The sequence below is a fragment of the Saccostrea cucullata genome, unplaced genomic scaffold (genome assembly GCF_032062105.1).
Source record: "Saccostrea cucullata isolate Sc308-1 unplaced genomic scaffold, CSIRO_AGI_Scuc_v1 ctg702, whole genome shotgun sequence".
Lineage (NCBI taxonomy): Eukaryota > Metazoa > Mollusca > Bivalvia > Ostreida > Ostreidae > Saccostrea > Saccostrea cuccullata.
The window spans coordinates 2727-56468 of NW_026920084.1; the positions used below are offsets into that span (position 1 = coordinate 2727).

Here is a 53742-nt window from a genome sequence, read left to right on the forward strand (position 1 = left end):
GTTGAAACTATAATATTTGATGAGTAATACTATATTATACAATATATACAATATATATCTTGTTACCAGAGGGGCATCTCAAAATGCAAAAAATTAGCAAATTTTACTATTTTTATAGAGTATAACAAAATATGACGCACACAATGGATTCACATGAAAACATAATAAAAATATTGGAAATATTCTCAAATTTCTATGTTTTAAATTTCAAGAGCGAAATGTTTATTGCTTTTTCTTTAATAATATTTTTATTACCCCTTTCTTTAAGAGCTACAGATTATCATAACGTCAAAAACACACTTCAACGACGTCATCTTACCTATCAATTGCAAAATCGGTTAAAAAATCAGTTATTTCGTGACATTGGACCAAGACAATAACAGAAACAAACTTGATCAGATTAACCCCAGTAAAAGGTTTACGAAGAGTGAAAATACAGTCAATAAAAAGACTTTATTTGTTTTGGCGTGCTTGTCATGGCCATTTAATAATAAATTAGATATAACACAATGTATGCGCCGATCATTATGATTATATGGCAGCATAGGTAAATGAATATAGATGATGAGCAAGAGAATTACCACCTTGATCCAAGGAGTCTGGAAAAAACAGTACCCCCCGGAGACAGCATTCTTTGCAAAATTATGCCTAACAAAGTCAATAGCCACACGCAACTGGAACATTGAAGGTCCGCAAAGCACATCAACATCGAAGGTCCGCAAAGCACATCAACAAGCTGGTGGATCCTATTCAAGATTCGATCCATGCCATGACGCTGAAACGAGAAATTAAAAGAAAACGAAAAAGCAACCGGAAAAAAAAACAGTTGTAATGAAAATGCATTAGAAGAATGGCAGAGGTGCTAAAGGGGGATAAAATATAAAATTAAGGGGAGGGAGGGTGGGTTTTAAAAAATCTTTGCGTCTGCTTCGTTCAATTTACAGATTCAAAAGGAATATTCTAGAAGACATGCGCATACAAGAAATATCAAGAATTTTTTAAGCACCGAGCCCGATGATTTATGACGTTCAATGTTAAGAAACTAAGAGTTATCTATCTTTGCATGTAAAACATTAAGCTGCACGAAATAACCAGGTTTATCCATATTGGATAAACCCCATTATTTCGTGACATTGGACCAAGACAATAACAGAAACAAACTTGATCAGATTAACCCCAGTAAAAGGTTTACGAAGAGTGAAAATACAGTCAATAAAAAGACTTTATTTGTTTTGGCGTGCTTGTCATGGCCATTTAATAATAAATTAGATATAACACAATGTATGCGCCGATCATTATGATTATATGGCAGCATAGGTAAATGAATATAGATGATGAGCAAGAGAATTACCACCTTGATCCAAGGAGTCTGGAAAAAACAGTACCCCCCGGAGACAGCATTCTTTGCAAAATTATGCCAAATGGGTCAAGGGACAAAGTCACGTGACCCATCCGCCACAAACTAAAATTGGGGCGGCAATTTTGCGGCCCAAAGTAACAACAGCACAAATCGTGCACAAATTAGGTACAAATCGTACAAAAATATATGTATTAAGCCAAATGGGTCAAGGGACATAGTCGCATGACCCATCCGTCTCAAACGAAAATTGGCATCCAGATCAACAATAAAAGCACAAATCGTGCACAAATTAGGTACAAATCGCACCAAATAACCAAATTGGTAAGTGAAAGGCACAAATTGCGCCTTAAGATTGAAATTTGAAAATTAATGCAAATTGCATTGAAAATGATAAATGTGCAACTCGCACACAATGGGGCTCATGACAAGCATCGCAGAAATGTTCACAAAACAAAATTACACAATTGATATCATTTCTCAAAGTATAAATAAAATTGTTTCCCAAATCTGAAAAACTCCAGTATCTCCCTTGCAATGCGTCCTAATATGTGGATAACTGATTGATGCACCACGACCCTTAAACTTACTTACCACAAATGTAGCACATGCACTATTAATCCTATGTCTACACTTCTGTCATTCTAAATTTGCAAGGCAATTTATCAATTATTTTGAGGCAAAATATGTGACCATATATGTAATAAAAGTTTGTGGGAATACTAAGTAAATGTCAAAGCAATATTTGAATTGCAAAGTTGTGTCATAATATAAAACATATATATATATAAACAGAAGGTAAATTTACAACAATGGTCTTATGTAAGATTTGCAGGCTGCTGACTGTAGGGTTTTATCAATTTATCGATACGTATCAATATACAAGAAACATATCGTATCGAAAATTTACTTCCAATACGTATCGGACAGGCATTTTTTCTTCTAATTCTGTTAAAAAGATTGGAACTTCCATCACCAAAGATCATATTTCACTAATTAAATCTGTTAAATAATCATTCAATTTTTTAAGGCAATAACACAGTTTTTAGAATTATTACTAAAGAATAGACAATTTTAATTTAAAATGTTGATTTTACAGTCATTAAAAGTTTTGATTTGATAGTCATTAAAAGTTTTAATTTGAGGTGTAAGTTGTAATGACAATGAAACACTTAATTTTTATGAAATTCATACGTTAAATGATTTATAAGCCTTTTATGATTGACTTGTAATAGAATCCAATATATCGCATATATCTTTAGAAAAAAAAATTATTTCATCGTATCGTATCTAATTTTTTTTCAATTTTGCTCAATACACAGCCCTGGCGCCCAACTGCCAGCTTCCGATCTGCGTAATATTTTCCTCTGTAAACACTTTTGTATACAAGTGGGTTGCAACCCCAATGTGAAAAATCAGTACGTCTTAACTTCAGTTGACTGAATATTCAAAAACTGCAAAGCTTTGTTTAAAGTTTATACAATGTATAACGACCATATTTTGTACCTAAGAAATAAATAGTCCAATATTTTAAATCATGGTAGCAAAATATTTTGATTGATTAATTTTTATTGTTCTACGCCAAGTCGGCAATATTTTAGTCATAATTTGAAGATGTTGTCAAACAAAAATGTTCCAACAAGGAATTTACATGTTGATTACTAACCAATTAATTGCACCTTGATTTTAATACATGTATTAAAGTCTATGGACAGCGCATATGTGTTTGAAAGATATTTTAAGAAGTAATCTGAATTTCAAACTAATCCGAGTATTATCTCTTGATAAAAATATGCGTTTGTTTGTTTATTAAAATATGATATAAAGTGAATAATACCGAAGAAATTTAGATAAATAATTTTTTTTTTTTAATCAAGGCCAGGTAACTCTTAGAAACTTTCAATGTGCAAAATGACCGTCTCTGTACATGTTATTTCTAGCGAATTTTGGTTCATTTCACTTTTATCTTTATCTAAAATTGTCGAAAATCCCTTCATTATACATTGAATACCTTAAGATGGACGGAAACTGATATTGGGATAAGGGTTTTGAGTTTAAATGTGAAAATTGAGACGCCCTATCAATATTTGTACATAATACAGCAAAATTCTGCAAAGATTGAAACAATCATATTGTAATATTTTTCAAAATGCAAACATGTTCCCGAACCAGTTTGGCCAGTCTAAAATGTTGTAACAAAAAACTTGAATGGTATCACAAGAGACAATTATATGCTTGATACCCAAAGCCACTATTTTACTCACTTTTAGTAATGCAAAGAAAGCTCATGTAAAAGCAGACTTAAATAAAGCCGCTTCAAAATCATGTAAAAGCAAACATAAATAAAGCAGCTTCAAAATCATGTAAAAGCAGACTTAAATAAAGCAGCTTCAAAATCAGAACACAAATCTGGCAAAACACTGACAATGTTATCCAACATAGGTAATATAATAGTTTTCTTGTATCCTGAGACGCATTAGTTACATCTCTTGTAACCAACCCATATCTTATTAATAATAAATGAATTGATTGGATTCTGTCAACCATGCAAGTTGATGACAAAACTGATTCCTGATAAATAACATTTGACGGTAGAAAAGCTATAATACTCTGACATATATATGCTATAAAATTAATCATATGATCAAAAGGAGGGGACCAGATCTGCTGAAATGATAGCTGTTGCCTGAAATTGAAAAAAGACTTTTGCTTTCTGTATTTTGAGATACACCAGTTTGAAGGAGACTGGCTACAGCTGGCTCCTAAATAGTTAGATGCAAAACTGAATAGGTACATGTACATGGAGGGAAAAGGTACTGTAATGAAACCTGGTCCACATAAACCGAGAAATAGTATATGGAATTTATCTATTATCATTATTTTATAATATACGTTGTATATGTTGCTTTTAAATGTACATTAAACTTAAAAAATCTGCATCACTAACATCCCGACTAATGCCATAATTCTTTTTTTTGGATGATTTGTGATTAAATTGCTATAAACCAAAGAAAAATTGTCAATATGAAGTTGGTTTTTTTTTTTTTTTTTTTAAATTTAAACTTTCAGCCCAGATCATAATCCTTAGTACAACAGATACAACTTCTAGGAAGGCGATATCCCTGCATTACTCCTCAGGCCAGTCAACCGGTCAATGTGGGCAAGACCAATGTTTACTAAACACCACACGTAACCATTGAACTATCTAAATAAAATTGAAGTGCATTAATTTTTATATAGATTATATCTGCCATACACGACTAGGAAATGGTGTGACGTGTCCTACAATTAAAATTCCCAAGAAATAAAATTAATATTAATTACAAATCAATAAGCCTAGAATACCTTATTTTTATTTATTTATTTAATCATTTTGGGAGTCGTTTAGAAAAACAAAATATTGTTAAACGTTTAATTATTCGATTAATTCAATTATTAAAAAATTGATTCTATGTACATGTATAATTTAGTGTATATTTAAAGAAATTAAATGTTTATGTACATGTAATGGGACGATTTTTTTTTTTTTGATTTTTTTTTTTTTTTTAAACAAACCCCGATATTTTCATTGAAAATTATATAAAAATGGCATTACTAGATCACCGTAGAAAACATAACGAACGATGGAAATCCCAAATTATTACTATGTGAAGCCTAGATGGATAGTTTATAGACTATTTATGCAGGGTCTTGGTTTTTTAAAGCAAGTTTGTAATTCTGGTTTAAACCACGACGGATACACGTGCATTAGATTTAGGCAAATTTCCAAATGTGCAGAAATACACAAAACACTCGATATTGGTTTTGGCAAATAGCAATGGTGGAAAAAGGTGTCATATTTTGTGAAAAACATGCATAGGGTTCCCCTTGATAACAAATATGACGTCATTTGAATGTTGCATTGTATGGAAATTCGTAAAAATTAAAAATATGATAATTAATAAAAGGATTTGGGTCAAATTAAACTGTACCTCGATTATGTTGAGCTGGATTAGCAGGTAACAGGTAAACTAAGGAAGTTACAGTGACTCTGAGTCAGGTGCCTGCTCGACAATGGCGACATCATGTTCAGAACTGCATGAGTTTCTACAGCTAGGCCTTCTCTATGTTTTAGGTCTGGAACGGAACTTCTTGTGATTTCTCTGAAATAAGGTCTTCTGGCCTTCGAAGCTCTTGATACACGTAACATATTTACTTGTATTTGACAATAAATCAGCAGATGATGATCGATTAATTCTTTTAAAAAATCTTTGCGTCTGCTTCGTTCAATTTACAGATTCAAAAGGAATATTCTAGAAGACATGCGCATACAAGAAATATCAAGAATTTTTTAAGCACCGAGCCCGATGATTTATGACGTTCAATGTTAAGAAACTAAGAGTTATCTATCTTTGCATGTAAAACATTAAGCTGCACGAAATAACCAGGTTTATCCATATTGGATAAACCCCATTATATCAAATTGTAATTACATTTAATATCTATAATTTCTTAATTTTGTTTAATTTTAATGATTAAGTGAAAAAAGTTGCATTAAAACCGTAAATACGCTTCATTTTACTTTGATGCGCGAAATATTGCGCAATGGAAACTATAGTCGGCCCCCTTAAGTAGTTTTTGGAGTTGAAGTCGTCCAATAAACTGATTTTCGATGACATTTTCTATGCTTCTTTAATAGCGAACGTATTTTTAACATTTATACGAAGCAAAGTTTTTTGGTGGAATACTTCTACATGATACATTAACATGTCTCACAACACCTTTTGTAGTAGTGTGTATTATATGCGTACTTAATAAATAAGTGTTTTAAATTTAATGTAAATAAATTAAACTACCATAATAGATAAAAGTATAAAAAGCTTGATCCGCTCCTTTATATCCTTAGCCCTTTATGCCTAGGTCACATTTAAGCCGATGGTCGGGCGACTAAATTTTTCTGGTCTTGTCGGCTGAAAGAACATGATCGGCCGATACAGTATCGGGCGACACTGAGCAGTCACATTAATTCCTAGGGACATCGACGACTTGGATAAATAACAGAAAAAATCTTTTTTCCTATAGAATTCAGCAATAATTTTTCATAGATCTATATTCAGATAGGTGACGTGAGTAATGTTTGCAAGGCAAAGTGGCAGAATCTTATAAAATTGTGACTCAATGTTGAAAATGTTTGCAAAATTTTGTATGGAATTGCATAAAAACGACAAATGGTGCATATCTAAGCAGCAAGGAATACTTAAGATTTCTTTATATCTTATGGATTAATTTTTCATGTTATTTCCGTTCCAAAAATTTATATCAATCCATGCATCAAAATTTTGTTTGTGTTATGTATCCTTACTAGGTTAAATATTCACAAGTCGGCCAATCGTCGTCCGATCATCGAGCTCTGAGCTACAGTTTGATTTTAAGCGTCGGTCGAAATTTTGAACACCCTTATTGTCCAACGACGGACGACCGACTTAATAAAATGACCACCGATGGTCGGACGATGATCGAAGGTTGGTCGACGGATAACTTCAATTGAAGGAATCGGCCACCGACGCATAAAAAATTCTAGCTTGGACCGATAGACACAAAATTGGTCGGCCGACAAAAAAAGAGGTCAAAATCGGGCAAGACAACGGCCGATGAACTGACGATTGTCACCCGAAGAATCCCATTTTTGCTTCAAAACCCGTCGGCCGTTGGTCGTTTTTCGAAATGTGACTGGGGTTTTACCTGTACACCTGTATATAGATAATTAGTTACCTTAGGGCAGGTCAAAGGTTTTGGAGTGTTATTGATTCTTATTGGTAGTTTTGGTTGTGAAGTTGGATTTCATTGGTTTTATTCTTATGGTCATTGGTTTTACCGCCAAAATATTCATTCTTTGTTTTGTTGAGAAATGACCAAGATTTTATTTTATGGACTCCATGACTTTGACCTTTGGGGACTGACAATTTCCATTTTCTGGTAAGTACTTACTTTCCTTATTACTAATTGTCAAGTAATATGTCATTTCTATAAATTTGCATTTATTAAAGATCCCAATTTCACTTCATATTAATTGAATGTATGACCATGAGAGAAAGATGTTATTTTTATGATTGGAATTATTGATTATAAAGATCAGTAATGTATTATATTATAAGTGTAAATTGTTATATTCAAGTTACACCATATATTTTTATGACCCTGATATTTGGTAACTTTGTTCAAAGTGAACAGATGATTTTATTTTAAAGGAATATATATTTTAATGTATACTGTATTAAATTACAGAGTCCATATACATGTTGTGTAAAAAGCTGTAAACATCACACATTCATGTGGTAGCCTTTTCCCACAGAATGGTGAGGAATTATTTGTTTTAATTAGTATTATTTTTTTATGCCTTTATATGGGAGAAGATATGTAATGTCCATATATTGACTATAAGAGTTATCTCCCTTAATTGAGAGTAAATGTACATATATACCTATCATCTATAATATATCATTTAATATATTGATTATGAGAGCTACATGTATAGATGATTAATAGGATTGAATTGATGTGCTATTATATTGTTGTTTTATTATATTTCAGGGCTATAATAACATTGTATCGCAAAAGCTCACTGTGTCTAAATAAATAAGACCTGAACCCTGACAGAGGAGTGTTTGTTCTTCATTACCACCCCCTGTTACACTTTTAAAGAAAATGTTCATTTTTTTTTTCAAACAAATCATTTCTAATGAGAGTTCCTTTTATTGGAATTCAAAGCCTTGAAAGATGACGTGTTAATTTGTACTGTAAATATTCATTGTCTTTATATAACTTGAATTAATGCAATCAAAACTGATGGTGCCAATCAAAATCAAATCGATCAAAAACCGACGTTACCATCAGAAGTCGATATGTTTTTGTAAGCATGTCATGAAAAGGTTTTTCTTGACATTTTTTCTAAACATGTATCAATGTTGACAAATGTCATACCAAACACAGTTTTGTAATTGTGCTTGATATTCCAAAAGCTTCTCGATGAATAATATACAGTTTGTCTTGATTTTTTTTATATGAAAGGCGCAAGAAATTGAATAGTTAAATATAGAAATTACGTCATCATTAAAAGTAAAACAAAAGTCCACCAAATTAAAACTCCAAGCACATTTCTACAAAGAATGTCAAATATGACGAAAACGGAAAGTTATCAATCTCTTTAATTCATTAAAGAACACGAATTGTAAACAAGGCCAAAAGGAGAACCCTTGGAAACACCACAGGATGAACAGACCCAAGAGAAGTAATGTAAAATTTGAAAATAACAGTTATAACCTCACAAATCTAGTAAACAAAACGAAAGTTAAAAAGAAAAAAAACCGCCGACCCCTGGAAATACCAAAGATGGGATCGGGTACCTAAGAGGAGTAAACATCCCCTGTCGACAGGTCACATGAGCCATGAGCCTTATGTATTGATCAAGTAGTAATTAGGAATAGTCTGATATATTATCAATCCAATGACTCATAAATTGGTATCAAATATGTTGGACAAAATAGGAGTCCGAAAGCTTACACTATAATACATGTAACTTGTTGTATAGATCGATGACATCTGCTGTAAACTCTCAGTATTGATCAGGTAAACATTTATTAAATCTGTAGTCAAGATGGCATTTTGAAAAGACATACCAATTGGTGGGAAATTTGTCAGTCCAAATGCAATCCAATGATACCTATTAGGTAGTATTTGCAGAAAAAATTATTATAACGTTTTAAAATTTGCACAAAAAGATCATTTTAAGCGAGATAGTTGAAAATCCTGTAACATCAACTTATTTTCAAAAGCCCGCCTCTCTTCAAAAATTGATCTTACTCGGAATATGGTGTAGAGTATTGAACCAGTTTGAGACATAAAAACCATATGCTGGTACCTGTGGAATATATTTAAACAGATGAGAAAAATTGACGATGGAATAAATCTGAAGTCATCCCTTTTGCCATATAGATTAAATTAGTCGTATATTTTGCCATTAACGTAAACTCAGTAAAATATCCAAGTATGAAACAAATGTGATAGTTTTGGTATCTTTTATTTTACTTTTATTTCAATGGGATATATCAAATTTACATATGAATAAAATTACTATCGATATTTTGAAATGTTGCATTTTGTTTAACGTTTCTACAAGAAATAATCTTTCACTCATACTGAGCCATCATCTGCCTGTAGAGGGCATGTAAAAACTTACAAGTGATAAGAAGAAAACACTTGTTGTAGCCTTCAACTCGACATTTAGATATATCGACGACGTATTGTGAATTAACAATGGTTATTTCCATTCTTACGTCGATACGATATATCCCAGTGAGCTTGAGATATTAGAAGTCTGACAAATCTGTTTCAGGATTGGATACATCACCAGATAAAGACGTTAATGGTAATCTAACAACAAAGCTTTATGATAAAACGTGATGACTAAATTTCCATCGTCAACATCTCTTACTTATGCAGCAATACGCGGTATACCTTTATCACCCGCATACGGGGTTTATATCTCTCAGTTGATTCGATATGCAAGAGCCATCTTTACATATTCATGTACAATTTCTTTAACTAGGTAAGTTATTGATAAACAAGTTGATGAAACAAGAGTATCAGCAGTATCGTTTAAAGTCATTATTTCGTAAGTTCTCTTGTCGATACAATGGTCTTCTCAGCAAATACAATCTACCATTAAGTCAAACGCTGATAGACGTTTTTCATACTAATTGTTAGACCATTATTTACACACTGAATTGACGACGGATTTTTCCGTTATTTCCCAGAATGACAACAGCAATTTCAATTTTTAGTTTTATTTTTTTTACGTCACCATTGTAAACAAAGTATAACAGATAATAAATAAGCATTGAAAAGTGACATTTGTCATACTGTGATTCGATTGAATTTGTTCTAAACATTGTCTTATTTAGGAGTTACTTAATCGTGACTACATATTTCATTGCTGTCTCGAACAAATTAATCACAGGTGCCTGTTGGCAAATGGAAAGGTCAGTTCAGAATAACAAAGAATGTATTTTTGAGACAATCAAGCCAACATTTTAACTCTGATAGACACGAATAAATGCGAAAAATTTTCTTTTTAATACTATCATTTTTTTAATAAAGTGTTTTTGACCAGAAATATGTGATTGTCTTACTACATCGAGATAAATAAAGGCTTTTTTGTTTTTTAACAAATACTCTCTTTTTTCAAATATATAAACTTGATAATTTTTATGAAAAGTTGATATTAAAGGTTGTTATTCTAAATATACTTGTTTAGAAATTCACAGTAATTGTTTTTTGCAAGAGGGATATTAATAAATCAGTGGTTTCAATATACATCGTACAAATAAAATATTTTCAACATAACTGAAACCTATGCTCTGTCATTCAAATAAATTTGAAACTACAAAATATAAAATCAATATACCTATTTTTTCTGAATTAATGAACAATACGACATGTTTTTACATTACACCTTTTAAAGATTTAAATCAAACAACGAAGCGGTAAACATTACACTCTTTGGCACGCAGTAAGTTGAAAGTAAACTTAACCCTTCATATAAACAACAGTACATCATCTACCTGATGAAATTCAACAAATCCACTATATGTATCCATGCAGAATTTCAATAGCTAGAATTTACATGAATAAAGGAAGTAGAGAACAATTTATAAGATTGTCTGAAAGTGAAGCATTCTTTACAGGCAAACACAAACCGGCGGATCTCTTATCACTCTATTGAAAAGTGTCTTGAGTAACCAAAGGCTTACGTTTGAAGATCTGTAATCCTGAAGGAAAATTCCACGTGTATTCACAATTTAAAAATCATGAAATCCTCTGAAATAATTAGATGATCCTTCACTTTCCAAGACTAGTATCGACTTGGCCTGGAGCACTATTTTGTAGAATGTCACCACAATTTTAAATTAAAACCCTAAAAATATAAATATGCATAGTTTAGAAATATAATAAACTTAAAATTAACTTTTATTGTCGTGACTTGAAATAATTATTGAAGTAGATTTAAATTCCTTGGAATTGAAAAATTTAAAATGACTTACCTTAACCGTTAACCAATGGATTCCAGAGCTACACATTGACCATTTAGACAAACCTAAAGAAAAAGTAGGAATATATACAGTGTGCAGTTCATATCTGAAATACATTTATATTTTAATAACTTCAAATAAAATTATCAATTGTTGTATGCTTCAAATAAAAAAGGCCACCATTTTGTGAACTTACGTTTGCCTTGCCGCACGCTGTACCGTCTACAGCAGGCTCTGATCGTGTGTACCTCCACTCTCCCTGGCGATCGTCACAACATAAATGTTCACACTGTTTTGGCCCTTCCTGTAAATTCCAATTTATTAATTTAATTTCAACAAATGAGATGAGTAATTTTAATCTCTGTTATCTTTTTACATTATAGGAGAAAATAGAAGGTTAAAAATTATCATTTAAAATGATTCATATTTTGTGATGTTCTTGGAACAGGGTTAGATGTCTTTGAATTACCTCACACGGTGGACCTCCTGTAAAACGTCTACATTGTTCGTGTAATGTCATGTATTTTCCAGGAAAAGTGGTTGGAAATTGTAGGCTTTCTTTACTGGACCTCTGCATTAAGCAGGAAGACCTGTCCATTCGGAGAAAATTCTGGAAACTTCGAATGGAGCATTCTGAGAATCTGCTGAATTTAAATGAGTCGTCCCTGGTATAGCTCATAATGAATCCGGAGGAAGAGGAACAAGTACTGGCCTCAGATTCTCCGTCATGGTACGCCCCAAGACTAAAAAAAGCAAAGGTAAATTTGTTAATCTGCGAATCAAAGCAGTCATAGTGAAAACAAATAATAAAGTTAACTCAATGTTTCATACTTACAGGTGTCCAACTTCGTGGGCTGCAATGATGACGCCGTTAAAACTAGTAGAAGCTTCTCCAATACCAAAATTAAAAGCACTGCCACGTAACAATGGAGCCGACAGGCATGCTCCTCTAACATAGGCCACGCCTGGTAAGTAGGAAAGTAGTTTATTATTTTTTAAGTAAGACAAAAGTTTTTCATGAGGAATTTGAAACATATGGCTTTAGAAATTAGGGGGATTGTGAATCTATATTTTTAGTATGTAGCTTACCTGCAGTTCCTTTTACGCATTCGTTAGAGTCTTTCGGTCCATCCATGGAAGATATAGGCATTCCTTGTCTAATGGCTGTCAAAACATTTGGACTGAATGGAGTGATGGTATCGCGGTGCTTGACTTTACGACAAGCGTTTTCCCTGTTAAAAAAGGATATGTATATATGAATATAATGTACTATTCTTCTCCGGGGCCTTCTGAATTTCAAACTACATATGTAATAAAATATATTTGTACGAATACAGGTATTAATTACAAGATTCGCTAAAACTAGCTCTTTTTAAACTAAAAAACGTTTTAATTGTTGTTTAAAGTTAATCAATCTCTTAAAAAAATGATTTATATCTGAGTTTGCACTTAAGCATGTAAAATTAATTTCCTTCCAAAATACTCTAAATGGCAATAGTGGTAAGTTTGATCTTCTTACCCAGTTTGCAAAAATGTGATATCGTGTACTGGTAAAACATTCTCGTATCGTATTAACCATTTCTGAAGACTATCCATGGCATCATACAAGGAGAAAAGCTTACTCCCTTTGTATATACGACTATTCTCGATGAATGGTTGAGCATTTGGTTCTTTAAAAACACCAATTTCCCTGATTTTCAAATCGATAACAGGCCACTGCCCTGCTAAAGTGATTGTCAAATACTTCCAATTTACCTGAAAAATGAAACATATGGAGATAACGAACAGTATGCAAGATCAAAAGTGAAATTAAACGCTACATTTTTGTTATGTCTTGAAGGCTCATTTCAGAAAAGTGAATGTACGAGGGTTGTCCCATAAAATCGTGGACAAAGCGTTTTTCTCGAAAAGTAATGGGCGCACTAAGCTGAAATTTTCAGTAAATGTTTATTCATCATATTTAAGTAAATCATAATGTTTTTGATAATATATATTCAAAAATAAAGATTTTATTCTGCTTGAATGTGCACAAGGTACGGTCCTACGGCGCACGGTAAAAATAGCAAGGTTATATTAGTGAAGACATAAAAATTAATTCGTAATAAAAGTTTTCAATACATAAGATTAGGATGAAAATTATCCTAATTCCATTCCTTAAGCAATTCTGTCGTCTTTTTAAAAAATTCAAGGCATTTGGTTATTTTTTGGCAGTTTCCCGAGCATTTGAAATGGGAAAGTAATAAACACAATACACGAAAAATGGCGACTTTTTATGACGTTACGGCGCACCGGAGAGCAGTTCAGATAGATTAGGATGTTGTAATGACGCCTTAAGAGACTTTAAATGAATACAGAAGAAAGAAAATATGAAAAATATCACCAGATCTTTAGTATATAAATGATATGAAAGTTTTCTTAGTGAAGCTTTCGTGGTCGAGTCCCCAGATATTACAAAACGTATGGACAGACTGCCATTTGTAATAGCAAAGGACGCTGTCACTGTCGACCGTCGATGTGAGATTCTCTTGTAGTTGAATGATGGTGAGAATACTGTCTGTAACTTGCTAATAAATATTCAGAAGATCGCATGAGTGTGCCACATTGGTTTCTTAACTGGTTATAGATACTCACATATGTAAATCAATAAAACTTCTAAATTTAAGTGGGGCTTATCCAACTTTAAGTTTAGCAAAGATGAAACGTGACGCTGTTTTAGACACTTTGACGTTATCATCCGTGCGCCGTAGGGCGATACAGTACATAACATAAAATATCACAATTTGTTTACCTATGCATATATCTATTTGAAATTTGCTATGTATATTTATAATTTATCTACTAAAAAGTGGTGAAAATTTCAGAACGCAGTGATGATTATTTTTCAAACTAGACAACTTGTCCACGATTTTACGGGACAACCCTTGTATTTACGAAATAAGAACATAAGCCTTTAAAATACTTACTGCATGCCAGAAATGAAGTAGGTATTCCAATAATTCATTCGAGTCTCCTTCAAAGGCTCGGAAGAGTGCATGATCTACAAAGAGCAGTAATTCTGGCTCTATCCTAGGAGATCTGTACTGTCTCTTTTTTCGTCGATGAGTCTTTTTCTGTTTGGTTTTCTCTTGTACGTGTACTTTTAGTTTGTCAACATAATCAGGAACTAAAAGAAAACAAGTTTTATACTGAACAATGAGTTTTAAGAAAAAAATATTCATTTTAGATATTAGAAATTTCGATGTGTTGAGGTTTGGATATTTGTTGGTTAATGTGTTCTGAATATAAATGCAAATCACCATTTAAAGTATCATATCCGAATTCAGAGTCTTCTTTATCCTTTTTCCACAAGGTATGTTTGTCTGCAAACAAATCTCTTTTATGGCGTCGTCCAGCATTTGGAGGTGCAACCATTAGTTCGTCAAACAACACCCCTTCCTAGAACAACAGTTATGAATTTTTATTTACCGTTTCATTAATTAGACGGCATCTGAATAATATCTTTAAGGTTTTCCTTTTACAGAAGTGTGAAGCGAATACAGAAGAGAGACTTAAAGTGCGTGTCTGAAATGACAAATTATGTATTATGCTTGTAAATATTTTATAGGACGCTGGTACGCCTAACGAAATTACACAAAGCGTATGGTGCTCTAACTGTCATTATGAACAGTGGTCGATTCAAAATAACTCACATCAAAATAAATCAACTCCGCAGCTCTAGGTATTTCTACAAAAAATTTGTAGAAATACCAAGAGCTGCGGAGTTGATGGATTTTAAATCCAGGCGACGGTGATTATTTTTGTCAGATGTTCTATTTATGGTCATATTTAAATAATTTTTAATATATTTTTAATGTTAGACATGTACATTATCCTTTTGACCTCTCTTTATCATCATAACCTTGGAGAGTTATTGGGATTTTCTGATAGATGTAGAATGTGTAGGTATAAAGAGGACCCCCTTGGCGGAGGCCAATACTTACTACATAGGTATGATTGGGTGCAGATCCACCAAGGCGATGGGATCGGATATTTAAAAAAGTCCCTGAATTAATGTCGTGGTAAAAATTCATGGATTTGGCTATTTTATGTAAATCAACCTGAAAAATACATTGATAATCAAATAAGTTGAATCGGCAACTAGATCTTCTGTCTGTATTTTTATAAAACATTTTTCATGCAGATGTTCTTGTCAATTTGGAAACCACTACATAACATAAATCATTTTAGCTGGTACATCGCTAGGTTTTTGCATTATATATACAATTTAGCATCCTTTACATATAAATGAAAATAAAATTAACTTTTTGCACTGGTCTTAGATTAAGTACGATTAAGATAATTACTGGTTTATATTCCTCCTTGAAAATAGTTTTTCCTGTTTTGTCCACAGACACTGATAAATATCGAACATCCTCGTGAAATAAATTATGATTCACCCTTTGAAGTTCAACATTATAAATATTTTCAGGGGTAGATAGTTTAACTCCTAGCACTTTATCAACATTAGGGTCTCCAAGCACATGGATATCTGCTGGGACACTTCCTTGGATTCCAGGCACGTGCGCCTTACTTTTTATTCCTGATACGTGTTGATTTCCCGCGAAACCTGGAAAACAGTAATTATATGATTTAAAAAAATATAAATTAAATAAATAAAGAAACAGGAAACTTCAATCAGTTTCTATTTGACTCTAAGATATTCAGAATTCATCCTTTAAATTAAAAAAAAAAATTAGCGAGGTTCTTTGAAGAACTTGCGTTATCACAAAATAAAGAACAAAAAAAAACAAAACGAAAAAACAAATCCTCTTAGATTCGAATCTTTTTATAGTAAATAATATCTCCCTACCTAGAGCAAAAAGTTAATTTTACCTGGTTGCCACGGTCTGGACGGATTCCATCGATTTATTGGATGTCGTGTTAGCTGTAAAATGAAAAAAAAGGTTATCATGATTACTGAAAAGTGGCTTGAATTAAAATAAAACTACATGTAGCTGTTTTGAACATTTAAATAACTATTTTATCTATCAAACCACTACTTTCCAAATTTTTGCATTGTTCTTCACTTTTTGAAATGTTTAGACATTATACATGTAGTCCTTTTAAACTTGTTTATAGAAGTAAATCTATATATAAAACATTTGAGACAAAATTTCAATTCTTATATATAAAACAAAATAGTTTTCGTGCAATTTGCAGCTGTCACTTCTTTCTTACAAGGTATATATTTAAGAGATGCCAGCAGTCTATTGCCTATCGAGGGTCTAGATTTGTACTATGGGCTACCTATAATCATTAATGGTCATTTTTATGGTAAAATAATAACGAAATAATTGTTTTTATCTGCCATGATATTGCCGTGACGGCTAGTAAATGGCATATGTGGTCTGTTGATCGCTAACCATTACTGTGAGAATTTCATCTGGGCAAGAAAATTCCCCAGTTCTTTTTCAGGGATCTGAGAATAAATTTTTTCTTCCTTTCAGATTGAATAAATGGTGTTTTATTGCAATACTATTTCATTTGGTTTACTACTTTAGAAAAATGAAAAATATATATATATATATATATATATATATATATATATATATATATATATATATATATATATATATATATATATATATATATATATATATATATATATTCTTGTCATTCCATTTGAAAGATAAAACACAGCATTGTAATAAAGCACACATTCATTCATTCAACGAATACTTATTTATTCATTCCACGTCAAACTCTCATGTATTATCAATGTGATACATATCAATTGTTACATATCGTCCAAATTGATTGTTTTGTTATAAATACAATAGTACTGTTCTCTGTGATTTAGGTGTATAGCAAATAAACATGATCGATAAATATTGATGAGGTTGATCGAACACGCTTTAGTTTCCCATACGTTAGGGATTGTTGAGTTTGATCGAACACGCTTTAGTCGCATAAATCCATGTAAAGCTTATTTGAAGAATAAAATATATCAACAGTTTCATTTCTTTTTGTTTTTAATTTAGTAGTAGAAGCAAGAATTTCTAAAGTTAAGTTAATAGTTACACATACTATTCTGAAATGTGTACATTTTCTCTGTCAAGTGTAATTTTTTATTAGCTCTATAACGACATTAAAATAAGTGACCTAATCTATCATCTTCACAATATCATGACGAAGAACTCATATTCAGAGAATCCACATTTGTTTAAATATCTCTTTGTCAGGGCTCCACCCTATACACAAAGAAAATTAAAGTAATGATTATCATTTTTGAATTTTCAGCTGAAACGTCGGAGATAAATTTCAAAAGATATTAATTTTTGACTCATAATTATTAATTTATTTTGATTTAAACGATTTAAATTCAACAACCTTGACGTGACAAGTACGATGCCAATATCCCATTTTTTATTAATTGAATGTACAGAAATATTAATGAGCTACAATGACAGAACATGGCCAAAATAATTGATGGAAGCAGTCTAAGAGCGACCAGTGTCCAGGTATACGGAAGTATGTTTTATGTTTTCATAAGTATTTCTCAGATTAGAGGATATAATTAATATGACAGACTGTGTCATTGACTTTTATTTTTCCAGACTAGCTAGACAGCTAGGATAATAATAAAACAACTTCGATAAGTAGAATTAATAGTATTTTAAAACAAGCATCATATACTTAAAACAGTTGTTTCCCTAAGAAAGCATTTAGTAAAGAATAAGTTGTGAGAAACTTTGAAATAAAATATTCATTTTGTATGGATAGGAAAAATCTAATTCATAACCCTTTAATTTATGAGAAAGATCTAGTGTTTATCAACTGGATAGCAGTTTTTTGTCAGGATCTTTCGCTTGCATAAAGAGTCTTAAGTCTAATTTCTTAATTTAACCTTTCAATAATTATGCTAATCAGAGATGTCATTAATACAGATTTTGGGGTTGCCCTAGTCATTTATCAAGCTTTTTCGGTTTTATATAATAATTAGTAATAATGAAAGGATCACAAAACTAAATTATTAGAGCGACTTGCAAATTATAATTTTTGACACATGCAGTAATGGCTTTTGCACGATTGATAAAGACGCATTCCATTTCCTTGTACAAAAGTTGAGACTGAACTTTGGTTCAATGGAAAATTAATTGTTTAACAAGAATAAAGTGAACATGGTTGTGTTTCCAATTAAAAATGCAGTAAGAATTGACTAGCTTTGTCTTGTGTTATAAAAATTTCTTTATTTTGATCAAAAAATGGTTAAGCAATTTTATACTTCAGTCATCTGCAATTGCTTCTATCACAAAACCTTTTTTGAAAAATAATTGGATAGTAATGTTGTGAAAAGACATGTAAATATAAGCTAGAAAATGTCGTAATTCTCATTATCTCTTAGAATTTAAAGCATAAGTAACAAATCCTTTAGAGAACATAAAACCCATAACAAACGTTTTTGAAAAAAATCCCCATCTTTATGATGAAGGAAGAGTTTATCTGCTAAAGATCATTAAAGGTTAGAAGAGTTTATCAAAGAATTTTCATCAGTTTAGTTCATTTTGAACAACAGTTAATAAATATCATCCAAGACTCGAAGAGAATGTTGTGGTAGACCAAGAAATTATTGCTAGTAATGAAACAGTCAATTACGGTAAGCGTTCGTCTAATGATTTGATGACAAAGAAGTAATTAAAACATCCAATCGTCGTCTTTTTTTCGTATGATTAAATTCAAAATAAATCAAATATAGAAGTAATCATCTAATTAAGCTTTCTTGACTATTATATGAAATACTAACAGAAATTTTTACAACAGAAAGCGTTATGGTTAAAAGATTTAACAAGATCTTTGACAAATGACAAAGGGGAAAACATATAAAAGAACAAAGGTGTCAAAACAAAGATATAAACTACATAGCTTTGCCAAAATAATATTTACGATTAAAAATTGCCTGACACGGTGGGCAAAACAAAGCTTATAGAAAGGTTAGAGACCCTTAATAAAAATCTACTACATAACTCCTACTCTTTACCACACCTTCCGTTCTAACACAGTTTTGTGATGATAAAATCCCCAGACCAAACTCCTACATCGAAACATTGACTGGAAGAAATGACCCTCGCCTTACATATTGCAATTATAACAGATAGATTATGAAGAGCATACATATTGGACATATTTCATCATTTATTATTTTGTATAAAGTGGTTTATTTAAGAAACCAAGTTGCTTCAAGATTTGAAAATACCCTATTTTATTCAGTGTATGCCTCTTTAGGGAAATATATGGAGATAACGAACAATATAATCAAACTCAAAAGTCTATCAAACAATACAAAATAGGAGCAGAGCAAACCCGGACCTCCGAAACTTTAGGAAAATCTCCCATAGAGAAACAAAAGAATACTTATATCTGCTGGTAGCTGATTAATTGACATTGATAGGTACCTCACTTTGTCACGATTTACTGCACTACATGCTTATATCTGGGGAGTATCCGAGAAATATTGAGTATTTGGTGTGTGAACCACGAATTTCTTCCGTTATTCACGTTATTGATAAACTACAAACGCAATACTGTAAACCAACTTTTATTCGCGTGCGAGAATTATTCTCGAGTTCAGCGATCTTTTTTTACTCGCGAATATTAATCGCCGCGAATCAATCATATTGCTTTGCATTTGTAGAAATGTTTCCTCACTTGCGAAAATTGATCATCGTGGCTTGATTTCAAACCGACGAATCGCGAATAAAAGATTATGCGAATAATAGTTGGTTTACAGTATTGAATTTTAGATCCAGTAAAATAAATCCGAACTCAATTCGGACAATTTCAGAGAAATACCTGGTTGCTTTTTATAGAGAATATCAATCAAACTTGTAGTTACATACATTGCCACCAATACCACGGATCAATCTTCAACAGTTGTTAATTGTAACTAGTTTGTAAGATGTTTCAGTTTTAAAATGAGATTGGCAAGTATTTCAATTATTCTAGTATCTCTTTTCTTTTAAAAGTGTTTGATGTTTGACTTAAGGAAGTCTTCAAACTTTCATAGGCAATATATTTTTATTGGAACAAGAGTATATATGTAGGCAAATATAATATAAACATATAAATTATAATCCTTTTCTGTCCATTATAGGGGAATCTGAGAGAAATGTAAAACTAGTTTCTATGGACGAAAATAGCAGAATTGATACTTGGATTTCCTTGTGACCTACCGACACCTGCAGACATCGTGAGAAGTTTTAGTAGCAGTAAGTAATCAATTATCATAATTACAAAAAGTCATTAATGAGCCCAAAATGGACACCTTGGTCGCTTAGCCACTACCTTGTATTCTAAAAAAACTTCTGGCTGTCATCATTTCATACCTGTTCCACAAACCTTTATTATTTTGTTCAGCATAAAACATGCAAGTGCATCTACAAAGTGTGTTAACAGACCAATCTACAATGTTAACAGAAGGAACCGGCTATTTAACATGAGAAACACATGTAAACGTGGGTAAAAGGCATAAACACTAGGCTACATAAAACTGCAGTTCAAATGAAGGCTATATTAGTTGGTTAACCTTAAAGACGACAGTTTTTTTCCAAGAATTTAGAACCATGGATCTACTTCTAATCAAATGAATACTAGTAACCCCTTTTTAATTGTGCTTCAGGTTTCCTTACAGTTTTAAAAATGATTACCATTTGTCATTTTCCTGTCTTCATTTAACACTTTATGTGGATACTCGCTTTTAATGCAAATGTCAAATATATTTAACATTTTGGTCTTTGTTGAAAAATGCAAACTTAAGTTATTTTACATACAATTCGGTAGAACAGAAAATAAAACAAATTGTTTTCAAAGTTTTATTCCTCAAATAGAACCTTATTTCGTATTTTGTGGACATTTATATATAGTACAACCAACGACTGAGTCACAAATATTTCTTTCGCTTTAAAAGTTCATAAAAGCATACAGAAATATCAAAGGAGAGAGAGAGAGAGAGAGAACAGACTTATAAAAAAAATCTGCTGATAATACCCAAAGGTGACACAAGCATTCAATTTGTTTTCAGGGTATAGCAGCACATATACATGTTACTGTTCTGGGAGGGTTGGGGGCTTTAAAGGCTAAGTGGACAATTCCAGGACAGGACACTTCTTTATAATCCTTACCATTCTTAGTGAGAGAGGCGATAATAAGAGGACAAGAAACGATTCTATTTATAGAAGCTATCTAGAGTTGATGTAGAGTTAACGATATCATTATGTTTTCTTGACACTTAATATAAGGATCTGTAAAAATATCCATTAATATCTTTCATGGCTTTATACGCGGCCTTGTATTACGAAGATTTAGCAAGTTAACATTTTTTATTCAAAAATAAATTTAAAATAAAAAAAACCCTCAATGCCTAAGTTACATGTGTCTGTCATTTGGGTATTCGCTTTGTTTTTCTTGATAGGATTCAAATTGTTGAATAGAATGTCCAGTGTATTTAAAAGTATATTATTCATGATTTTGTAATAAAATGTTAATGATTACTTTCTAAAATTAGTTGAAAAGTTGCAAACACTTTCAAATATTTCTCAGTATTTATAAAAAGAAAGGTTGGGGGTCAAAGAAGAAACGATTAACGTCAACTCCCTGATGTAATTAAACAAATAAGATATGCTTACGTTGTTCACATCCAAATACCTACAGACTTGTATAAGATTAGCACACACAACATCAGAACTGCATCCCCGAGGGCTTTCTACCCGTAATGGAGTCAGTATTAGTGTATCTAAACTGTAGCTTCTGTAGCCCTGGGCTACTTTGCTAAATGATTCACAGCAGGGTTTATGTTATTCGTATGTTTTCTTGTGTATGTTTGTTCTAAAGGCAATCCTTTCACAATTTTGGTGTTGTTAAAGAATCTCAAATAAATCAAGACGTGAATCATTTATATTTAAATAAGAATCATAAAGTTGAAAAATTTTACATAGTAAAAGCATAGCAAATAAGTTCCATTGTGCTCCGAACATAAAAAAGAAAACACAGTCAAGCATTTCTTAAATATAAATATTTATTTAAAATTGCAGATTTTGAATTTCATTTACTCCAACCCAATTTATGCCCTTTTAAATTGATTGATATAGCTGCACCGCTAAGCAAAAAATATTAATTTTCAAAAATGACATCTGACGGAAATGCATGGGGTCCAACCATTTTCTCTGTTCTCAACTGTCATCATAAATAACCAGACGATGTAGTTCTTGGGAACTTATGTGGCATTGCATCCAACTGTTTGGGGGTAAATGTATTCTTATTATAACAAAAGTACTTTAGCAAAAGTATATAAGGCATGGGGCATAGGATTGGTTATAAAGTTAAACCTGCATTTATATATTTCAGACTCTATCTTTTGTATTGACACATTTTGTGAAATCAATCAAATAACTGAAATAACCTGCAGACGTCACGGCGATTTGATAAACTTCCTTTTGAGCACTGGAAAACTGGTCACTTTGTGCATAACTTTGATATTTGGTGTAATAAGAGCAATGGATAAAAAAAAAAATCACCCTGAGAATAACGACTATGGCAAGTTTGCAACAAAACAATTACAGATACATATTTTAATAATCTGACTGTTGTAAACGTATAAATAGGTATAGATAAAGCATATAAAAGGTTTTGGTGAGATTTTTGATGTATGCAAATTTAAAACATTTCGTGTCAAAATTTGGGAAAGAAATGATAATTATCGATTATTTTTTTAACGAGGATTATCAATCAAGCTTATTAAAGCATACCACCTCTCGTATATAATATGCTTCTATATTAAGATCACAGTTACCCCTTTGTGAATAATGAAAGAAATGATTTTGCACTTTGTATGGTTAAAAAGTAAAAGTAAATGGCTGTGGCATAACGTTGTTGTTGTTTTAATATCTTTATGCCACCTAGGCTTAAATATATTCAAATCTTAATATACAAATGATAAAATTAAGTATGCAGAATTTAACTTCAAATAATCTTGCAATTCAGAATACATTCATGGTAAGTGATTTTAGAACAAAGGAATGTTTGGTATAAAATGCTTGACAAAGGCTGAAATCACGTACATCGAACTTTATTTTGTCTAAACCATAGGAAACTCTGATATTAATATTTTTTTTCGTCACAAACGATTTTTGTAACAGTCTACTAATGGTGGAGATTTGCCTTAGCATTAGCCAATCTTGTCAATGTCCTATAAGACAATTGTCGATTTTAATCACAGACAACATGGCAGCAAGTCTTTTTTTTTATATTATGACCTGCCCCTTAACGGTCTACACTACTTGTTTACAAATAAACATGATGGAAGTTCTGTTCTAAAAAAATTTAATTTCTACAACATCTTTTAAATTAAAGTGATAATGCAGTATAAAATAAAAATGTTAGTTATTTTCCTGCGGAAGTTCCTATTGTGACATCATAAATCAGTACGTTTCCTATGTTCCCCGTTTTATTCCCTATTATTAATTGTTTATGACCCTTTAAAAATGACCTTCTAATTTAAATATTGAGGAAAATTAGAGTTATTTTTGAATTTCTCAATCATTTAGTCTAACCACGTTCTTTTACCACTAATTTACCAATGTGCTTGCCATGGGTCAAGATAATGCCATTTAAATGTTAGCTTTTTGTCAAGTTCTTCAGAAAACATTTCATTAGTCAGTCGTTTATCATAAAAAAGAACTCTTAATTCATTTCAAGAAAATCATCGAGTGTCGCTTTATAATTGCATATTTTCTTCTTGAATAATGACATTCGTTGATTTGAGATTGACATTTTATTTGATACTCAGCCGTCAAGATTATGTGATCAGAATGTCAATTTCATCGTTTTTTAAAAAATAAATTTTAATATTTCAAGTCATATTCTGCATTTTATAATTAAAACTTTTCAAGATTTTTTATACAATGATATTTCCGTTTTGCAAATTTACGCTTTGTTCTTCCATAGATATTATTTATGGTAGCAGCATTCTGAAGTCCTTTTTTATTTAAATTAGCATACTATTGTAATTAAAAAATAGATTTAGACAATTAAAACTGCTGTCATCAAAAACTTGAAATAGTAACAGTTTTCTGATGTAAAAATATCTAATATCTTACCTTATCTTGATACTGTGAATAACATGTACATGTGGATATAAAGAGCGTCAGCAAATAAGTCTTGATGATTTGTGTAAATTCCATAATAGTTAATATAATATCACTCAAAAAATAAACATATAAAAACAACAGAGATTCAAATCACATCGACGATGGTCCTAAAAGCTGAAGTTATTTGTAAATTCCTCATTGAAATTTTTTCGAATTAAAATGTTTTCCCATTCTATGTACAGCCTCTTTTGGCTCTTTGTGTTGTATTGTAGACGTTGCACCCGGAGAGCTGTAATCGTGAACTTGGTAACGAACAGGCTTGGCTGGATGGTAGTTGCGCTTGAGCTTTTTTCGTTGACGAGTTCGCCGATCACTCTGAAGAAAAAGCTAGCTCTTCGGAAGTAGTTGATTTTCCGTCATGCTCGTAATGGGGGTTAATCACGGTCGTACGTTCGCGTAATAGTGCCTTCGTTGGTCACGCTTGACTGCTTACTGTCTTCAGGGCAACTTGTTGGAGATCAAATAGTTGGTTACCTGTGTTTTCAGACTTTACTGCTGTAAAATAGAAAATAATTTGGCATTTTTATGAGAAATAACATCATATAACTTGTTGTTATATTAGAAATGATGATTACCTAAGATATTCTGTATCACCAGTAGAAAATATAAAAACCACAAACAAAATACATGTAAATGTGTAGTGCACAGTACTAAGGCTAAACAGCTTCTGGGTAATTACAGCGTTTTCCAAATTCTTATACATAAATTGGCAATGAAATGATAAGGTATAAGAAATATCATTAAAAATCTAATCACGTAATTAATGTCTTTCTTCACGTGTTCTGAATCCAAATATATCTGGAAAGATAACTTTTTGTTAATTACTTGATTTCAAAATCAAAATCAAAACAGTTATGGTAAGAATAAATTCCAGTTATAGCATAACCTTAATTATAACTGAGAATCAAATTTAAGTTGATGATGATTTAAATAGTGTAGTAATAGGCTTTTATAGGTTATGCCTGCTGCCCTGTTCATTTATGTTTCAGTGCATGATAAATATGTTTAAATCAAATAAATCTAGTTATATTGAAAAACGAGTATCGGCAAGTTTCTGATCTGAAGACAATCAATTACTATTTTGTGTAATATGCTAATTTAATTGGCATTCCAGAATACTGGATATTTTACTTTTTCTGATAAATCCAGGACATTTTTTTTTTCATTTTTTGATAAATTTTAATTGAATTATAAGTTAAAATATTCAAGTTTTTAATCAACTGCAGCATTTAAAAGACGCACTATTTAATTAAGAAATGCAAAGATAACGCATATTAATTAATGTGTAAACAGTAATTAAATTGAAGTCCATTAAAGCAATACAAATCGAGAACAGAACAAACTCAGCTTTCTCAAGATATCAGAATTAGATCTAGTGCCATGGAGGAGTAAGCATCACTTTCGACTGAAAACACCCGCTGCGTGCTTCTTGTCATGATCATTAAACAGAAAAATCTATAGAAAATTCTGGTTTCACAATTACAGTCAAACTTTGTTATCTCAAACTTGGTGGGACCAAGAAAAAAATACTTGAAATACCCGAGGATAACAGATATCAAAGGTAGAATAAAAAGGGGTCGGTGGGACTTGTTTGAGATACTGAAGTGTAACTGTAGTATGAAAAAGTCAGTCAGCATATTTGCTGACAAATCATTTTTTTCAATGAAACATGATGGAGATAACGAACACTATTCAAGATCAAAAGTCCATTAAATTATGCAAAATAGGAGCATAGCAAACACGGACCTCCAAAACATCACAGGTGGGATCAGGTGCCATGAGAAGTGATCATTCCCTACCGAACAGTCACACTCAATATAATAAAACATAAATGTTTCATGAAAAAATAAATAAGACAGTTGCCATAAAATTCAGCATAATAATTATAAACAAAATGTTATACATTCCTCATCTTGTCGAAGGAACAAATGTTCAAGATAATTTCTTTCTGTTAATTGTTGGACATGTTCTGAATATTATAAAAATTGCACTGAAATCATGCCAACCATCAGAATTGCAGGAAACTAATTACAAATCAATGTATTAAGTGATAGTAATGTGTTTTGTCAAATATACAAATTAGACATTGAATTTACGTTAACAATAAAGCAAAGAGCACAGACAAGCATTACATGGTTATTGGTACCTAACGTTGTTAGTGTGATTATGCAAATGAACTAATCTGCATATGTCAATACGATATCACAAGGTTCAAATAGTTTTAAGACGAGGATATGCACTTTGACATGAAAGCATCACATGATGCCTGTTAGATGGCATATTATTCAATGCAATTAAATGGAAAATGGATTCCGATTAAAAATAATGAAATTACTCAGCTCCATACTACTTCATTGTAATGGTAAACATGCGACTTCTAGAGTTTTAGCATTTTTTTAACATAACATATCCCCAGGTTGTCCTTATCTACATAGTGATATTATCTTCACCTTATGTTAAATGATTTCCTTACAACTAATTATTTAAAAATGATTTGGTTTTACAATGATTAATTTTAATGTGATTATCAAGAAATCTTGACCCACAAACCTTTCACATGAATGTCAAGGAAATGTCTTTAAAGAATAACATTTGACATTGAAAGATACCTAGATTAAGTCAGAAAAATGCTTATTAGTTTGTTCCATTGAACAATCTCCTAATAATCATTATTGCATTATCATTAGTTCACTACTGTAATTTACAGTTTATATAAATACTATACAAATCAAACAACTCGAAAAAGAACATCTGAAAATATTGGCATTGTAAATCAATTAGCATTTTAAAAGATAGGTTTTACGTCTATTCTTTGTTTTGTGAACCATAAAAACGGTGACAATTGATAAAATTATTAAAACTATTACATACCACATCAATAAATGAATAATCGATGTACGTGATTGAATTAATTTTACATGATCAAACATCAATCTTTACTACTTAATAATTTTTACCCCACATGTTTAAAAGAAAGTTCTGGAGATATTACACATTTTTTTCATCCAAATATCTTTTTTTTTCTCCAAAAATATATTTATTCAATTATTGTTAGTTTGTTTTATATTTGTTTTTCTGGGGCGGGGCTGCATTTTGTTTGAATACCATCAGATTAGGTCCACATGAACAATTTGACATAAGTAATAACAAGGTTTCTTTGATTGAGAACCACATTTCTCCAGCGAAAAAAAACTTACTGAATCGAGCACTGGTTGCTACTGTCGTGTTGGGAAAATTTATTATTTTTTTAATACATGTAGTATCTTCACCATATTTATCATTAAATTATTAAGTTTCAGGAGACCTTGACATGACATTTTCTGTGTTGGGTTTTTCCACTATTGTAGGTCAAACATAAATCTATTTGGCAGATACACTGTAAAACATTTTCAAAGGGAAATGTTTCTTTTTTTATAAATTAAATGAAGCGAACAATTTATTAAGATGTATTAAAATCATTACGCCAGCTTTTCCCTCCAAGTCGTCACAATGTCTCGATGTTGACCTCGGTGAATGTGGCAATGGCTGGTATATATGAAAGACTTGCAACAGACAGAGTATCGAGATTTTTTAGTATTCTTATACTACAACACAAAAATTTGCACTAGAAAAATGCAGCAGCTTACTATGGCATGTCAAACGTTGCAATATTCGATCGTTTTCCATTTGTACTGCACAGTTTTTATTTGTATTCTATAATTTTTCATTTGCATTGTAAAATGTTTATTTGTCAGAACTATATAATTTTTATTTCTATTGTATAATTTTCCAATTGTTTTGTATATTTTTCATTTGTATTGTAAATAAATCATTTGAGTTGTACAATTTTTAATTTACATTGTATATTTTCCATTTGCATTGTATAAAAAATTAATAATACAAATGGATATTATAAAATACAAATAATTTAAAATTATACAATACAAATGGAAAAGATCGAATATTGCAACATTTGACATGCCATAACTTACTATAGTAATTATTTTATTTAACAACCACCTGTTACTCATGTGATAGAAACATCATTGTACATATAGCATCATTCGGCTTGCAATTAAACTATTTTTAATTCCTAATATTCATTAAGAAGAACTAGTGGTAATTATTAACATATCTTAATAACTTTAAAGCAATATTTTGTGCAATCTCAGTATGATAATGATATCTTGTGATCTTTAAAATGTTAACTTTCTTTTTATGCAAGCCAAATAATGGCTATACCGTACAAAGGCCATTTAATTTTTACAAAGATGTAGTTACATACATAAATTAATTTACCAAATACTATACTTGTGGTCAAATTTTGAGAATGTTACACGCTAAAGTAATTTGTTTTTCAGAAGTACATTGGCTTAGCTATTTTCATAAATTTTAGATTTGTCTTCAAACATTTGTCAGGTTTCTCATGAAATATTCAATATTAAAAAGAGCAGATACTTAAAAAAGTAACGTTTTCCCTGCATCTGCGACGTAAATCTACTTTGAATATTTTCATTAATTAGAAAGAAGATCAAATTGCAGCAATAAAAAAGAACCATTACATTATTTTTTTTTAATACAGAAAGAAGAGAAATAATACATAGATTTTATATATGTTTCGATAATGAACTAGTGAAAACTATCTAAATTGGCAAGTGGCATGTAAGCTTATCCAAGCAAGTATAAAATGTGTCTATATTGTTTAATTTAAGATCGCAATACCATTGGATTATAATTGCATAGCAATTTATTTTGTATTATAAAAAGATTTTGTAATTTTTTTTCTTGTTATTTTCCTTTCCACGTAGTAAAATCCAAGAAATATTCAAATACCTCACCTGGAAAACTAATTCCTACCATTTAGAAATATATTGTTTACAAAAATTATATTTTGAAACAATATCAGAGCTATAAGTCAGAATATAGCAAATGTTGTTCCGTTTTAATGATTCTTTATGGTGACAAATTTTGACTTTATGAGACAACAACGGGGACTGAATTTACAGGCACCTGGGCTCAGCCAATGCTTTCTCATTTTCTGTGTGAAGTCGATTTGCTTGTTAACAACTTTTCACAGCCAGTTACATCTTTTTTTAATATTCATTCGATAAGTTTATGAATTTGACTTAAATAATCCTTACATATCTTAACGATAAATATACAAGAAGAAGGTTAATTTATTTTTTTCGAAATATTCAGATTTACATCGTATCTACTTCAATATCATTCTCAAAGGCTTTTTATTAATCCACTTGGCAATATTGTTTATATTTTAGAAATTAAAATGATGATAGAAAACCTGTCCCATTCTTCATTTCAGGCATCTCCAACCCCAAAACATTAAAAATCTCTATTGTTACTTTGACTTTTTAACAATTCTGTGACTTTTTGAACTTTCACTGAAGTTGCTATTCTACTTATATATTGTCATTCGTCTTTATCATTTCAATGTTCTTTCGCTAATGATAAACAATTTGTCAGTTTATAAATGCCTTCAATTTGAATTGAAATTTAAACTTAAACTAAAAGACTTTAAAAGAAAAAAATGTTATTTTTTGTAATGGGAAATCAATTTATTTTAGAGTGAATAAACGAATACATAATTTCAAACTAAACTAAACTTAACCTCCTAAATGTGTTTATCTGTCAGTTTTGTTGAAAAATGATATAAAGAAAAAAAAAATTGATTTGACGACGTGTTTTCATTGTATAAGTACGATTTTGAATAATAAAGTTATATTTTGAACCAAAGTATAGGATAAAATTAATTGCAAAATACCACATTGAAGTTGGAGGAGAAATTGTGCATTGACACATTATCGGGAAACCTCTGTGGTTTTTGTTTGGGTTTGAAGTGCACTAACATTTTCTATTTTGACACTAATGATCCACACCTGAGGATGGAATATATCAAGTTTATACACATACATAGCAGTGTGTTTATTACGAATGAATAATAGAAAGAGATTTAAAAAGAAGAAAATGTAATCAGCATTTTTTAAATCAGCACAAAACTCTTTAGATATAAAATTTAACCACAAGATTTTCTGTCTACGAGCATGATCAATTCATCGGGCGCAGGGTGGGCATGACCGGTCAACAGGGGATGTTAACTCCTCTTGGGCACCTGATCCTCCCTCTGGAAATTCCAGGGGTCCGGTTTTTATGTTTCATTCATAGATTAAATTTTTTTAAAAAGTTTTAAGTTTTAATCAGATCGATCATTGCTCATTATCTTTACCATTTTCCATACATTCATATGAAGATAACAAACAATACAGAAGATCAAAGTTCAACGAAACAATACAAATCAGGAGCAGAGCAAAGGCGGATCTCTAAAACATCAGAGGTGGGATCAAGTGCCATGGGAGAGTAAACGTCCCCTTACGACCGGCCACATCAGAAGTGTGCGATATCTGGTAAACGGATAACAATGCAGTGTGAAAAGAATGATCCGACAATTTACATGTCTATTAAAAACTTCAATCTTTCTCTTGACGATAGATACTGCATATCCATCTTTGATGGAGTATGTACAACACATCTTCTAATTGATACCAACGAGATAATGTAACTTTCCAGCCCCTTTAAGAAAATCAAATGACCCTTTGCCTTGTTGATGTTTTTTTAAATTATTTTTCAGGACGGTCACGTATACCGCAATGTTAAGCTTAGTTCAAGGAAAGACAACTTTTTTATTAGTTAACATTTTCCTAGCAAATAAGAAGTTATACGAAAAACAATAATAAATGCAGTGACCGCTCTTGTGGTCTCTTGTTATATTTTAATGTACATATTAACAGAATTATTTATACAGCTATATGATAAAACCCAACGCTCTAACAGGTATGTAGATTAATTGCTGCTTTTGCCTCTCTGTATCGTGTTTGATAATTTGTAAAGGTAATTATTTAAATTCCCTGACAGCCAACCCCCACTTTCAAAAATGCTAACAAAAGTTTCTAATAAGGTAAAATGAAAAGGAATTGGTATAACATTACGTAATTTAAACAAGTAAAGGTGCCCCCTTAACAAGGGTGTCATGGATTATATAATTTATCTTTTATACTTCATATTCTTAAGTATGAAATATTATGTGGTATGTATCATAAATAATGATAAAGGACTTCCTATTGGTGCCTCATAGACTTACGAGATTAAGAGTTGAAGCAGTTGTACATTAACATATATACATTTGTGTACGTTCGTAATCTGCATCTGGTACATGTACATATGTATAATTCTCTCCCTGGCTGCTTAACTTATTAATACAAATCACTTATCTTATATTTCTGATTTCTGAAAACATTTATTTTTGCAAGTAAATGGAACAATTGATATATATGTATTATTTTTGCGAACCTCTGATTTAATCAGTAAAAAAATATTATTTTATTATTCGCGATAACTTTTCTGATGTTGATTCAATTTATGAAAAGTGTGCAAAAATAAATTTATAAAAAAGTAGGTCATTTTAACCGAAGTAAGTCAAGTACCGGTAGGTCATCCATCGGGAATATTATACTTAGTTACATGTAAATGGATGATTTTTTTTTCTTTCCAGTATTTTAAACCAGTTTTTGATCCTCCTTTTTTTCAAAGAGAATCATCTTTAAATAAATTGAAAACTATTTTTCATAGGGGAAAATAGTGAATATTATACTAAGTATAATAGGAATAGAAAATAATAGAAAAATAGGGAAGATTATACTTAGTTACATGTAAATGGATGATTTTTTTTTCTTTCCAGTGTTTTAACCAGTTTTTGATTCTTTTTTATTTCTTCCTTCTTAGTATAATAGGAATAGAAAATAATAGAAAAATAGGGAATATTATATTTAGTTACAAGTAAATGGATGATTTTTTTCTTTCCAGTATTTTAAACCAGTTTTTGATCCTTTTTTTTCAAAGAAAATCAATAAATTGAAAACGATTTTTTTTTCATTATCAAAGATAATTGATTTTAATGAAACAGATATTTATTAGTTCAATGTTCATTTACAACTCACTGTTAGATTTGAAATTAAAAAAAAAAGAATTGTTTCTGTCCCAGATTTAACAGGATATTACTATAACATATCGCGAAAATGCAATGCTTGATATAATGACCTTGGTTACAATTATGATGACTGGATACTTTCAAATTGTTTGGCCATTATTTTCATATCATATTGACCGCAGATTTTCTGTAATTTTTTCGATCATGACAAAGAGCACACTGTCGATGCGACCTGTCAACAGCAGATGCTTACTTCTCCATGGCACCTTATCCCACTGGAATTTTTACTGTCGTTGATCTTCGAAATTATTTTCACACCTATTATCATCTTTTGTGAGTTTCATTCAGAGACTGTTATGCAGTATCCATTTAGATACCTAGTGTACACTTTAGATTTATTCACTTTGGGATTAGGATTATGATATCAATATGCAATATATCTGGCCAAAGGTTAGACATTAAACATTTTTAAAAAAGTCTTTCATACACACAGTGGAATGATAAATGATATTTGTGACTATAACAAGCCTAAAATACACTGAATATTTTTATCATTGTAACCTTTACAATATTTATCAAGGAAAGACAGCTATGCATAATCAGTTATTTTTAATACTTAAGTCGGTAATTATGTTCCCCAAACGAAGTTGGGGAACATATTGTTTTTACTCTGTTTCTTATTATTATTATTATTATTATTATTTTATTTTTCTTCTTCCTGGAAAATTTTTATCTTGTAAACTACACATTGGACTAAGGTAAAATGTTTTTAGGGTCAGTAGACATGTTATGTAGATTTGCCAAACGAAGGTCATTTTGCGCGCACGTGCTTGCAAGAGCGCGCACGTGCAACACGTGAAATGACCAATATAATGTATATTGCCGTAACTATTCTATTTTTTGATGAAATGTTTTGAAACTCATAATGTAAGGATATAGTAGTAGTATAGACAAGATGGCATGGTCAAAGTAGCAAGATCTCACGCGCATGCACGTGCGCTTGCTCTGATTGGCTGAAACAAAAGTCTCAATATCTTTCTTGTTTCTTGTCATAATCATTTGAAATTTTGAACATAGTCCTACATTATAAAGATCTACAGCATGATATATAAAAATTTTCATGAAAGCTTGCGCATGCGCGCGTGCTGCAATCTGATTGGTTGAAACATTAAATGGCTATATCTCCGTTGTTTTTGGATGAAATGCTTTGAAATTTAAAACATAGTCATGCATTAGGATATCCTACAATATGTTATAGAAAAAAATTATGAAGTCACGCGCATGCACGTTTGCTGCAATCTGATTGGCTGAAACTTTAAATGGCTATATCTTCTTTGTTTTTAGACGAAATGTTTGGAATTTTGAAATACAGTCATTCATTAAGATAACCTTTAATATGATAAAGATAAAAATTCATGAAATCACGTGCATGCATGTGTGCTGCAATCTGATTGGCTGAAACTTCAAATGGCTATAACTCCCTTGTTTTTCAACCAAACAGGATGGGATTTAGAACATAGATAAATATAAGGGCTACAAGAAGGTGTAGTCATCATGCACATGCATGCACGTGCATGCACATGAGATGGGTAAAATTTAAAATGCACTTGATGAATGTATTTTTTAATACTTTTGGATTGAATGCTTTGATATTAAGTATATAAAAATAAATAGATAGTGTAGACAAGATAATATGTTCGTTACGCACATGAACACGCGTGCAATGCTTAAATTTAAATATATTTTGTATTCTACTGGAAAGACCTTGATTAAGTCTAAATTCCATAAAGTATTTCTTATTTAATAGAGATTACAGGGAATATGGCACCAAAAGGGAGTTGGGGAGCGTTTGGGGAACATCTGTAACGGTTCCCGTTACAATTAGCACTAGTTCATTGTTGCATTCAATAAAAAAAACTTACTTGTCAAAGTTTAAATCTCCAGTGACTTAATGATACAGAATAGAAAATGCGCCTATATCTGGTATCTAGTTAAGTCCCTTTAATTACACTCTGCTTTAAAAACAAATTTGAAAATGGTCTTTAGAACTAGATGTTGTCTGCCTTCTTCACCTTTCTATGTTGTATGTCAAACCATTCTCCTAGATTGCCTAATTAACATAATTCTAAATTTGGAAACAGAACGAGGCCCGTACATGTAGGAAAAGGGGTTCCTAAAATGTGATTTGTTGAATAATTAGACATTGAAATGAGCATTTGATATTTTTTAGGAAGGGGAAGTTCCTTAAAGGATACCACTAATAGAAAATTAATTAGCAATAACTGAATTAATTTGTGTAAACAACATTTTTCCCTTGTCTCCGTATCATAACTCAAGTGTTTCAGGCATGATTAGTTATCTTCATAAACATATATATTGTATACGCAATTCCTGTCTTAACTTTCAAGCTGGCCATAAAATTGACAATTATAATTTGTTTGACAACTTCATAAACTTTTACTGCAGTAAAGATTGGGATATTTATATAGCATAAAAACAACTGATGCGTGGATTTTTCTGAATCCACCTTGTCTTATACTCATGGCAAATTCTTGTAATGTATAAAGTACAAATTTGGTATTTTGAAAGGAGTAATTTTGTTACTTTTTTCAAAACAGATCTCTTTTAAACTAAAAAATGTGATAAAAAAATCCGATAAATGAAGCATCCTTTTGAGAAATTGGCAAATTTTATGCTATAGATGCCCTCAGTTTCAGTCATTAAATTTTAGGCAAGGCAATATAATTTTTGGTACCATATGATATAATTCATATAGGATGTTTTGAAACACAGCTAATAATGATACGTCATTACACAAATTTTTGCTGCATAACTGGCATGCAGTTGTTTACTTTCTTAAATATAAATGTAATTACAGTCAAATATTATGTCTGAGATTAGAGATGAGTGCTGAAATTTAATGCAGAAAAATTATATTCTCTTATGTTGTATTAAATCTTTGTCAATTTGTCATATGTGATGGTTATTCTTTTTAATTTAAAAACCTCAGAATTTTAGTATTTTTGTAAGATGGGACCAAGAAGTCATTTCCTTGAAATTTAAATAAGTTAAGGTTTTTTAATCTCTCTTTTACATTCTTAAGCAGAACAATAGCTCAAGTAAATGAATTTCCAAGAGATAAACGTGATTCTTGTTTTTTCATTAAATTATGCCATATTCAACTTTAATTTGAACATAGAAAAGTCTTCTTTGAATGTAGCCTTAAAAATACTAATTAAGACCATGATATTCTCTTCAAAACATTTTAAATACTAATTTAGACTATGATATTCTCTCTTCTCTTCAGAATATTATAAATTTTACACTATTTCTTATTTACAAATAAAGCTTACTAATTTAAAATAAATCATGATATATATTATGAATGCAATCTATAAAAAGTCATTTTCATTAGGTAAACATAAAACTGAATTTTATGATTCGTGGCAAAACTTTTCCTTTTTCTTTTTTTGAGGAGGGGGGTTCAACATCTGCTTATAAGCAAGAAAAGGGTCGGTAAATTATATAAGTAAATCGATATACATAATTTGTAAACTCGTTTTTGCATTAAATGTTTGAAGTATAGCATAAAAAACTGAACATCTGAAGGACCTAATACTGTTCTAATGCCACACTTACCTGGAACGCTCCTGCTCTGAATCCACAGGTGTTTGTAACAAATTGAAAATTATCCTTATTTGCATAATAAATTAATAAGCATAGAACAAGCGTTGTCATTAGAAAATGTCATCCACAAGAATAGACTTAATATATTGTGCACTTTTGCACTGAATTTGTGTTTCGTAAGACAGAGTGTATAATATACATTATAAAAGCTCCCCCCCCCCCCCCCCGGCTTAAAAAAAGGAGGGTATAATATAATGATCAGGATGTCCGTCCGTCTGTAAGTCCGTCCGTTACGTCTGTTTCGCTTCGGGGTATCCTTCTCTAATCTGCAATACCTCTTATACCAATGAATGAAAAACAATACTTTCACAGAATCGTTGTCACATACATGTAGTGACATTTTGCACATATTCTTTTACTTTTTGTCGGACCCTCATTTTGAGCTTTCAATAGCAAAATAAGGACAATGATATTCTATCTTTAATACTGAAGGGTACTCATCCCTTATCCGCAACTCCTCATATACCACCGAATAAAATTAAATGATACTTTCAAAGATTTTTTTTATAACATAATGTCATTATGCACCTCCTATTTGACTATATTTGATCTGACACTTATTTTGGGCCCCCTGGGCAAAACAAGGACTTTGCCATAATAATCATATTAGAGGCGAGAGGTATAATTTAGTGAACTCAGTGCTCACAGTACCTCTAGTTTATTTATAAATTCCTCAACATCATATTAATCCTCTAGAACTTCTCTCATTCGGATGATTTCAACTAAAATTTATCAAAACATCCATTGAATTCATATTTGTTCAGCTATCCTTCCGTATTTCATTAAAACGGAAGCGATAAAGGATTTACAAAGACTATATGAACAAAATGTTATGGTTCCAGCTGACAAAGCTTGTTATAATGTCGTCTTTATTTGTTAGGCTCAATATTGCCGACAACTGTATTTAAAAAGAATTTGGCTGAAATTCTACATCTGGGTTGAAGACAGACCAAAGAACATTAAAAAAAATTTAAAATATAAAACTTTTCAAAAGTCATTTACATCAAAATATAATTATATACAGGGTGTCCCAAAACATATGTTACACTTTTAATCACCTATAACTTTATCAAATTAAAAGCATTCAACAAATATATTTTGTCAACTTATAATGTATATTTGTTAGCATACATTTTATCTGACAAACTTTCGAGAACTTTCTATTCAAGAGTCAGGTAATTATGATGTCCTAATGATGTCATCATATTTTGATATGGAATCATGTGAAGAGCTGGTAGATATTGTAAATTTTTACTATCGGTCTAAAATTGTTTTTAGTTATAAGTTAAGAAAACAACATCTTGTTATGAAACTCAACGGAATACTAATTTACATGTTTATGAAGGTATTTAAAGTTAAACTGTTGGAATATATTATATTTACAGCTTGATAAATAAAAACTTCAGGAATTGTGTTCAAATAATTTCAATTCAATGGATGTCATATGGAACTTGTTGTAAAATGACATATGTTATTCTAAAGAAAAAATATAGATGATTAATAAGGGAATTTTGGCAACTGTATGCTTCACAAAAAAATTATAACAATGTTAATATACATTTTAAATTTCATTATTGTAACTTGAGGCATAAAATTTTTATGATGGTTTAAAAGTGTAACATATGTTTTGGGACACCCTGTATCTATTCGACTTTTATGTGACCATTTCTTAATAATAAGCTTTTTGGTTGACCATTGCTTCATTAATTAGTGATCGAACTCTCGGTAATAATTTAAAGCAATATGAGCTGCATTCTTGAAAATTTTATTTCGCTTTAAAATGTGTTATTGGGATATATTTGTATGTAACTTAAAACTTTATTATCAATTAGACTAAAACAAAGCAGAAGAAAGACTTTTATATACAATCCAATATTCAGGTTTATAAAAGAAATCATCATTGTACAGGATGACAATAATGTAATTTTGATTCAATCGAAACTTATAAATAGTTCTTCAATCGCAAATATGAACAACAGGAAGTTTATTAACATTATTTTTTTCCTGTAATTTACATAGTTATTTACAATTTTGTAACAAAAAATTCCGACATCAAAGTTGCAGCTCATATTGCTTTAAAATTAGAGTATGCATTTGTATTTATGTTCCATTACACATCTTTAATAATAAAAGGCATTTCAGCTGTAAAAAAAAAATCACCAGATTCGCCAATCTTTGTACATTATTAATTGCCATGACAATATCATGTCAACAAGTGCATGGCGACCAAATTCTCGTTTACAGCCTGTTGTACTAAACTAGCCACTACAATAATGCAGCTTTAAGTGTTGGTGTATTTTAACTTTTATACAGTTTTTAAATCACAAGTTCTTTCATTTTCTGATCTTATAAGGAATTGTTATTCTTGTATTGTGTCACAGTATACATTTCCTTATAAATTATGCTCGGCCTGCTTTATTAACCTATCAGGTTGTGTACAATAAAATTGACTTCAACTTTTCGATCGTCATTTTTACTTATTTATATATGTAGCAATATTTCATTTAACTTAATATGGTGTTTAAATCTTTCAACATATTCGATACGCAAGATCATGATCTGAATACGATAAAGTTTTAAACCCAGGCAGGTTACTGACAAATAAAACTTGGTCTTACTAGGATTTCAACAAGATCACTTAAAGCCAGCATTTTGTAAATTTCATGTTTCCTATAATGACCTTGTTACAAATACCAACTTTAATTCGGTCGAATTTTGACCTGCATATTTCACAACTATTGTTAGACCTTCTTTATGCTAATAAAATTTGACTACGGAATACCTGATCAATACAAAGGTCTATAGCGGGTGTGTCCGGTCAATAGGGATACATACTACTCTTGGGCATCTGATCCCACCGCATTTCTGGATCGAATGCTGGTCGTTATCTTCGCGTATGTCATTATAGTGAATAGTCAATTTAGTTCATTTTACGTCGGGATAATTAAGAAATTGTAAAATTTACAGCGGCACAGACGGAACCACAAAAAGGTGGAAAAAAATTTTACGTTGAAATAAACGGTTTTTTGCCTCACGAACTATAAATTTTCGCATTTTTGCTTTCTATGGTATACTGTATTCTAAAGGAACTTGAAAAAGCTATTGGATATCTACAAAGAGTAAAAAAAAAACCAAAATTTCTTTAGATGGTTGTCATTAGAAAAAAAAATTGTCACAGAAGAACATGAATGAATATCACAAAAGAACAAGAATGGATATCACAAAAGAACAAGAATGGATATCACAAATTTAAAAGAATAAGAATGTATATCACAAAAGAACAAGAATAGATATTACAAAAGAACAAGAATGGATATCACAAAAGAACAAGAATGGATATTACTAAACAGCAAGAATGGATATCACAAAAGGACTAGAATGAATATTACAAAAGAATAAGAATGGATATCACAAAACAGCAAGAATGGATATCAATAAAGGACAAGAATGGATGTTACAAATTTAAAAGAACACAAATGAATATCACAAAAGAACTAGAATAGATATTACAAAACAGCAAGAATGGATATCACAAAAAGACTAGAATGAATATCCCAAAAGCACAAGAATAAATATCACAAAATAACAAGAATGGATATTACAATAGAATAAGAAAGGATATCACAAATGGGTAAGAATGGATATCACAAAAGAACAAGAATGGATATTACAAAAGAACAAGAATGGATATTACAAAAGAACAAGAATGGAAATTACAGAAGAACAAGAATGGATATTACAAAACAGCAAGAATGGATATCACACAAAAACTAGAATGGATATTACAAAAGAATAGGAATGGATATCACAAATGGGCAAGAATGGATATCACAAAGGAACAAGAATGGATATCACAAAACAATAAGACTTGATATCACATAAAGCCACAAATGGGTATCACAAAAAAAAACTTTTGTATGTCAGAGTAAACAGAATGGCTAAAACACCATGTCATGAATCGAAAAAAAAAAAAGGATTGGATATGAACTTTTGTGTTGTGTTCTAATTCTCTTCTTAGTTTACTTGTAGCAAGAAACTATTTTGATTACTTTATTCAGCTTAATCCCCACTCTTATTTATAGAGCAAATATTTATGAAAAGGAAGAAGTAGCAGTAATGGACGAAATTATTCTCATAATATGTCATTCTAAGTGGGCCTTACACGCAGATGTCTTGTTTATAATGATAAATTGCATATACGCATTAGATTTTGCTTAAAAATGTCATTAAGTGGTTTAAATAGACATCACAGTTTGTTTCTTTCTTTCGTTTTTTTTTTTTTTTTGGCTTAAGGTTTAAAAAAAATGCTGAGTGTAAAGATACATAAATAAGGATATATAGGATAGGGAAAAGAGTGTATGAAGTAAAACCTAGCCCTAGGTCACGTGGTAATTCATATCAATGTTGAAATAATTATACTTGATTCTAGATATATATTGATCACTGAGAATAAAATAACATCGCACACTCCTTATATTTATCTTTTCTCTTCAATTTATTCATAATCCTGCCTGGTATTACTACTTTATGCGTACACTGTATTATTACTCCATAGAAACACTAGTTTTGTAGCCTTTCAAGATTCTTGCCTTCTTCACTTTTTCTGATCAGCAGAAACAATTTAATTAAGAAATAAGGTATCATTTTTTGAGTTTTATTGAGATGTAAAACGGGTTGGTCACGTGATCAAATCCCATAAAGCCCGAAGGGCTTTATGGAAGATTTGATCATGTGCCAACCCGTTTTACATCTCAATAAAAGTCAAAAATGATACCTTATTACTTATATTTACCTTTGTGACTTATTCATACTTTATATTTGCCTGATTGTTACTTTTAACGTGTGAAATGCCTTAATTTTTCAAACCCAACGGCATGTATGTAATCCACTAAACGCGCGTCGACCCTTTATGACGTCACAGAGAAATTACGTCGAACGTTTATCTAAACGCACATCTATGACCTCTTGACCCCATACCTGTATTTACACAGTTATAAAAACGCTTGCCTTTAGTAGTGTTATATAAAGGAAAACATTTGCAAATGTAAATATAAGTAACTCAACCGATCATGACTTATTAAGTTTTGGATGTCCTAGCTGCTGAACTGTAGTTCTCTGCTTGAGAAAATTCGGACAGATAAAGCAGAGAGCTACAGATCCAAGCGTTGTAAAAACCTTCGATTTACGCCGACGATTTTTTGTCGCTACTCTAGGTATTTATTTCGTGTAGTCTAAACTTTCTTTGGCTTTTAAAATTGTATTCTATAATCAATTATATATTTAAGTCTTATTTTTGATACTTTATTAAAGTTTATTTACCTTTTAATGGTCCTAGACAGTCCTGTATATAGTTTTGTAATGTCAGTTTAAAAGAGTTCCGTTTCGACGTCCGTAACCCAAAACAGCCATTTTATTAGCGTTGAAAGGTAATAAAATAATCAGGAATTGAATTTAAATGTATGATTAATTATTAAATACCATTTTTAAAGCTGGGGAAAGTATAAATACAAGAAAAAATACCCGAAGTGAGCGACAAAAAAATCGTAGGCGTAAATCGACGGTTTTTACAACGCTTGGATCTGCAGCTCTCTGCTTTATCTGTCCGAATTTTCTCAAGAAGAGAGCTACAGTTCTGCAACTATGGAGGTCCGTGTTTGCTCTGCACCTATTTTGTATTTTTTCATGGATTTATGATCTTGAATACTGTTCGTTATCTTCATATGTTTCGTTCCAAACTTCACTAAAACTTAGCCATAAAGTCGGATTTTAGTATGAGACAAAAAATTCAAAACAGTAATGGTATCAATTTGTGTTTGACTTTTGCCAATGTCTCACTCAAAAGTTTGCTAAACCTGTAAAATAATTATTTCATTAAAAAATTGAAGAAATCCATAATCCATTAAACATTTAGAAACATATTCAACAAATACAAATGTTAGTTTATACTTACGTATGTGCCACATTTTCTATGAACAAAGAAAACATAGGACTACTGTGCTCTGGGTCAGTAAGACAAACGCAGCCATAATCCTTTATTTGCAAACGAAAAATACACCACAGCAGAAGCTTTTTCTGGACAGAAAATTTATTTCCTATGAAAAATTACTCTACATTTAAGTGTCCCTGCATTACGATCGTTTGTTCCTGTGACAAACGAGGCAAGCAAAACAATTACTTAAAGGATGACAGCAATTTTATTAAAAAATAAAATAAAACATGCAACGAAATTGCTGGTGTGCGAATTAAATTTCTAAGCAAGCATTTTTGTAATACATCCTACTGCTATAACATCTATCTAAAGAATTCTGATTTAACATTTAAAGAAATTTGAGATCATTTTGTCTGATAATTAAGTTGAGGTATTAAAAATAAATAGTAAGGAAGATGATGGGTTTTTTGTTCTTTAGTACCATTTATGGTTTCATTTGGTCTCATTTTAATACACATAAATGAACTGTTATGTCAACAGCTTGTTTGTAAGATACTTGGATACAATTAAAAAGAAACGATTATATTTCAAGAGATTATATTTTAAGTTATGACATAAACATCCATTACAGACAAGAACACTGTAATGTGTAATATATGTATGACTATATTACGTATTAAACAATGATGCAAACAACAAAATAATTAAAATCTTATTAAAATTTATTCCTGCATATCTTACATCCAACAAATCGTAGTAGTTCTTTCATCAAGTGTAAAAGTTTTTTTTTTTTGAAAGATTGTCTTTACCTTTCTTACAATTAAATATATAAACATTTACTTTGTCAAAAAATTATATATTTTAATTTAAAAATGCTTATATTAAAACGCTTAAATCATCTTCAAAAGAATTTTACATATTTTTTCCCTATTCAGTAACACAAATTCTGTATAAATTATGAAAATCAAAATTATATGTAGGCTACAGATTAAAGAATATAACACAAAGTCTGTCCATAAAAAATAAATCAAGAAAATCAAAATTACATGTAGGCTACACATAAAAGAAATGTCGATATAAACAGTATATCCTTACATCGTCTTAAGCAATACGTTGCCGTTTGATACACGCTTTAAAGTATACATCAAGTATATGTGCTTGTTAGTTCATCATATTGTTTTATTGTTAGTTTGCCATCAAATTTTAAATATGTGCCATCACAAGCAATAGTCATTAGTGAAATGTTTCACCTATATTAACCTATATTAATTTTTATTAAAACACTATTCTAAGTAATCAAGTCCAATAAAATTGACACTTTAACTTAAAAATAAACTAAAGGTTCTGTGAGCACTGAGTTCACAAAATGATACCCCCACCCCCACAGCGCGCCTCCCATATGATTTTAGTAGCAAAATCCTTGTTTTGCCCTCGGAGACCCCAAATAAGCGTCAGATCAAAAAGTAAAATAAATGGTGCACAATAACATTATGTTATAAAGAATTTGTGAAAGCATCATACAATTTAATTCAGTGATGTAGGAGGAGTTGCGGATAAGAGATGGATATCCTTCAGTATTATAGAAGGAATGACAGTGTCCTTGTTTTGCCATGAGAAACCCGAAAAATGTGTCAGATCAAAAGTTAAATACGAGGTGCACAATGGCAATATGTAACAAAGATTCTATGAAAATCTCAAATAAATTTCAATAAGTGATATAAGAGGAATTGCGGATAAGAGATGGGTATTCCAAAGAGTAACAGACAGACGGACAGACGGCACCCCGATCATTATATACCCACTGCTTTTCAAGCGGGAGTATAATAAATATCAGAACATAATATCTTGTCAATTTTGTACAAAATGATGAAGCTTTTCATCTCTATGTCTTTATAAGGAAAATGGAGGAAGGTGACGTCCTTGCCTAACCCCCTGCTTTTCAAGCGGTGGTATTATAAATATTGAATATGTTCACATTTCTCCTTTTTTTTTTTGTTAATTCATAATTTCTTTTTAATAAATTTTTTCTTGATAAGGGTTATGTTTCTAGTCAAATAAAGTTTTACATGTATGATGAAAACCTTGTTAATAAAACTGTAAATATTCTTATGAAAAATGAAATAAACTAGTCATAAAAATGTTTCATGAAAAAAGAAAATACCAATTGATAGGCCTTTGTTTTTATAAATGTTTTATAAACAGCAAAAACGTTGAAGGTCTTTGTTTTAATACTAGAATGTTCCTTCTACCTGATCAATACATAGCACTCACGATGAGTGTGTGGATCAACAGGGGATGTTTACTCCTCCAAGGTACCTGATCCATCTGGAATTTCCAGGGACCCTTGCTTTATTACCTATATACAGATTTGTATTCTTTGTAGCTTTTTTAAAAAGATCTTTCAGTGTTCGTTTTCTTCACCTTTATCATTCAAAAGGAACTATGGATAAAGCTGTAAAAATAAAGCACACTGTGTGAAATTGTATTAATGAACGTAAACAAACAAAACTATGTTATTGGTCTCACTTCCGGATTACCAAAAACAACAATAATCCTTTTTTATGTTTTCATTCTTCAGTATCAAATTAATTATTTATGTTAATATTAATTATGCAACCAAACATGATAATTAAACTCTATTTAGCTTATCAAAATAACGAAAAATATCCTAAAAACTGCAGAAAGATTGATGAACTATAGCTACCTTTGGTGTAAAGAAATAATAAGCATGTCTCATACCTCAAAAGAGCTGTGATGGAAAAAATGAAATCATCAAAGCTTGCAATGAAAGTTTAAAGTTTTCACATCAGATGCCAGTCAAAATGACAAGCAAAGCCAGTGAAATTGGGTGGTATATCCGTTAAGTGGTTAAACAAAGCTTTAAAAATCCACATCATCATATTTTGTAGCAAGTATGATGCACTGGTTTCTCAATGTAAGCTGAATATAGGAATACTTTTGATGGCTTAATTATTACAGTATCTATTTTCTCTTGAAATTCGGTCATTTACAGAGTTTATTTCGCTCAAAGATAAATGATTAATTTGTTGTTGTTCATCATTTGTTTGAATAATGTGTGAGGCTATGATCTTAATCTATCATAAATCTGAAGGGAACATTATCTAATATACTTAGTATTATTTCTACTTATCTTTATTCTTAAAAGTAAAAGTTTTTCTTTTGCTTTTTGCAAAACCAGATACATACATGTACATGTATAACCTTTCTGGATTTATATTTTTAATTCATCTGGAATTTTTACATTTGCAGGTTAGCAAGTTATATTAACATAATAAGATTTGAAATACACAATAAGAACTGTATCTATTTCAAATGCTTGGATAAGTATCAAAGAATCAATGCATTTTAAAGAATAAAACATTGTTGATATATCTGAATGTCGAATTGAAGGCCACAATAAGATTGTAAAATGACGAGAGAAAGTAAAAGTTTTTGGAAAATACGACATTGATTTAGAAGATAGCGTGAAATGGTATGTGTTACGACGCAAAAGATATTTGTAACAACATGTTTTATGTAATCTTTAAGCAAGGTTTTAAAATTGTAACATCAATTGATCAGATAATGGCTGATTTATTTTGATAATTGATATTTTTTGTTTTTATTAACGACATATAAGCAGCTAGAAGTGGAATATTACTGCTCAACTACGACAAGCGGACGATGGAGAAGATTTAAGTTGGCCATACAATGACAAATGTGAAACTTTAAAGTTGTGGTATATTTTATTTCAAGGTCACTGGGATATTTAAGTCTACGGAAAAATGAAAATTTTGAATTAATAAAACGTTATATATATCTTAGAATTATTGTGTCTTTAAAAGTTGGCATATATCTGAAATTATAAAATATTACGACAGAAAGTAAAACAAAAACTTTAAAAATTTTATTTATAACTTAAAATAATATCACAATTTATAAGGATTTTAAAATTGCATTTACGACAGCCAACGATATTTTTTTAACTGCTTACATGCTGTAACAAATTCACCCAGCCATTTTATGCCAACTGCCACACATATTAATGTAAAATAATTTTTCAATATTTATAATTTGCTATATATTCCTTGTAAATTTTCAAAAAAGGCGTAGGTCATTAATTATATTTAAAGGACTTTAAAAATGGAAAAAAACCAATATTAAAGTTAGAAAGACAAATACCAACTTAAAAGTTGAAAAAGCAAAAATAAACTTAGAATTATCATCTTTAAAAGTTGGCAATATCATATTTAAAGTTAAAAAAAACTTATTTTTTTTATTTTTAACTTTAAATAAATTCTTGCACAATAAAGTAAAAAAAAAGTAAGTTTCATATTGCACAATTTTAAAAACATTGTGTATCAGGTTTTTATAATAATTGGATTTAGATGCTAGAATATCTTCAAATTAAAAACTGGAGGAAATGTTTTCAACATCTTAATTATTGTGTTTTGCTACAGTTTTGTACTATTTTATACGTTTGATCAATAAATAAACAAAATTGTCATTATTTTTTGTGTTTGTGTTGTTTGGATCTTTTATATTTTTGTATTTTTTCGCAAGTATTTAAGGGGGGGGGTGAAATCTACAATATCGAAACTCTTCATTTTTATACCATAGATAACTTACCTTCAGTGTACATGCAAAGTTTGGCACCTCCAAGTATTTTTGGATGTCAAAATACAGGTACATTTACTATAGGATTATATAGGATATTGCCAATTTTAGCACCTTATAATTAAAGCAAATTATGCAAATGCTACAATAGACATTTTGTTCAAACTATAATATTTGATGAGTAATACTATATTATACAATATATGTAAGAAACACAAAAGTCTTGTTACCATGATGCACAATTCTCCGAAAAAAATAAAAACATAAAGTAAAACTGTATATTTAAAAAAAAAGTGCACTCGGTTCTTGATTAATTCTTCCAAATTCTTACCTCAATTTCAAAAACGGAAAGATTTCAAAAAACTTCTTTATCCTCAATCAAATACTCTCGAAGTTGACATCTGATCGAAGCGTATTGGAGCGAATTATCTTTGAAACCAAAATGGCAGTATAAATAAGCGAAATGTTCGATGATTACAATTATGTTTAACAACAATTATGAGGAATGTTTGGTTGTGGAAACAGTGAAAGAATATGTTAAGAACACACGGCGTAATATTTTGAGATTACAGTTTTAAAAAATGGAGAAATAAACAAAAGCGCACTTTTTTGTGTGCAATTTACTATATTGTTTTTTTGTGTGTTTTTTTCTATATTTTTTCTCAGATCTTCTCAAAATGCAAAAAATTAGCAAATTTTATATTTTTAAGTATTAAAAATTTAACGTTATATTTGAAAACATAATAAAAATATTGGAGATATTCTCAAATTTCTATATTTAAATTTCAAGAGCATATGTTTTTTTTTTACTTTTTCTTTAATAATATTTTATTTGTTGTAATACAGATTATCATAACGCTAAAAACACACTGCAACGACGTCAACCTACCTATCAATTGCAAAATCGTTTCAAAAATCAGTTATATCAAATTGTAATTACATTTTTATACCTATAATTTCTTAATATAAAAATAATTGAAAAAACTTGCATTGTGTTCATTTTAATATGTCTTTAAAATATGGTCCTTTTATTTCATTTACATACTCAACGCAAGTGTTCCACAAAACCATAGCTTCATGTCCGTTAAAGGTGATCCAGGAATACTAATTTTTTAAGTATGGTAAAATGAAAAAATTAAGAATAATTAAATGTCCAATAATTAAAAGCCTTTTGTTGTAATAAAGAGTTGTGTGTTATATAAAGTTGTTTCTGCCATATATAAAAATAATTGACTTTTGTGTTCATGTCTTTAAAATATGGTCCTCTTATTTCATTTAAATACGCAACGGGGGGGGGGGTCTTACCTATGTAAATTAAGAATGATTAAATGTCCTATTAATGTTTAAGAGTTGTCTGTTAATAAGAGTTGTCGCTCTGTCGGGGGTTTATTTTCATTGCAGAATCCATAGAAAATAAACTGGTAGCAACTCTTTTTTTGGAAATACGAACATTGCGGATAACTTTATGTAAAATGTACAATTTCAATGAAAAATCGGAGAGTTAATTTAACCTCATTTTTCTGTACTTTAGCGCCTTAATAAGTTCTAAACTAAAGTTTAGAATTGCAAAGTTATTGTCATTTTCTCAATTTCTGTAATTTTCCTAGTTTATTGATTGTATAAAAGTGTATTTTTATATATTCTTTGCTTTCAGCAAATAATGTTCCATTAAGTCCCTATCTTTACTCTTCATAAAAATTTTAACTGCTGTAAAGGAGAAATTTAAAATGTTGTAGCATATTCCAAAAGCGGTGTAAATCAAATTTGATTTTATAAAATTCCAATCTTTTCAAAATGAAAATTGAAATTGACCATTTTTTACTCAATAAAATCAAAACATGAGACTTTTCTAAACTTTATACAATTATTCCTTGCGATGAATTTAGTTATGTTAAGCTTCAAGGTGAAATATGAAGATTAACAGTATTCAAACTCAAAATTCCATAAAACAAGAGAAATCAGGAGAAAAGCAAACAAGGTCGACTTCTAAAACAATAGAGATGGGATCAGGTACCATGGAAGAGCAATCGTCTCGGATCCTGTCGACCGCTCACATCCGGAGTGATAGGGCAAACGGAAATTTTGTGTGTAACTAATAACCTTTCCATTGCTATGAATTTCGCAAATCAACATTTGACTTTTCATATCAATTTAACACAAATTTGTGACTTTAAAGAAGTGATATCATGGAAAACTGCTTCTCCAGTAAAATGGAACTCGATGCAGTTCGTATCTCGTGATAGAACATCAACAAATCACCATGACTCTCCACACTTACTCTGAAGTGATAGTTAAAGGATGCTGCAGCTCCTCATTGATCGACGACATTGATGTAGTCTTGACAAGTCTTCCAATAAACATGTCCCGCCATTCTTTTTTCACAGACATAATTGTTTACCGTAGAAATTAAAAGCCTGCTCCCTTTGTTGTCGTAGTTATAATAAGGTTCATGTATTATGATTTAGTAAAATGTTTTAGCTAAAAAGTATAATAATAACCCCTTCTCCCCAAACAAATAGGATTTTAGTTTGGACAATATTTCTTTTTGGCTTGTTAAATTTTTATTTAATAGGTAAGTTGAATGCCCCCTTTCACTGTATATTATCACATTTTAATTATACATACAAGGTGTATTTGTGAATACTGTAAAAGCACAAATTTTCGTGGGGGATTAAATTTCGTTTATTTCGTTGTTCACAATATTCAACGAAATTAAATCCCACACGAAATTTTATATGACTATATATTGAATTCTCTCAAAACAACGAAATTAAATGTCCACGAAACTATTTTTGATGACAAATCAACGAAATTTTATGCCCACGAAAAGTAATTATCATTCGTATGTTAAATACCACTTATATTTAATAGGTTCTTTTGAATATAATGATACTTTTGTGATTTATTATTTTATATCCTTTTGCAATGAACATTCTTTAGCAAAATTCTATAATGACTACAAGTGCTCCTAAAAAATAAACTCATTAAATAATACTAAAGAGTGAATGATTTGACAATTAATGCCGTCCATGCATACCTTCTTATATGTACATAATTTAATATAGGTTATAAAAGGGTATTGTATTGATTAGTGATAAAAATTAGAGTCCTTCCAAATTATCCCTATCTCAAAATGTAAAATTGCTGTTATGAAAAAATTGCACAAGTAAAAACATGTGATAAAATATTTTTGATGAATTTCCCCGTGTAATTAACATTTTTATTATTCTCTTTAATCAGCTTATGGCTTACTTTTACAAGTCAGTAGCAAATACCATTTTTTAATGGCAAGTTTGTATTAATATTTTGTCTTTTAAATAACATTTTAATGATAATGTCTATAATGAGCAAGTGTTCCTTGCGCCAATACATGTACCGCGTTTTTGCGTCTGTGATTACACTGTATATGTAATTAAAAAAGATGATGATAAACCGTAAGGAATGAAAATGTTTTCAAAGTGGAAAAAAAAAACAAACGCAAAAAAGAAACTGAAAATAAAATATATATGAAAGACAAAAAGTAACAAAAAATATTTTTATACAGTTTTTTCATACATGCAAGTTTTAAAATTATTTTCTATCTCTACCAGAGGAAAAAACTGTAGCCAAACTACACATATTTTCTTTTCTGCGAGATCTGAGGTTAATTCTGATATAGACAGATCTGATATATACTATCATTTATCATCGATCATGTCTTTATAATAAACTGCAACAAATTTTACATTCTTTTATTTCATATGCATAAATTGCAATTATGAAAAAATCAGTTTGAATTCAAAAATTTAAAAATTAGATGATATTTTTAAATAATTCTTTTAAGAAAAATTGCTCAGTACACCTCATTAAAAAATTTGCAAAGAAGGATACATACGATAGAAAATAAATGAAATTCTGTTAAAATAAAGACCGTTCTTTTGATGGGAAATTTTAAGTTAAGAAGACATGACTCTATGATAAATGGAAGTATATACATGCAAAAATATTTAATTTGTAACAATAGTTGTGTGACAAAACATTACTCATGGTATAATTAACTAAATCTTTTGACCTTGTTTGCAACTTACAAAAAATGTACCACATAAGACCTACAATTCCACCACAGAAATTAATATTGTTTTATAATATATACCTTACAGTGTTTTTAGTGTCATATTTAATAAAATTCACCGCAAACAGAGTCCAAATTAACCTCTCCTAAGAATATGTCAAAGACCTTAAAAAACTAACTTCTACTCCACAAAAGATAGGCAGGGTTTTTCATTAAGCCATCATAGTTTTATTGAAGATTAAGACGAATTCGATATTTTGTACAATATTAAAGTTATTCTGAATACATCTTTTCTGCACAGATTATTCAGCAAAAATTTTTTACCTAATCGGGAATGATACAGTTCCCAATTTTTAAATGTGCCTTTATTTTTTAAAATAAATTTTGAATTTAAGTTCCTATGTAATCAAAATTTACAAAATGACAATGTCATGTTGTAAATTTTGTATTTTACTGCCACCCGAAATTCAAAATTATAAAAAAGGAAAAGTAATATTCATTTCCTTCCATAACGACTTACGCCGTTAGACCTAATTCACATTAAAGTAATACTATATTTGAATTTTTGCCAGTGCAGTAACATTTTTATTAAATAAACATCCAATTAGATTCCTCAAAATTGTTTACAAGAAAAGTAGGAAATAAAATTACTTTAAAAAACAAATTTCGAAAATCAAATCCATAAACACAGGAAAAATAATATTCATTTAATTTTTTTGAACTTAATTTCTGATCTTAAAAATTTAGACGTTTTTTTTTAAAGTAATACACAAAATGTTTGCCTAAGTAAATGCATGCTTGAGCTTCATTTAAAATTGTTTAAAGAATAAGAAAGAAAATATAATTAAATGAAAAGATAATTTCGAAAATCAAATGCATTAAACTAAAGTTCATCCTTTAGCTCTTTACATTTGTTTGAACTTAACGCCAGCATACTCTGTTTGGGGGCTACATTCTTCAATTGTGCTCATATATATCAGACATTGATTCTTTTTTCTAAGATACACAATATTAGCCAAAGGTTTGACCTTCATTAACAAGTTATCTTTATCCAAGTTTGAAAATCTCTAACTTCTTATACACTTTACCTTAATATTTTTCACTTGATCGAATGGTAGTACTTGGTAATTTTTGCGACTGACAGATTTCCAAAATATTCATCATTCATTTCATATACTACAGCAATATATCATGCTTCCCTCAGAAGCCAGAACCGAGCCCATTAAAATGGAAGATATATTTTACAGAAATATGGTTCATGGCGTTCGCAACTTGTTCAACTGACAGAACATTCTTGTTAACAGTATAAATGAACACATCCAATGCATAAATTACTCGTGGTAATTAAGTACAAAATGGGGCCTAAGTAAAAATCTAAAGTGTTTTAATTGTATATTTAATTAATAGTTTATTTTTTCAAATAAAATTAATTTTCATAAAAAAGGCAAAAGCAATCAAACAAAGTTAATATTTGTGCATTAGTATGAGTGCAAAGAAAACTTTTCTGTTGTTAATGAAAAGGGTAAGATAACAACAGTGATCAATCTAAAACAAATTAAAACTGCAAATCTGTGAACAGGGCATAAAACTAGAATCCTTGGAAATCCCAGTGGTGAATCAGATACCTATTAGGGTAGAGGCATTCTCTGTCCACCTTCACACCCCTTCGAGTCTTTTGTATTGATCAGTAGTAACTGAAATGATCCGTAGGGACCGTGGCCTAATTTAGCTTTTAAAAAACAAAGGCCGAACAACTAGTAAGTAACATGTCTGTTAAAATACGACCCAGTGATTGCTTTATTACAAGGTCATTTTTTAACGACCGTAGATTTTCTGAACTGCTGATTGACAGGAGGTTGTTTGAATGTTTGAAATCATTTTACTTTCAGTAGCCTGTCTAGGTTTAAAAATTGATCATGCTCAGTACATGACCTCTAGTATGGAATAAGTTCGGAAACATAAACATCATAAGCAGGTTGTAATATATATTTTATTACATAAATGGGAACAAGGAAAGTTAATGTAGTTGAATATTACTACATAATGTACAATTTATTGTTCGTTGACATGCACTTTTTGAAACTATCTATTTTCAATAAAACACCCAAAGATAAAATATAATGTGGTAGATACTATGTTGTCTTTAATTTCGATAATGCTGGAATATCCAGTCCTCATATTAAAAGAAGTCACTATTGTTCATTGATAAAACGTCGTCAATATAAACTAGAGGTACTGTGAGCAATGAGTCCCCATATAATTATAAAGTCCATGGGAAACCCGAAACAAGTGTCAAGTCAGAAAGTAAAATAGGAGGTGCACAATGAAATTATGTAATAAAAAAAAATCTGTGAAAGTATTATTTAGTTTTATTCAGTGGTATAGGAGGAGTTGCGGGCAAAATATGGGTACCTTCAATATACTAGTAATAGAAAGAATGGTAGTGTTCATTTTTTGCTATCGGAAACCCGAAACATGTGTACGATCAAAACGTAAAATAGAAGGGACACTGTGTAACAAAGATTCTGTGAAAGTCTAATAAAATTTCATTCATTGGTAAAAGAGGAGTTACGGATAAGAGATGGATATCCCGCAGCGTAACAGACAGACGGGTGGACAGTCATCCCGATCATTATATACCCTCCCACTTTTCAAGCGAGGGGTTATAACTGGAGTTTCTGTTCAAGCACTGAGCTCACTAAATGATACCCCCTCCTCCCATATGATTATAATGGCAAAGTCCGTGTTTTACTCTAGGAGTATATATATATATAAATCAGAAAGTAAAATAGAAGGTGCACAAATGCACTATGTTATAAAGAATCTGTGGAAGTATCATTACATTTTATTCAGTGGTATAGGAGGAGTTGTGGAT

General features: G+C 30.5%; 1 protein-coding gene across 3 annotated transcripts; it reads right to left on the bottom strand.

The window, feature by feature from the left end:
* Positions 1–10163: 10163 nt before the first annotated feature.
* Positions 10164–42399, bottom strand: LOC134243000 (A disintegrin and metalloproteinase with thrombospondin motifs like). Of its 3 annotated transcripts, none has more exons than XM_062725210.1 (14): positions 42221–42399; positions 24555–25100; positions 16297–16348; positions 15768–16030; positions 15405–15521; positions 14721–14859; positions 14388–14587; positions 12944–13179; positions 12514–12656; positions 12260–12389; positions 11894–12167; positions 11621–11728; positions 11437–11489; positions 10164–11309 (listed from the first exon to the last, which is right to left on the bottom strand). In XM_062725210.1, exons 2-13 carry the CDS (start codon positions 24636–24638, stop codon positions 11445–11447), a joined length of 1791 nt encoding a protein of 596 aa, XP_062581194.1. In that variant the 5' UTR covers positions 24639–25100; positions 42221–42399; the 3' UTR covers positions 10164–11309; positions 11437–11444. The 3 variants fall into 3 exon arrangements, with proteins under 3 accessions (XP_062581194.1, XP_062581202.1, XP_062581207.1); XM_062725218.1 differs by lacking the exon at positions 42221–42399 and adding an exon at positions 34506–34645; XM_062725223.1 differs by lacking the exon at positions 42221–42399 and adding an exon at positions 25181–25231.
* Between the last annotated feature and the right edge of the window lie 11343 nt (positions 42400–53742).

What these genes read in the sequence shown, in the direction of transcription:
- LOC134243000 (XM_062725210.1), bottom strand. Translation starts at nt 24,638, where the DNA reads ATGGAATTTACACAAATCATCAAGACTTATTTGCTGACGCTCTTTATA. An exon ending in TCAAGGAGGAATATAAACCA is followed by an intron (nt 15,522 to 15,767) that starts GTAATTATCTTA and finishes TGTATTTTTCAG; the next exon opens with GTTGATTTACATAAAATAGC. An exon ending in ATCACATTTTTGCAAACTGG is followed by an intron (nt 12,657 to 12,943) that starts GTAAGAAGATCA and finishes CTTTTTTAACAG; the next exon opens with GGAAAACGCTTGTCGTAAAG.